The sequence below is a fragment of the Anomaloglossus baeobatrachus genome, chromosome 3 (assembly GCF_048569485.1).
Source record: "Anomaloglossus baeobatrachus isolate aAnoBae1 chromosome 3, aAnoBae1.hap1, whole genome shotgun sequence".
In the NCBI taxonomy this organism is placed as follows: Eukaryota; Metazoa; Chordata; class Amphibia; order Anura; family Aromobatidae; genus Anomaloglossus; species Anomaloglossus baeobatrachus.
The window spans coordinates 144635510-144707598 of NC_134355.1; positions in this window are offsets into that span (position 1 = coordinate 144635510).

Consider the following 72089-nt stretch of genomic DNA (forward strand, 5'->3'; position numbering starts at 1 on the left):
TGTATGAGAGAGACACATTGAGACCAGTAGCTCCCCCAAGAAAATACATGAATTACAACTAATACAACCAGGGAAATATACATATCATGACATAGTATCACAGCATATACAGTGAGAGGGTAAATTACATCTTCACAATCCCTCCCCCTCCCAACTTGTGTACGTACTAGGGACCTCTACAGGTCACTGGTTAAGTACACACAGGCAGAGCGTTACTTACATGTGGCTTCATGCAGCCACGAATTGGCATCGTAGCTCTCCCACATCATTGCCCAGGAGAACAGCTGCAGGCAGACCACCCATCACCCCAACCACACATCGCCTGACCCCAAAACCAAAGTTCAGATCCACAGTGGCTGTGGGAATAGTCCTCCATTGTCCACCAGCCAGTTCAATAACAATCCCAGGTCCTCTATGGATTGCCTCAGGCCGAACCACTCGGGGATCAGCCAGTGTGAGGAAAGCACCCGAGTCACAAAATCCAACAAGTCTCTGTCCATCCAGCACAACCTCCTGCAAGTGCTTACCTCGATGAGCAGAAGTCGTCATAACTGCGGGTCGCACCCCGTAAACTCCTGGTGGTGCAACATGGGGGGCTGAGTCACTAGGCCAGTCCTCACATAACGGTGCCACATCTTCCTCCATGGCACTGGGCTGTAAATAATTAACAATCCGATTGGGTGCAGGATCAGTCCTCATTTGAACAGCTGGGCAGGAGACTTGCCGATGCCCTGGCTGTCCACATTGATAGCATCTGAGCTGGGTCTCCCTCCATCCAAGGCGTCCTCTTGGGTAAGGGGTAGGGGAACTTGGAGGCCGGCTCCCACCTGAAGGTGCTGTAGGGGTTTGAGGATGATTCCTCCATGGCCTGGCTGGGCATGAGGCCTGCAAATGCCCGGGATGCCTACAAACATAACACCTGCGCTCTGTTACTTCCTCTCCCCGGCGTATTCCAGAAAGTGCAGTAGAAGCAACTGGAGGCACATTAACACGGGTATCAACATGTGGTGGCTTAGAGGAACGGGGAACAATGGGGACAGAATAACTGGGGGCATCCGGTGTTGTGGAGCTGTTAGGCGTCTCTCCATCCTCCAACAGAACCCTCCACTGAGGCTTGATGGTGAGAGCCTCATCAGCGAGAGCAGCAGCTTCCTCCACTGTCGCTGGTTTTCTCTCACGCACCCATTCCCGGATCTCAGCGGGGCACTGGGCAAAGAATTGTTCTTTTAGGATGACCTGCAGGAAGGTCTCCCAAGATAAGGCCTCCTCTGCCTCCAGCCAGCGATTACATATTTGTTTGAGTCTATGAGCATATATCTTAAAAGACACTTCCCCATCACAGGCTAAAGCACGGAACTGAGTCCTGTAAGTGTCTGGGGTCACAGCATAATGTTCTAGAATAGTCTGTTTAATATCCGCATACTCACAGTTCCACCGAGGGTCCATAGCTCTATAGGCTTCAGCAGCTCCCCCCTCTAGGAGCCCAACCAGATGCCGGACACGCTCCCTGTCCGGGACTTCCATTAATCGCCACTGATGCTCAAAGTCCTGGAAGAAGCCCTCAATGTCGCCTGCAGCCTCATTAAACGGCTTAAAGTCTTTGCGGGACACCCTGGGAAGTTCCCTCATGATGGGTGCTGGGGTTACAGTCTGTCTGGAACCTCTCGCGGCTTCCACAGCGAGCTCCTTATCCAGCAGTGCCATCTCCTCCATCCTGCGCTCCTTCTCTTTAGCTCCACGCATGGCCTCCCTCTTATCTTCTATGGTGGCCTCATCTCCAAGCAGTGCCATCTCCTCCTTGTACCACACAACCCATTGACTTTTTTGGGTATTCACCTCCGGCTGCCGTCTTTCTTCCGTTTGCTGTGAGGATCCTTCCTCCACGTCATTTTGCGAACAGACTCCTTCTAGCGCCTCAATCAGCTGCTCCTTGGAGAGTCCTTTGAAACGAACTCCTACTTCACGGGCCTTTGATTGCAGGCTCCCCAAAGTCCAGGTCTTGTACTCTGCAGTGCTGGTTCCTGATGTTGAGCCATTGTCCTCCATTCCTTCTGCTCTGATCCCAGCGCTGCCAACCAGTTTGTGACGGGGGTGTACAAGAGAGCAAAGGATGGACGAGGCCGAGGGACGATCCAACAGGTTTATTCACAAGAACACTGGAACAGCACACGATAAGTCCACGTAAAACAGATTCGGGGGCCCTTCCCGACAATCCTCGGACCGGATAACAAAGCAATCGTCCTTACAGTAGTCCAAAGAGTTCCACACAATCCCACGGGCCGCCACACAGGCCTAGCTCCGTCCGTGTCCACAGCCACCCAGGCTGGAGCTCCTTCCTCTCTTTAGTTTCAGCTCACTCTGAAGTTACAAAAAGGGAAATGCATTGTCTGTGCTCCTTGACCAGCCCACCATGTTTGTTCAGGGGGTAGGGGTCACACATCCTATCATCAATGGTTTGGTCCATCACAGGGCTCCCATATGTCTGCCAGCCACAGTAGATGAAGGGATCCCCTGCTGTGCAGAACAATGACTATTCCTTCACTGGCCAATGCAATTACAGACTAGATACACAACTCTGGATAGAAGAGGACAGGCTATTTACATAATCACATTAGATGCCAAGACTGCAATTGTATGAGAGAGACACATTGAGACCAGTAGCTCCCCCAAGAAAATACATGAATTACAACTAATACAACCAGGGAAATATACATATCATGACATAGTATCACAGCATATACAGTGAGAGGGTAAATTACATCTTCACAGTCACTACTACCATCTTACATCCTTTTTACAGCACAGAAATTAGAGTACAAATTAATCTATATGGGGTTCGGCATTCGGGATAAAATTAACTAAAGTCCCAGCGCACCAGAACTTACATGGGTCCAGACATCCCTAGTTAGCACGGTTGCTTTACAGCGCAGGCATCCTGGATTGAAATTCTACTAAGGACACATTGAAGAAGTTTGTATGTTCTCCCCGTGTTTGTGTGGCGCCCTGGACAAGCCAGGACGTCACAGGTACTACAACAACACACCCCACACCCCGGCTAGGCACATCTAGGTCAAACAAAAATCCTTGTTGCCTCCCTCCAGGGGCTGATGTCCACACCAGGGGGTGGAGCCAGGCGGTTGGCCCCACCCACCGAGGAGTACACAGTCCTGGAGGCGGGAAAAGAAAAGGAGAGTAGTTGAGTTTTGGAGTTGAGAAGTGAAGTGGTGGTAGAGGAGACTGACCGTGTCCGGGTGCGTGGCCCGGGCACATACAGCAAGGTTGGCAGACGGCGGTGACCGTCTGCAGAAGGGGCTGATTGACGTGAACCGTAAGGACCGGGGACGGGCGGTGGCTCGCCGGTACCGGATCGGGGAACAAAGAGAAGCCAGCACCATTCGGCAGGGCTTACGGACCCCGACTAGGCTAGGAGTCGCCGTAAAACCAGTCAAATCCGTTAGCGAAGGGAACCTCCGGGGTTTCCCAGCAGTCAAGACCTGATTGAAGGCAACAGCTCAAACCGTGAAGGGAAATACAGTCACCGCCAAGGCTACAGTTCCCAGGGCCAGAGCCTGCGGGTAAAAGGGGCTCCCTCAGCCTCCATCCAAGCTGGGGAGCGGGTTACCGGTGGGAAGCCACCAGAACCGAGAACATAACACAGGTGCAGGGAAAGGCAGTCACCACCAACCTACCGGGAGAAGAACAACCGCAGCCATCTGTGGGACCCGTCCATCCAGCCGTTTGTTTTACCGGAGACTTTGTATTCATCATTGGCTGAGTGAGTACCACTGTGCCGTGCTGCCCCCGCGACCCTGCACCTCACCAGGCCCCGTAACCCGCCTGCCATCCCTACCTCACCAGGCCCCGGGACAACCAATCCCCCTACCCACGGAGGGGCAGAACAACACCCAAGCTGCTCCCTGTCATCGCTCCCGGGATCCCCGTCCAGAGCAGCGGTGGTGTCACAACCTCACCACAACCGTGGGTGGCGTCACGGACAATAAATCCCCAAAACCATTCCCCTTTTCACTCACGGGCGAGGAGCACCGCTCGAGTCCCCGGGATCCGGCCCACCGCTCGAGCCACCGAGCAGCAAGCGAAGCAGCAGCAGCTCCGGACCCGAGCGTGGTTAGCGCAGCGTCCCCTCCCCACCCGAAACATTTGTTTGTTTGTTTGTGTGGATTTCACCTGGTTTCGGGCCATGCCCCAAAGTTATACTAAAGGGGAATTTAGATTGTGAGCCCTAATAGGGATAGTAATTATCATATCTGTAAAGTGCAGCAGAATATAAAGGTGCTAAAGAAAATAGCAAGGCCAAAGGGCAGCATCAGAGGAACAATATCCCAGCCAAATCATAGGACAGGTAAGAACATGATATTGTGGTATCACCTAGATAAAATGCATCTCCACTGCTATTAAGGGTACTTTACATGCTGCGATATTGGTACCGAAATCGCTAGCGAGCGTACTCCCCCCCGTCTGTTGTGCGTCATGGGCAAATCGCTGCCCGTGGTGCACAACATCGCTTACACCCGTCACACGGACTTACCTTCCCTGCGACGTCGCCGTGGCTGGCGATCCGCCTCCTTTCTAAGGGGGCGGTTCGTCCAGCGTCACAGCAAAGTCACACGGCAGCCGTCCAATAGCAGAGGAGGGGCGGAGATGAGCAGCTGGAACATGCCGCCCACCTCTTTCCTTCCTCGTTGCCAGAGGACGCAGGTAAGGAGATGTTCGTCTTTCCTGCGGTGTCACACGTAGCGATGTGTGCTGCCGCAGAAACGACGAACAACATCGTACCTGCAGCAGCAACTAGGGCACATGTCTATAGGATGGGGACAAGGTGGGCACCTTACTATAGAATAGGGACAAGGTGGGCACATGTCTATAGGATGGGGACAAGGTGGGCACATTACTATAGAATAGGGACAAGGTGGGCACATGACTATAGGATGGGGACAAGGTGGGCACATTACTATAGAATAGGGACAAGGTGGGCACATGACTATAGGATAGGGACAAGGTGGGCAAATTACTATAGAATAGGGACAAGGTGGGCACATGACTATAGGATGGGGACAAGGTGGGCACATGTCTATAGGATAGGGACAAGGTGGGCACATGACTATAGGATGGGGACAAGGTGGGCACATTACTATAGAATAGGGACAAGGTGGGCACATTACTATAGAATAGGGACAAGGTGGGCACATGTCTATAGGATGGGGACAAGGTGGGCACATTACTATAGAATAGGAACAAGGTGGGCACATTACTATAGGATGGGGACAAGGTGGGCACATGTCTATAGGATGGGGACAAGGTGGGCACCTTACTATAGAATAGGGACAAGGTGGGCACATGTCTATAGGATGGGGACAAGGTGGGCACCTTACTATAGAATAGGGACAAGGTGGGCACATGTCTATAGGATGGGGACAAGGTGGGCAGATTACTATATAATAGTGACAAGGTGGGCACATGACTGTGAGGAAAATCCTGGGATATGAAGAGGAATTATGATTTCCAGTCATAATCGCTCTCATCACTCCCTGGCAGTGCCCCTCCCTTCTTGTTCTCAATGTCCAGCATCTGGGAAGGTGTCACATCCTAGCAACACATCCCATGGCCATCTCCTGTGATATGGAGATTAGATGACCTGGGAACAATGGACACAGGATGACCCCCTGCCGTCACCCTGTAACAAGAGTTGTATCTCATTATAAGGCTATGGAACTATCCAGACAGAACGACTCCAGTAAAAAATGGTTCATATCTCGCAAGCCATATTTCCGATAAATATGGCAACCATAAAAATGGTGTTTTCGCATGCGGACGATGCTGGCACACCTTTTTTATGAGAGCGGGAGCTTGGGAAGTACCCCAGGCGTGATATCAGCCAATGGGGAACTAGTAGACAAGTCATGAGTCCTCTCGTTCTGTAGCTAAATTCATAACTGTCACAATGAGAGCGTTGGCGTCCGCCTACGACGCTCCCAGGCAAAGTTATGGCCCATATTCCATGTTGTGGATATTGTCCATAACTCCAGCCAGGGGTGGAGCAGTGCTCCCTCTGAGGTCACTAAGGTAGGAGGGGACCTGGATTTGCCCAGGTTGATAACCCCAATTCGACCATTTTCCAGTGTTCTTTTGCTCGGGGGCCTGGTCAGGGAAGACCTGTGAGAGAGATCCTGGAAACCTGGTCCACGGCGCCCCCCTGTGGCCAGACGCACAAGGTAACTGCTGGAACTGTGTATGCCTATTTGTAAACCATGCTTTATCTGTAACTGTACTCTGATCTATGTATATTCTGTAGATTCCCTATTGTATATATTGTAGTTTCTAGTGTGCTTTAGACTGATTAAATTATATAATTGATCTTGGGCTGTTCTGTTATCTCGATCTTGAATCCCTCGTCTGTGTGTTCGGCTAATAGTTACCGTAAATCGGTTGGTGGCAGCGAGTTGTGCCAAGGATTATTGTGGGGAGGCCAGTGAGATTCGGGGAGATTTTACATATTCCGCCCGCGGAGGTCGGGGGAATATATACCCTGCTCTCACCGGGGACCCTTCAATAATCGGCATAAGTAGTATAGCGGCCTCCTTGCTTATTGTCGGGCAATTCCATAATTGGCCTGACTATAAGAGGGGCGCTAGAGAGCGCGTCACGTGCTCTGTCTGCCGGTCGGGAGGTATAAAGGAGGGGTGACTCCCACTTGTTACCCCCCGATTGTGACGTACTGGTAGCCAGCGCGGGGATTTCTGAGTGACCCCCCCGGTGGTTCGTGACATATTGGTGGCAGCGGTGGGATCGAGATAATAGTGTGTGTGAGTGTGAGACCCATACTCCCAGACACTAAAGTCTGCCTGCTGCAGCTGTGGCTGCTGGGGTCTTCAGACCAGCTCAACACTAGAGTGTCAGAGTGCAGATACTGTAAGGTGTGTGGGCGCATCAGGTGTCAGTTCTGTGTCAGTGACCAAAGTCTGCAACAATGGCTGAGAGCACCAGGAGCAAAGCCAAAGGAATGGCTCAGGCCAGAGACGATGAGGAGGTTGTCCACGAGTCCTCCAGGAGCCCAACGCCAGAGAACAGCTCTGCAGAGGACATCGCACAACCTGGCACTGCTGGACAAAATGAGGAGGAGCTCACCCAAGGGTCCTCAACGAGCCAGATGCCAGTCCTCCGCTCTGAAATGGACAGTGAAACACCTGGCTCTGCAGCGTGCCGCAGATCACCACTTGCCAATCCCTCCGGCCTGAGAGGTGCAGAGGCCCTCCTTCAAGCTGCCTTGGCCAGGCTTATGGCTGGAGACCGGGATACCTACGAGATACTCCTGGCCGAGCGTGAGCGACAGGCAGCGCGTGACGCTGAGGCTGCGGAGCGGCAAGCAGCGCGTGACGCTGAGGCTGCGGAACGGCAAGCAGCGCGTGAGGCTGCGGAGCGGCAGGCAGCGCGTGAAGAGCGAGAGCGAGAGCGACAGGCAGACCGTGACCACCAGCTGCATCTAGCCAAGCTCCAGCCCTCATCAGCCACACGTGACCTTCAAGACACCAAACTTCCAAAGGTCCGTGTTGAGGACTTCCCAGTGCTGGAGAAGGATGGAGACTTGGACTCTTTCCTGACTGCTTTTGAACGGACTTGCTTGCAGCACCATCTGGACAAGGACCAGTGGGCCAAATACCTGACCCCCCGTTTAAGGGGTAAGGCCCTGGAAATCCTTGGGGACTTGCCTACTGAGGCAGATCAGGGCTACGACACAATCAAGCGGGCCCTGATCCAACAGTACAACCTCACTCCGGAGTCCTACCGCAAGTTGTTCCGGACCCTGCAGAAGGGACCAAAGGACTCCTGGGCTGACCACCGGCGGGCACTTGCCCGAGCTGCCGACCACTGGACCCAAGGCATGCAGCTTTCCACCGGACCGGAGATCCTGGACTTGGTCATCACAGAGCAACTCTTGTGGAACTGCCCTGAGGATCTCCGCCAGTTCATCCGAGACCAGAAGCCAAAGGGGTCCACGGCTACAGCTGCCCTGGCCGATGACTACACCAACAACCGGGCCCCTGAGGCCAGGAGAGCGGCCACCAGCAGCACCTGGAGAGGGGGTAAGATGAATTCTGCGACTGCCCCACCTGCCCCTAGACTGCAGGGGGTGTCCCCCTCAACTCCCCTCTCCAGGCCCGTGGCAGAACCAAGACGGTGCCACCAGTGCAACCTGCCTGGTCACTTCAAGGCCATGTGCCCTCAGCGTCCCAAGGCCCCGGCTCCGTCCCCGTCCCAAGGGCCGCCCAAGGTGTATTGTGTGGGTGGGGGTGGTGGTAGGTCCCTGGACAGCTTCCAACCTGTCACCGTCGGCCAGTCTGTGACCATAGGACTGCGAGACAGCGCCTCGGAGGTGACTCTGGTGCGGCCTGAGATGGTGTCCCCCCAAGACTTGGTACCCGGAAAAACCCTCGCTGTCTCCGGGATTGGAGGCATTGACCCGGCGCTGCCTGTTGCTGGCATTTATTTGGACTGGGTCGCAGGGCGAGGGGTGAGGGAGGTGGGGGTAACTGATCGGATCCCCGCAAACGTGTTACTTGGGACAGATTTGGGGCAGATAACCTCCCAGTTTGGGCCCCCCCCCAAGGGCTGAACCTTCAGCCAGTACTGACATGCCTCCGGACAATGTTAATGTGTTATCTATGAATGATGTAAGGGAGGAGGGAGTGAACTCTGATTTTTCTGCTTGCATAGACACGCACACAGCTGCAGCTGTGACAGGAGGGGAGGGGGTCAGAGAAAGGTGTGACAATGCCTCTACAAGTAATCAGCCAGTGAGCTGGGATCTGTTGCCCTCTGCAGGGATAAGCAGAGAGCAGGGTGCTGCAGGGGGAGAACCAGTGTGTGGGGTGGGGGCTACCACAGCAAATGTGGGGTCCCCAGAGATTTCACAGCGGGGTTCTGTTGCTGCAGGGGGGGAACAGGCAGGTGAGATTGGGGCCGGTCCCGGAGCGGAAGTGCTCCCATGTAAGATCTCGGTACATGGTTCCCCCACAACCGGGGTGTCAGGAAGCCAGGTAGGTCTGCCTGAACCGGCGACTTGGTCAGGAACGGAGGAGGAGCAGGCACGACCCACGGTCGCAGCGGCTGTGGCCGCTGTCACCCGCAGTGGGAGTGCTGGAAGCCAAGGGGCCTCCCGGAGGTCCGATAGCTCTTCCCCTTCTGACCAAGTGGCAGCCGAGTCAGGTGGAGGCCAGGACACAGGTCCCGGGGTACTGACCGAAGATGTGACAGTCTCGTCGATTCTGGCCACATCTAGTCAGGGGTTTCAGGCAGCGTTAGAAGCTGACGACAGCCTGAAAGCTCTAAAGGTGCAGGCGGCACAGCCTCCCTCGGACTCGGACCCGGAGCGAGTGGTCTGGGACCAAGGACGGCTGTACCGGGTCACGGTCCAGCAGGGTTCACCGGAGGCGTGGCCCAGGGACCGACAGTTAGTGGTACCCTATCCGTTCCGGACGGAGTTGTTGCGGATCGCACATGAGATTCCGATGGCCGGACACCTAGGGATCGCTAAGACCAAGGCCAGGTTAAACCAGCATTTCTACTGGCCAAAAATGGGGGCCGATGTGGCTGCCTACTGCCGTTCGTGTGAAACCTGTCAGAGAGTGGGGAAGGCGGGGCCACACCCCAAAGCCCCACTGGTATCTCTGCCCATCATCGATGAGCCTTTCAGGAGGGTGGCTGTGGATCTGGTCGGCCCGCTGGCCATCCCCAGCAGCTCCGGGAAACGCTTCATACTGACGGTAGTGGACTATGCCACCCGGTACCCAGAAGCAGTGGCCTTGTCGTCCATTCGGGCTGACAAGGTGGCCACCGCATTGCTGGAGATTTTCTCCCGAGTGGGTTTTCCCCAGGAAATGCTCACTGACCGGGGGACCCAATTCATGTCCCAGCTGATGGAGGCCCTCTGTAAGCAAGTCCAGGTGCGACATCTGGTGGCCAGCCCGTACCATCCACAGACTAATGCCCTGTGCGAGCGGTTCAATGGCACCTTAAAGCAGATGCTTAAGATGTTGGTCGACTCCCACGGGCGTGACTGGGAGCGGTATCTCCCACACCTGTTATTTGCTTACCGGGAGGTTCCACAGGCCTCAACAGGATTCTCACCGTTTGAGCTCCTGTACGGGCGACGTGTGCGGGGCCCCCTGGCTCTGGTGAAAGAGGCTTGGGAAGGGGATTTGGCCACCCCTGGAGTGTCGGTTATCGAGTATGTCATGCGCTTCCGGGACAAAATGCAGGCCTTGACGCAACTGGTACACGACAATATGGCTCAAGCCCAGGCCGATCAGAAGCGTTGGTACGACCAGAACGCTTGTGAGAGGACCTACCAAGTGGGTCAAAAGGTGTGGGTACTGGTCCCCGTACCACAGGACAAGCTTCAGGCAGCCTGGGAAGTCCCATACCTCGTGTACCAGCAGCTCAACCCTGTGACGTACCTGGTCACCCTGGACCCTGCCCGTGGAAGGCGGAAGCCCTTCCATGTGAACATGATGAAGGCACATCATGAGCGGGAGGCGTGTGCGCTCCCCGTGTGCAACCTGCCCGAGGAGGGAGAAGCGGAAACCCTCTTGGATATGCTAGCCCAGGTTAGGGCAGGCGGATCCATTGAGGATGTGGAGGTTGGCCACCAGCTCTTGGAAGACCAACGGTCCCAGCTGTGGGCCACCCTACACCCCTTCCGGGGGTTGTTTACCAACCAGCCCGGAAGGACTAACTTGGCTGTCCATCACGTGGACACTGGGGATCATCCCCCAATCCGGCGTTCAGCATATCGGGTCTCCCTGGAGGTGCAGCAACACATGCGCCAGGAGATTGACGAGATGCTGAAGCTGGGGGTGATCCAGGCATCCAACAGCGCTTGGGCCTCGCCTGTAGTCCTCGTCCCTAAGAAGGACCGAACCACTCGGTTCTGCGTGGACTACAGAGGGCTCAACGCTGTCACGGTCGCCGATGCGTACCCAATGCCACGCATCGATGACCTGCTCGATCAGTTGGCCGGGGCTCAGTACCTGACCATCATGGATCTGAGGCGGGGATATTGGCAGATCCCCCTGACTCGCAAGGCCAGGGAACGCTCTGCCTTTATTACCCCATTTGGACTGTACGAGTCCACGGTGATGCCATTCGGGATGAGGAATGCCCCTGCCACTTTCCAGCAGATGGTCAACACCCTGCTCAAGGGACTTGAAGGGTACGCGGCCGCGTACCTGGATGACATTGCCGTCTTCAGTCCCACCTGGGAGGACCACCTAGAGCATCTAGCACAGGTGCTCAGGCGGATCCACCAGGCAGGTTTGACCATCAAGCCGGGAAAGTGTCAGCTGGCCATGAGCGAGGTCCAGTACCTCGGTCACCGGGTAGGCGGGAGAACACTGAAGCCCGAGCCTGAGAAAGTGGAGGCCATCGCATCCTGGCCCACCCCCAGGACCAAGAAGCAGGTGATGTCCTTCTTAGGGACCGCCGGGTACTATAGGAGGTTTGTTCCACGCTATAGTAGCCTGGCAAAGCCCTTGACGGACCTCACCAAGAAGAAGCTGCCCTCTGCAGTCGATTGGACAATGGACTGCGAGACAGCCTTCCAGGCCCTAAAGGACGCCCTGTCCAGCCCGCCCGTGCTACAGGCAGCCGACTTCACGCGGCCGTTTGTAGTACAGACCGACGCCAGTGACTTCGGCCTCGGTGCGGTGCTCAGCCAGGTGGACTCTGCGAGCCAAGAGCACCCAGTCTTGTACCTGAGCAGGAAGCTGTTACCAAGGGAAGTGGCCTATTCCACGATGGAAAAGGAGTGCCTGGCCATAGTGTGGGCCCTGCAGCGTCTGCAACCCTATCTATACGGGCGCCACTTCATCGTGGAGACGGACCACAATCCCCTCAGCTGGTTGCACACCGTCTCTGGGACGAATGGGCGATTGTTGCGATGGAGCCTTGCGCTCCAGCAATACAACTTCACCATTCGCCACAAAAGGGGCCGTGACCACGGTAACGCAGACGGGCTGTCCCGACAAGGAGAGGTCGCGGACGGGCGCACGGGGGAACACCGGAGTGTGCTGCCCCCTAGCGCCCTCAAAAGGGGGGAGGTGTGAGGAAAATCCTGGGATATGAAGAGGAATTATGATTTCCAGTCATAATCGCTCTCATCACTCCCTGGCAGTGCCCCTCCCTTCTTGTTCTCAATGTCCAGCATCTGGGAAGGTGTCACATCCTAGCAACACATCCCATGGCCATCTCCTGTGATATGGAGATTAGATGACCTGGGAACAATGGACACAGGATGACCCCCTGCTGTCACCCTGTAACAAGAGTTGTATCTCATTATAAGGCTATGGAACTATCCAGACAGAACGACTGCAGTAAAAAATGGTTCATATCTCGCAAGCCATATTTCCGATAAATATGGCAACCATAAAAATGGTGTTTTCGCATGCGGACGATGCTGGCACACCTTTTTTATGGGAGCGGGAGCTTGGGAAGTACCCCAGGCGTGATATCAGCCAATGGGGAACTAGTAGACAAGTCATGAGTCCTCTCGTTCTGTAGCTAAATTCATAACTGTCACAATGAGAGCGTTGGCGTCCGCCTACGACGCTCCCAGGCAAAGTTATGGCCCATATTCCATGTTGTGGATATTGTCCATAACTCCAGCCAGGGGTGGAGCAGTGCTCCCTCTGAGGTCACTAAGGTAGGAGGGGACCTGGATTTGCCCAGGTTGATAACCCCAATTCGACCATTTTCCAGTGTTCTTTTGCTCGGGGGCCTGGTCAGGGAAGACCTGTGAGAGAGATCCTGGAAACCTGGTCCACGGCGCCCCTCTGTGGCCAGACGCACAAGGTAACTGCTGGAACTGTGTATGCCTATTTGTAAACCATGCTTTATCTGTAACTGTACTCTGACCTATGTATATTCTGTAGATTCCCTATTGTATATATTGTAGTTTCTAGTGTGCTTTAGACTGATTAAATTATATAATTAATCTTGGGCTGTTCTGTTATCTCGATCTTGAATCCCACGTCTGTGTGTTCGGCTAATAGTTACCGTAAATCGGTTGGTGGCAGCAAGTTGTGCCAAGGATTATTGTGGGGAGGCCAGTGAGATTCGGGGAGATTTTATATATTCCGCCCGCGGAGGTCGGGGGAATATATACCCTGCTCTCACCGGGGACCCTTCAATAATCGGCATAAGTAGTATAGCGGCCTCCTTGCTTATTGTCAGGCAATTCCATAATTGGCCTGACTATAAGAGGGGCGCTAGAGAGCGCGTCACGTGCTCTGTCTGTCAGTCGGGAGGTATAAAGGAGGGGTGACTCCCACTTGTTACCCCCCGATTGTGACGTACTGGTAGCCAGCGCGGGGATTTCTGAGTGACTCCCCGGTGGTTCGTGACAATGACTATAGGATGGGGACAAGGTGGGCACATTACTATAGAATAGGGACAAGGTGGGCACATGTCTATAGGATGGGGACAAGGTGGGCACCTTACTATAGAATAGGGACAAGGTGGGCACATGACTATAGGATGGGGACAAGGTGGACACATTACTATAGAATAGGGACAAGGTGGGCACATGACTATAGGATGGGGACAAGGTGGGCACATTACTATAGAATAGGGACAAGGTGGGCACATGTCTATAGGATGGAGACAAGGTGGGCACATTACTATAGAATAGGGACAAGGTGGGCACATGTCTATAGGATGGGGACAAGGTGGGCACATGACTATAGGATGGGGACAATGTGGGCACATTACTATAGAATAGGGACAAGGTGGGTACATGTCTATAGGATGGGGACAAGGTGAGCACATGACTATAGGATGGGGACAAGGCTTGGGACATTACTAAAAGATGGGGACATTACAAGGATGGGCATAATACTATTGGATGGGGACATTACTATAGAATAGGGACAAGGCTGGGGTCATTACTATAGGATGGGAACAAGGTGGACACATTACTATAGGATGGGGAACGTTACTAAAAGATGTTGGCCAAAATTTCTATATAGTGATAATTGTAAGACTATTAGTTACAAGAAAGGGATAAAATGTAAAAAAAAACAAAACAAAATAAAACATGACTTTTTTTTACCATCAAATTTTTTTTATTTTTTTATATTTAACCAAAGAATGTGCACATTTGTTATAATAAACAAGTGAAAAATGTTGAAAATCAGTGATCCAAAGGTGTGTAAAAAAATATATATGGTACCAAAAAAAATGTCACTTTGTCCCGCAAAGAATGGCCCTCCCAAATTATTTTTCTCCTCTGTGCAGCCCATACACCCAGCCGAGTTTGAGACCCCTGCTTTAGAGTATGTGCCCATGTTGAGTATTTGCAGCACTAAAGGGCTAGCAGGAAAAAAACTACGCAGAAAACATTTTTCATGTGCATTTTACTGACATTTTTTTCCCTATTCATTTGAATGGTTGAAAAACACTGAAATAATTCAGATTTGAAGAAAAAAGAAACAAACAAAAAACAAAACATAAAACTATGATAGTTTAAAATATCCTAAGAAAGAATAAACAGAGAAATCTCATTCACTTTCCTTTTACTGTAAAGTACAGTGCCTACAAGTAGTATTCAACCCCTGCAGATTTAGCAGGTTTGATAAGATGCAAATAAGTTAGAGCCTGCAAACTTCAAACAAGAGCAGGATTTATTAACAGATGCATAAATCTTACAAACCAACAAGTTATGTTGCTCAGTTAAATTTTAATAAATTTTCAACATAAAAGTGTGGGTCAATTATTATTCAACCCCTAGGTTTAATATTTTGTGGAATAACCCTTGTTTGCAATTACAGCTAATAATCGTCTTTTATAAGACCTGATCAGGCCGGCACAGGTCTCTGGAGTTATCTTGGCCCACTCGTCCATGCAGATCTTCCCCAACTTATCTAGGTTCTTTGGGAGTCTCATGTGGACTTTAATCTTGAGCTCCTTCCACAAGTTTTCAATTGGGTTAAGGTCAAGAGACTGACTAAGCCACTGCAACACCTTGATTTTTTCCCTCTTGAACCAGGCCTTGGTTTCCTTGGCTGTGTGCTTTGGGTCGTTGTCTTGTTGGAAGATGAAATGACGACCCATCTTAAGATCCTTGATGGAGGAGCGGAGGTTCTTGGCCAAAATCTCCAGGTAGGCCATGCTATCCATCTTCCCATGGATGCAGACCAGATGGCCAGGCCCCTTGGCTGAGAAACAGCCCCACAGCATGATGCTGCCACCACCATGCTTGACTGTAGGGATGGTATTCTTGGGGGTCGTATGCAGTGCCATCCAGTCTCCAAACGTCATGTGTGTGGTTGGCACCAAAGATCTCGATCTTGGTCTCATCAGACCAGAGAACCTTGAACCAGTCTGTCTCAGAGTTCTCCAAGTGATCATGAGCAAACTGTAGACGAGCCTTGACATGACGCTTTGAAAGTAAAGGTACCTTACGGGCTCGTCTGGAACGGAGACCAATGCGGTGGAGTACGTTACTTATGGTATTGACTGAAACCAATGTCCCCACTGCCATGAGATCTTCCCGGAGCTCCTTCCTTGTTGCCCTTGGGTTAGCCTTGACTCTTCGGACAAGCCTGGCCTCGGCACGGGTGGAAACTTTCAAAGGCTGTCCAGGCCTTGGAAGGCTAACAGTAGTTCCATAAGCCTTCCACTTCCGGATGATGCTCCCAACAGTGGAGACAGGTAGGCCCAACTCCTTGGAAAGGGTTTTGTACCCCTTGCCAGCCTGTGACCCTCCATGATCTTGTCTCTGATGGCATGGAATGCTCCTTTGTCTTTCCATGTTGACCAAGTATGAGTGCTGTTCACAAGTTTGGGGGAGGTCTTAATTAGTCAGAAAGGCTGGAAAAGAGATAATTAATCCAAACATGTGAAGCTCATTGTTCTTTGTGCCTGAAATACTTCTTAATACTTTAGGGAACCAAACAGAATTCTGGTGATTGAGGGGTTGAATAATAAATGACTCTCTGATAAGCTTTTCACAATTTAAAAAAAAAAAAAAAAAAGAAATACATTCTTTTTTGCTGCAGTGCATTTCACACTTCCAGGCTGATCTACAGTCCAAATGTCACAATGCCAAGTTAATTCCGAATGTGTAAACCTGCTAAATCTGCAGGGGGTTGAATACTACTTGTAGGCACTATAAGTTTTTTAAAAACGTGTCCATGTCAAAAACGCATGTGTAAACAAGCCCTTACAGAGATTCCTAAATTTTACATCCCCTCTAGGTATAAAAGGTGTTGACTTATATTCAGGTGCTCTCATTTCCATAGTATATTTCTTGATGGCTATTTTTCTCATATCAGATATATAGCTGTATTTATGGGGTTTAGCAGTTTAGAAAACCCATTCATTATCCTGAAAAGTAAAGTTAATAGTGGGGGGCTCTATACTTAGATTGCTTTTCTCCAGGGAGGGTCCTATCCTATCCTGCATTATACAGGCAGACAAATGATTTCAATGAGAACTGTGCCTCATTTCCCTATGGTGGCGCTGCAGGGAACGTGAACCCTTACCCATCTGATGGCTGGGTGTCCCACATTTTGTTATTTCCCTTTTGCAGTTATGTAAGGTTTTATAACTGGAATAAAAATAATATAATGAAAAAGATGAAAACTGATTTCATTATTCTTGTTTAATTTTCATTAACATATCTTTCTTATTCCAAATTCAATCAGTAGCTAATGTTTATGGACGTCTGGTAAACATTAGACCTACAAAGCAATATTGTGGGCTCCCAATTAATAGGCCATAAATTCCCTCTAAAGATGATGGCAGAAAAGGGATAAAAAGTTTGTTGCAGGCTCCGGCCAGACGAGGGAAAACCATCAGGATTTTATGACTCATGTACACTGCGTTCCCAATAGGTTTTTCTGCTTTTCTCTTCTGGTCCTGGACATTTTAACATTTTATCTCACGATATGCAGTCTTCTATCCCAAATTCCTGTTTCATGCTGAGTACAACTTGTATGCAGTAAATTTTTACTAGATACAGTATATGAATAAATATCAGAAGTTTCCACAGATTAAATGAAACCGGTGGGGCATTGTGAATGGACTCCCTGTCTGTAACCTCAAGGTTTACAGCAAAACTGTCAGGACATATCTCGGAGAGGCTCTACAGATATCATTCTGCACCATAAGCAATGCTAACCCCTCCAGCTGGTATATAAATATCATTTTGTGCAGCCACTATAGCAGGGATTTGGGGACCATTTTGGCACATAGGAATAAATCAGTATTTATGGAAGTGGAGGGATAGGGGTGGACATCTCGCATATACAGCTATAGCAATCACAGTTAGGCTGCTTTCACACCTCTGGTTTTTCCTGTGCGGCACAATCCGGTGCTTTGCAGAAAAACCGCAACAGTTTTTTTTTTGCCGCCAGTTGTGGTTTTTTTGCATAGACTTTCATTAGTGACGGATTGTGCTGCATGGGCTTGCGTTCGGTCCGGTTTTTGACGCATGTGCAGATTTAGCCGATGCTGCGGCCAGATGGAACGTTGCCTGGCACGTTTTTTTGTGCGGCAAAAAAACCCGCATTTTCCTATGCATGCCTATGGACGCCGGATGCGGCGCAATGCGGTAAAAACCGCATCCGGCCGCCGCATGTGTTTTTTTCCACTGCGCATGCTCAGTAGCGTGCCGCAAGCGGCAAAAACCGGACGGACCGCATGTCAAAAACTTATGCAAAGGATGCAGTATTGTCACCGCATCCATTGCATAGGTTTTAGAGCCGGATTGGCCGACTGCTAAGACCGGATGTGTGAAAGCAGCCTTACATGTACTGTGTGGTTTCTTGCTCTCATCTCCACATGAAGATACTCCTATGGTCCTGTCATCCCCATCCAGTCGATTACCTTATAAATTGAATTCACTTTTTGCAGCTGCTCTTAGAGGGGACTCAAACTCAGAACCTACAGTGTGGAAGACAGAAACATAGCAGGTTGATTCCCTGCTCCACAATAGTTTTCAACTGGATATGCATCCCAGGAGGCACATACTGCTGCAAATATGGATGCCCTACATTTTGGGGCCAGTTGTCACTGTTGCACCCTCTGTCACCACAATCATTACACCCATACTCTCCTGGTATTCTTCTTCAGTGATAAATCATTGTTGGAGGCTCTGTACTCTAAGCAACACCCGATGCAAGACGAAGAGCTAGTGTGTGCCACAATTTCAACATTTCAGTGCCTCTGCAGGCAGTCAAGAGGTGATGCAAGTGACATGCCCATGGGGTCTCTGGGATTACTTGGATTACTTGTCACTGGGCCGGTTTTGCTGGTTTGGGATGTCACAGCGGCCTGACCCGGTTCCGTGACCCCGTCGGTGTCAATAAAGTTGAAGGGGTTGGGCATGATGGGAGTATTTGTCTCGTGACACCACCTGTGATGTGCAGCTATGATGGGAGCCACCGCTGCCACTGCTGCGCAAGATCTCTCTCTCTGCTGGGGCAGATGGCAATGCAGCTCAGATGTTGCAGCTCTCCACAGGCAGAGCTAGGCCCCAGGGAGGATGTTGAGAGTAGTTGTCCACCTTAGTGTGGGAAGCGCAGGGCACGAGAAGGAACAGACGACACAGCGGTTGCAGTTTAAGATGTTTACTCACTGAGTTGCTCCTGCCGCTGGACTGCCAGACTCCACTGTGATGGGCTCCAGACGATCCAGGATAGTTCGGGGGGCCAATACCGGTGAAATATTTCGTGAGTCCTTCCTCCATGCGCTCTGTTGTGTGAGTCCCTGTGACTTGAAGCTACACAGGGACCCGAGTCCTTGGGGTGGTTATGTTCCCCATCCCGTATAGCAGGCAGCGCGAGTCCGTTGATGGGCTGCCCTATGGTCACGGCTCCTGGCTCTATATGCTGCTTTGCCCCGGGCGCTGTTGTGGGCCAGAGGACTTGAAATCCTCTGCCTGGCAGATTCTACTTCCAGGCCTTGAAGTACCCACCAGCCTAGGGCTCCGCACCCTGAGATGTGCGCCGGTCCTGAGGGAGCTATTAGCTCTCCCTTCAGTGACCGTATTCTCCTGCATCTCACTTGGTTCCTGATGGATTCTCGACAGACTAGAGTGGGTGTGGCTCCTGCTCCCTGATCAGTCATTCCGCCCACTCGAGCCCCAGAGCTAGTGGGTGGGAGGCCCCAGACGATATCGTGACCATCCTTAATGACCCTACCCTAACCCCGTCCGGTGAGAGGGCAACTGGCTTATGTGTGGTTGTGGATATTGAGAAATGGCACTGACCTCCTCCTTACCTGGGATGAGTACTCCACCTCTGGTGAGATGCAGTACCCTGTGGCGACTGAAGCCTCAGGGCTGCCACACAAGGCTGGGAGGGAAGCAGACCTGAAGCCACAGCTACCAATTATTGTATGTTGGTGGTATCAGAGATACTATGACACAGGGAACTCCATGAAAACTGATTTCAGCATGATTCAGGATCTTCTAAGAATATGTGCATAGAGAGAAAATGGATTTTCCAACATAACAATGATCTGAAATATGTCTACTCATTGGTAACAGCAGAAGCAAGAGAAGGATCTTGAGTGGCCATCACAATCTCTAGATGTTAAAAAGGTTAGCCAGGCTTATCACAAAAGTCTGCGGTCACTCTATGTGACTGTAGACTTGTAAATCCTCACATTGCGTGCTGTGGGGATTCTTAGGTGCTGGTTTTGAGTCTGAGTTGTCACGTGAGCCCAAATATGCGATCTACATACTTCCGGCCACATTCTAATTAAACATGCGAGGCCTCACTTAATGCCAGTGATTTGACGAAGGCCGCACACAACCGGCTGGAATGTTTATGTCGCGGGCGGAGGAGGGGACGCCGCGCTCTCCCACTGCTCGGGTCCGGCTGCCACTGCGGCTGCTGCGGCCTGCCGCTGCCGCTGCTCGGTGGCTCGAGCGATGGGTCGGATCCCGGGACTCGAGCGGCGCTCTCGCCCGTGAGTGAAAAGGGGAATTGGTGTTTTGGGATAGTTTATTGTCCGTGACGCCACCCACGGTTGTGGTGATTGAATGTACACCACCGCTGCTGTGGCTGGGGATCCCGGGAGTGATGGTGAGGAGCAGCCAGTTGTTGTGTTGCCCCTCCGTGGGTAGGGGTTGGTGATTCCGGGGCCCAGTGATGGGGTTGGTATGGTGGACAGGCGGGTATGGGGCCTGTGGAGGTGCAGGGGCGCAGGGGCAGCGCTGTGCCACACGGCATGGAGGTACTCACTGCCAGTAAACACGACACAGTTCTCGGTAAACAAATGGCTGGTTGGACGGGTCCCTCGGACGGTTCACGGTGCTGACTTCCCCTGCAGTTGACGGTGACGGTCTCTTCACTGCACCTATGTGCTGTTGTTTGGTAGCGATGGGTTCCCACCGGTAACCCGCTCCCCAGCTTGGATATGAGCCGGAGGAGCTCCACTCTTGCCCGCAGGCGCTGGCCCTGGGAAACTGGTGCCTTGGCGGTGGCGGTGTCTCCCCTTAACGGTTGGACTGTTGCCTTCAACGGGACTTGGTTGTTGGGAGACAGTCGTCCCCTTCACTGACGGATTTGGCAAATTCGGCGACTCCTAGCCTTGCCGGGATCCGAAAGGCCCCTGCCCTGGTGCTGACTAATCTTCGTATACCGCTCCGGTACCGCCGGGTCACCACCCGTCCACGGTCCTTTCGGCAACCCCCAATCAGTCTCGCCTGCAGACAGTCACCGCCGTCTGTCAACCTTGCTGTCTCAGTCCGGGGCACACACCCGGACCAACTTCAGGCTTCTTTCTGTCACTTTCTCTGTTGCTCTTACTTTAGCTCCACTACTACTTCACTTCCTTCTCCTTTCACTTCCCTCACTGTTCTCTGTTCTCACTCAAGCTCTGCCTGAGCTCAACTCCACTCTAGCCCTCAGCTAGACTTCAACTCCTCTCACTTCCTCCTCCAAACTCTATCTGCCTGGTTCTCCCGCCTCCAGGGCTGTGAACTCCTCGGTGGGCGGAGCCAACCGCCTGGCCCACCCCCTGGTGTGGACATCAGCCCCTGGAGGAAGGCAACAAAGATTTTAGTTTTGACCTTGTGTGTACCTGCAGGGAATGTGGGGTGCGTGTGGTATTGTGACCTGTGACCCCTGGCTTGCCCAGGGCGTCACATTTACATATCGGTCTTCCCACCAGTGATCTGAGGATTCAAAAGTCTTTCATAATAAGCCTGGGGCAACCCCTTTAAAGACTGGCATAGAAATCAACAGTCTTGATCAGTAAGCCCCTTAGGATATACAGACTTATGAACAGGAGCTTATATTATTTTATTTTTTGGCAAGCTTTGTTTAATGATTGTGTGACGCCCTGGCCAATTAGGTCATCACGGGGTATTGTGAAATCTGCCCTCTGTGCAATATCCACCTCCTCCTTGGTTATGGGTCCCTAACTTTTGGTGTTGCCAAAACTAGCTAATCAGAATTGTAGGAACACTCTGCACCACACCCACCAGACACAGCAGTGGTCGGCCTGAGTGGAATAGGGTCGCCTACTTGGGGGGTTGGTTAAGGGGAGGTCAGGAGTGTCAGGAGAAGGCGAGTATAGTGTTGGAAGTGAAGGAGAAAGGAGGTCAGGATCCGGGCTCCTTGGAAGTACTAAGTCTGGGCCTAGTAGGAGCTGGACCCCTGGTCGCAGGGGGTCATGACAAGGGGCACAGTATTGTCGAGGAGGATAGCCGGTGGACTTGTACCATCACCGGGCTGAGACTAGGGCATGAAGGGGTACGTGGACCCTAGGTCAGGAAGTAGCTTCAGACAACCCGACAATTGATCCGACCAGAATGGAGCCTTCAAGATCCGCTCTCCACCCGGTCCAAAATCGGGGTACTAGCGCAACGAGAGGGATAGGACTTTCCACTAAAACTGTCCAGGAAATCCCAAGCGTGAACCCTGAGAGCAAGCTCCCTCAGTTAGTCACACTGGGGAGTGGGACTCGATTAGTTTCAAGCTATAGGGGCCAACTAAGAAGAGAACAAGGTGCCAAGGGAAATGTCATAGATCATCAGGCAACACCACCGGGGACGGGACCCAAACGTGCTCCCCTCAGCGGCAGTGATGTCCAGAACTTTGGTTTACTAAGTTGTCGGTGTCAGCTCTATGGACTGAGTGAGTACATGACTTGCCCACCCCAGGGCTATGGGACACCTGGTGCCGGGCCGGACTAGTCCGGGGGACGTCAGTGGTGGCGGGGCCCGAGTCCGTGGCCCTGGTGGGTGTCAGTTTAATATGGCTGGTGATTTGGGAGCAATTAAAGTATTTGTTTCGTGACGCCACCTGTGGTCTGCGGCTATTTAGCCGCCGCTGCTGTGTGAGACCTCCGGGGTGATGATACGGCAGCAATGGTGGTACTGCTCCCCACAGGTGGAGCGGAGCCCCGGGGACACTGTTAGTGCTCGTGAAAGTCTATGGTGTTGTGTGGCTAACACGGTGCAGGGCCGACAGGCAATGAAAGAACCAGGCACAAACAACAGTCTTTTTACCTTCTCCTCTTTTACTTTAGGAACAGTCCAATCCTGGGAGACCGTCACAGGTGGTGAAGGGGATCCGGTCGGCCTGGAAGTACTTGGGGTGATCTTTCTGGCCAGCTGAGTATGAGGCCTACTCCTGTTCCTTTCTTTACTACGATAGGACCCTGCTTCTCTGGATCCAGCAATGGCCCTCTTTGCTGCTGGGACCGGTGGTACGTCCCTTTCCCTCTGTGGTAGGCTGCGCAGGCCCTCTCTGGTGCTTCTCTGCTGGAGTCCACACCGGGCCCTGATGCTGCAGCTGTACCTTCGGGCTGTTTATGGGCCAGGTGCTTGCAGCTCTCCTGCCCTTCGGATTCGGCTACCAGGGAGTATTTTAAGCCCTTGTGGCCACAGACTCCGATGTCCGAGTCTCTTCTCTGCCTCTCTGCTACTCCTGCTTCCCTGGGCCAAGCTGTTCCAGCTCCAGGCCCCAGATCCACAGGACAGCACACTCTGCGTCTGCTTCCTTTCACTTCTCTCTACAGACTGAACACTACTTCCTCCCTCAGGTCAGACTTAAGGAATGCCCCCTGGAATTCCAGGTTCAGAGCTCCCCCTGCTGGCCGGAGGGAGAACTGCATTGGATGTTAAACTTGCTGGCCAATGGACCTCCCAATTACCTCCAGGCTCAGCATTAACCCTTTGGGAGGGCAATGCTGTTGTGGCGATCAGGTCCTGGGGCGCCACACTCCCCCTTAGTTAAATTCAGTACTCCCGGACTGTAGAAAACAAAACAAGACATGCATGTTACAACCTTAAACAACTATAAGAGTCCAGTGTGGCTCCCTGCTGGGTGTCCATTACACTGCTCCATGGGGGACCCGCCGCGATAAAACCCCCAACGTAGGCTCTGGGCGTGCGTCAGAGCATTGATGACCCCACTCTATGCACGCCGGACGGGTTTTTCTTCATGGGTTGCTGAGCACACTGGTGCTAACTATGTACAGCGAGGTGTTGGCCACCCATAGTCCAGTGGCCCAATTGTCCATTTTCTCAACCAAAAAAAAAAACATTTTATACACAACATTACAGACATTTCACATAACTATTTACATTCTAATAAGTACTCTTTCTTTTTACTCTCTATACCTTGGACGGGGCTGTCCCCGAGTGCTGCGTTGGGACCTGCGTAGCTCTGGTGTCTGCCCCTGACTACTTGGTGTGTCTTCTACCTCAGCACTACAGGTAGGCCTAACCCTGATAGGTATGCGTGATGATTGCCTACGTGGTCTGAGAGTCGCCAAGGGTATGACAGGTTCACCACTGACAGGGGGTTGATTCTCCTGTTCCACTGCTGGCGTGTCATCTCGTGTTGGAGCGGACGGTTCTTTAGGTGGATCTGGAACCTCTTCTGTTTATGGCTCGACCAACTGCGGGAACGTCAACACTGGTACCACTATGGCATTGTTTATTCGGGTCCAAGTTTTGGGGAATTTTCCAAGGATTGTTTGGATCATCTCTTCCTTTTTTTCTGGACTTTGGGGACTTTCTTGTACTTCTTCTACTTCTTTTTGGGTTCTGCACCGTTCGGGGCACGCTTTCAGGCGGTCTCGAGAAACTGCTTGATAGGTCTTGCCTTCATCTTTGCTTATGAGGCATACCTTACTATTGTCAAAGTTGGAGGGGATAATGGTGTAGGGTTCATTCTCCCACTGATCATCTAATTTATGCGCCCTCCGCTTTTTCTTGAGGACCTGTTCTCCAGGTGCTAAGGGAGTTGCTGGAGCTGTTTGATTGTAATGCTGCTCTTGTCTCGTTCTTGCTTGGGACAGGCTCCTTTCTACGCATTCCTGGACCTTGCGGTACTGCTGTTGTCGCTCTGTATAACAATCTTCTATCTCCTGAACCGCTTCAGGTGACACAGTCCCCATCTCAAAGTCTACAGGTAACTTGCCAGGTCTTGCTCGCATCAGGTAAGCAGGGCTGCAGTTGGTCGAATTTACTGGGATATGGTTGTACAGGTCTACCAGATCTGGTAACTTCTCTGGCCATTGGTTTCTTTCTTCCAGAGGTAGAGTCTTGAGCATATCAATAACCACATGGTTCATCTTCTCGCACAATCCATTGGTTTGGGGGTGGTACGGTGTGGTTCTGATTTTCTTCCAACCGTACATGTTACAGAACTTTTGGAACACTTCTGCCTCGAATGCAGGACCTTGATCAGTCAGTACCCTTTCAGGGTAACCGTGAGGTTGACAAAAGTATGCCTGAAATGCTCTAGCTGCTGTTCTGGCTGTCTGGTCCTTCACGGGCACTACTACCAGGAAACGAGAGTAATGGTCCACAATGGTGAGGGCGTACACATAGCCTGACCGGCTTGGTGTTAACTTCACGTGGTCCAGGGCCACCAACTCCAGGGGCTGCTTCGTGACAATTGGCTGTAGGGGAGACCTCTGGCTGGCATCATCTTTCCGCCTCAGGTTACACGGACCACAGTCTCGGCACCACTTCTCGACTGTCTTTCTCATGTGCACCCAGTAGAACCGATCACGGAGTAGGGTCTCCAACTTCTTCCACCCGAAGTGTCCTGCGTTATCATGGTAAGCTGCTAGGACCATTGGAGCATCCCTCTGTGGGACCACTATCTGCCAGACGAGTTCATTCGTTCGCCAGTTGACATATCTCTTGCAGAGCTTGCCTTGGTATGTGAACAGTCGTCCCCTCTCCTTCCACAGCTGCTGGGCTTCTTCTGGAGCATCTGGGCCAAGATGGGTCTCAGCTTGTGCTAGCTTTTCTTTGACCAATCGCACGGCCGGGTCACCGTTCTGTGTCTCTTCCCAATTATGGTGGAGTAATGGGTTGACCGAGACCTCGTGCTGGCTCGAGCGCTTCACTCCTACAGCATGCTCACACTGGGAAACACCTTGGTGATGGAAAGCCGGTAGCTCTATCTCTTCGAGTTCATCCAGGTCTTCTCCAGACTCGGGTAAGTGAGGCATTCTGGACAGCGCATCAGCATTGTTATTCTTCTTGCCAGCTCGGTACTTGATGGTAAAGTCAAAGTTAGACAGCCGGGCCATCCATCGCTGTTCCAACGCACCTAACTTGGCTGTTGCCAGATGTGTCAACGGATTGTTGTCCGTGAAGATGGTGAACTTGGCCGATGCCAGATAGTGCTTGAAGCGTTCAGTCACTGCCCAAACAATAGCGAGGAACTCTAGCTTGAAGGAACTGTAGTTTTCTGGGTTCCTTTCTGTGGGCCGAAGCTTCTTACTGGCGTAAGCTATCACCTTCTCTCTGCCTCCCTGCACCTGGGACAGAACTGCTCCCAGGCCCACGTTGCTGGCGTCTGTGTACAGTACAAACGGCTGGCTGTAGTCAGGGTAGGCCAGAATTTCTTCTCCCGTGAGAGTCCCTTTCAGCCGGACAAAGGATGTTTCTATTTGGCTGCTCCATTCAAATGGAGGGCTCTGCTTCTTAGCCTGCTTTGGCTGGCCCACCAGGAGATCTTGAAGGGGCGCTGCTATCTTTGTGAAACCATCAATGAACCTTCGGTAGTAGCCCACCAGCCCAAGGAACAGCCGCACCTCCTTTACCGTGGTGGGTCTTGGCCAGTCCTTGATTACGGTGACTTTCTCCGGATCAGGTGCCACACCTTCTGCGCTGACCACATGACCCAGGTACTGTACCTTTGGCTTCAAGAGGTGACATTTGGACGGCTTTATCTTCAGGCCATATTCCGACAAGGACTCAAACACTTCTGCTAAGTGCCTCAGGTGGTCTTCATAAGTCTTGGAGTAGACTATGACGTCATCCAGGTACAACAGCACGGTTTCAAAGTTCTGGTGGCCCAAGCAGCACTCCATCAACCTTTGGAATGTCCCTGGGGCGTTGCAGAGCCCGAATGGCATACAGTTGAACTCGCAGAGGCCCATTGGCGTCGTGAATGCAGTCTTCTCCTTGTCCGCCTCTGCCACGGGAACCTGCCAATACCCACTGGTGAGATCCAAGGTGGAGAAATAGTTAGCTGACTTTAAGGCTGTTAGTGACTCCTCTATTCTGGGTAGTGGATAAGCATCTTTATGTGTAATGCGGTTAATTTGTCTGTAATCTACGCACATTCTCATTGTACCATCTTTTTTCTTTACGAGCACTAGTGGAACTGCCCAAGGGCTACAGCTATCTCTGATAACCCCAGCCTCCTTCATTTCCCGTAACATTTCTTTGGCACGCTGATACTGTGCTGGGGGTACAGGGCGGTATCTCTCTTTAATGGGATGATGATCACCTGTGGGGATTTGATGTTTAACCCCTTTTACCTGCCCAAAATCTAGGGGGTGTTTGCTGAAGACCCGCTCGTACTCCTGTACCACCCGGTAAACCCCATGCTTTTGGTGTGAGGGGGTGAAGTCGGTGCCCACACGTAATTTTTGGCACCAGTCTTCCAGCTGCCCCTTGGAGCCATTGTCTTCCGCCTGGTCGGACGGGATCAAGGGTTCCACTGCTTTGATGGTATTGTTACTGACAGTGTACAGTTTTGCTACAGTGGCGTACCGGGGCAATTTGGCTTCCTCCTCCCCACAATTCAGGACACGGACGGGCACTCTCCCCTTGCGGACGTCTGCTACCCCTCTGGCTATCAGGACTCCAGGCCTACTGTCTGAATACACCGGTTCTACCAAGGCATGGTAATCCTGACCCTTGAGGCCTATTGCTGCCCGACACCATATCAACATTTTACTTCTTGGGGGTATTGCAATGGGGAGGGGGTCACTTACCCTCACACTGCCAATTTCTCCTCCGGCCAGCTCTACCTGCTGCCTCCTCATCAGGGCTCTGATCTCCCTCTGTAGGGCACGCTGCTGCCCGGAGCTGGCAGTTTCAGACGCCTGTTGCAACAAAATTATCACTTCGGCAATACAATTTTCTATCACATTTGTACCAATGGTTAGCAGTGGGTCAGATTCTTTGCGATCAATATCTACAATTATCATCCCCTGACATGGCAATTCTACCCGCCCCACTTTAATGGTTACTTCTTTATACCCAATTTGAGGTAAGGGCTGACCATTACTGGCCACAATTGTTAAATCATCATCTGGGCCATGGTCAATGTCTGAATCAGCCCAATATCTTTTGTACAGTTTATAAGGGATGGTTGTTACCTGGGACCCCGTATCCAGGAGGGCATTCAAAGGGATCCCATCCAGCACAATAGGAAGGACCGGGCGTCCTCCCACATACTTGCTGCCACTGGGGGTTGAGCCGGGCTTCCTTACACCTGGGGGTTGGCTCCTGGCCCCAGGCTCGGCCCATTTAAAGGACAGTGTCTTGCAATATGGCCCGCCTGACTGCAGCGGCGGCAGATCGGTTGTCCCGTTGAATCATACCGGTCTGTATCTTTTCCTCGGGTCGGCGGAATCCTCCTCTGTCGCATCCATGAGACGTCATCTGGGCTGGAGGCCAACTCGATTCTTAAAGGCGATGGGGTCACTTGTAGAGACTGCACGGTCTTGGCAAGAGCAGCTACAGTCTTGGTCAGCTCCTGGACCTGCTGTCTGAGCTCTGCAGTGGGATCCTTATCCAGGGACTGCGCCTCAGCCCCTGCAGCGGCTCGTGTTGCAGGCAGCACCCCGGGGTACGTGATAGCAAGAGGCCGGAGGGGTACTGGGTCATTCGGTGTAGATTCTCTCAGTACCCGGATGGCCTGGTCCTTAAACTTTGCAAAGTCCAGAGCAGGGTTCTGCAGGACCATAATACGCAGCTGGGTCCTGTGGGCATCTGACAGGAGCCCCTCTATGAACTGCTCAGTTAGGAGTTTGTCTTCTTCACGTACACTCTCTGGGTCCACCTGTTTAACTGCTTTCAGGGCCTCCTGCAAGTTTAAGGCATAGTCCCTTATGCTGTCTGTGGCCCGTTGTTTGCACCCAAAGAATCTCATCTTTATTTCTGCTGCGGTGCGGGTGTCAAAAGTACTCTTTAGCTTGGCCAGTATCTGGTTTGCTGTCCCTTTATCTGTATCAGGCCAGGACTTCACTTCACGCTGGGCCGCGCCGGCTAGCTGCCCAATTAATATGCCCACCTTCTGGCTCTCAGTCAGCGGATACACCCGGAACAAGCTGTGCAGCCTTTCTCTGAAGTCGCTCAAGGTATGGGACTCCCCGGAGTACTGCGGCAGCCATTCTGCTCCCGGGATGTACGGCATTGTGATCGGCATTACCGGCGCTACAGCGGGGGCTGGGGCGACGGCGACTGGGATTGCTTCGGCTGGTGCTGCGGCGTCTCGGGCTATGGCAGCCACCTGTCCTCCCTCCGAGTCGGACATCTTCCTCCCCCTTAGTGAACCTTACCAGGCTCCGTTCATTTTTCAAATTCCCTTCTGGGTCGCGCGGGGTTAACGGTTCTCTGCTCTGATGGCGCGCTCCCTTCGCGCTCTTTGTCAGGCACGCCCCCCTTCTTCCTGCGCTCGGCGAGGCTAATGGCGGCGGCAGTTTGCAAACAGTAACACAGTCTTTTAAGCACAGTTTCTGCAGGCGCACAGTACCCGGTGGGACCGGGCTCGAAATCCTGTTCGTGACGCCAAAAGTTGACTCGCCCACCCCAGGGCTATGGGACACCCGGTGCCGGGCCGGACTAGTCCGGGGGACGTCAGTGGTGGCGGGGCCCGACTCCGTGGCCCTGGTGGGTGTCAGTTTAATATGGCTGGTGACTTGGGAGCAATTAAAGTATTTGTTTTGTGACGCCACCTGTGGTCTGCGGCTATTAAGCCGCCGCTGCTGTGTGAGGCATCCGGGGTGATGATACGGCAGCAATGGTGGTACTGCTCCCCACAGGTGGAGCGGAGCCCCGGGGACACTGTTAGTGCTCGTGAAAGTCTATGGTGTTGTGTGGCTAACACGGTGCAGGGCCGACAGGCAATGAAAGAACCAGGCACAAACAACAGTCTCTTTACCTTCTCCTCTTTTACTTTAGGAACAGTCCAATCCTGGGAGACCATTACAGGTGGTGAAGGGGATCCGGTCGGCCTGGAAGTACTTGGGGTGATCTTTCTGGCCAGCTGAGTATGAGGCCTACTCCTGTTCCTTTCTTTACTACGATAGGACCCTGCTTCTCTGGATCCAGCAATGGCCCTCTTTGCTGCTGGGACCGGTGGTACGTCCCTTTCCCTCTGTGGTAGGCTGCGCAGGCCCTCTCTGGTGCTTCTCTGCTGGAGTCCACACCGGGCCCTGATGCTGCAGCTGTACCTTCGGGCTGTTTATGGGCCAGGTGCTTGCAGCTCTCCTGCCCTTTGGATTCGGCTACCAGGGAGTATTTTAAGCCCTTGTGGCCACAGACTCCGATGTCCGAGTCTCTTCTCTGCCTCTCTGCTACTCCTGCTTCCCTGGGCCAAGCTGTTCCAGCTCCAGGCCCCAGATCCACAGGACAGCACACTCTGCGTCTGCTTCCTTTCACTTCTCTCTACAGACTGAACACTACTTCCTCCCTCAGGTCAGACTTAAGGAATGCTCCCTGGAATTCCAGGTTCAGAGCTCCCCCTGCTGGCCGGAGGGAGAACTGCGTTGGATGTTAAACTTGCTGGCCAATGGACCTCCCAATTACCTCCAGGCTCAGCATTAACCCTTTGGGAGGGCAATGCTGTTGTGGCGACCAGGTCCTGGGGCGCCACATACACAAGTGACCCTTTCACCCCCAACGGCACCCCCCAACACCAACCGAGTCCTGGGGCATCCCCCCTACCCGTGGAGGGGTTAAACACCTAGCTGCCTACTCCATCGCTCCCGGGTACTCCCAGCTGCAGCAGTGGTACTCCATCTTACCACGACCCCACGGGTGGCGTCACGAACTTTAAATACACCATCCCCTGTAAATATCCTCTTCATTTGAGTGTTCGCACGACCCCCGGGTCCGGACGCCCCTCGAGCCACTGCGGATCCGGATCTGAGCAGCTCGGCTGCTGACGTGGGGGCGGCACAATTGTGCTATTTGGTAATACAGAATAGTATAAAATTAACACGTCAGGATGATTTTACTAATAAAACCAGTGTTGTGGCTATATAATATGCCTTAAAAAGCAACAGCAAAAATGATACCTGTTTTGTAGTAATCTAATGTTTTCCGCTATGTTAGGCTTTTGGCCAATGGAGGCAAAATCTTCAAAAGTTAGGTGGTATGGTGAGGAGTAATGATAAAGCAGATGCAGTCACAGGCTAATTTGCACGTGGCTTAAAGGGTCTCCGTCGGCACAGACCAAGTCCTGGCGCTCGTGCATCATGGCGGAGCTAATCATCTAAGTGCACCTTTGTTTTCCCTGCTTGTTCTGTCAGCAGTTTCGAACACTACAATACAGTATCCTTTTTGTCATTGCTATTCTGGAACCTTTTCCGCGACACTTCTAGTTTCATTAGTAAAATTGTACTGACAGATTCCCTTTAAGTATAAACACATTAAAAAAAAAGTTTTTTGTCTGAAGCATTATCCACAACTCACAAATTGTGCTTGTTGTTTGTAAAGTCATGAGCACAGCTGTACTTCCATCGATGTCCTCATTAATAGTGGATGCATGCTACACATGAAAAACACTACGCTGTCATTTCATGGAAGAAATTTGGCAGTAGCAAGCACTGGTCTGTTGTTAGGCTACCACAAAAGAAAAATGGAAATCTGGGCCAAATCGTGAACTATGTTGCCAATAGGAAACACCCTTCTGTGCAGAAAAAAAAAGGTAACTTGCAAGTGGATACAGTTCTAAAAAGTGATGTATATTATGCATGCTGCAAACAACTAGTCTTTGCTCGTAGCTTGCCATATTTTACTGAATCCCCAGTCATAGGCAGTGAGTATTTCTAGTTGGATAAAAAGAGAAATATGTACAATAGAGGCAGCCCATGCAGCTCCTCCGGTGCAGCTAAAGCAAAATGAAACCAGGCTACTCTCATTCCTTTTTAAATGGAATCTGTCATCAGGTTTTTGCTATGTAAGCTGAAGACAGCATGCTGCAAGAGCTTACGCAGAGAATTCAGGGATGCCTGTCTTGTCAGGGTCCGATCTGTTGTTTATTTGCTGTTTGTTTTATCAACAGGAGTTTTCAGTGCTCAGACTACAATGTCACACGTACAGCAGTCTGGCACACACCTTCCTGTGACTGACACCTCACTGTCAATGTACAATCTCTATACAGAGCTTGGTGTGGACAGAGCTTGGTGTGGGCGGGGATGGCTCTCTCAGCTCCGCTACATGGCTAAATCAAAAAATTCTGATTGTGTCAGAACGGCTGCACCAGTAATCTAAGTGATACATCGTTGAATTCAGGATCTTTTTCCTACATAATGTTCCTCTCAGATGAGGTAGCAAAAACCTGCTGACAGATTACCTTTAAAAGGATAATGGTAACCCCCAATGCACCTGCCTTTTTAGCTAACAAGGGTGAAGGGAATGAAGCTAAATCATCATAAAAGAAAATTGAGGTGAAAAAAAACCCGCCAGTGCTCCAATTCATCAAGACCATCATTGTTCATGCTGAAATGATGCCATGATCAGGGGCCATGCTGGAGTCAGACATAGCTGGCTACTTAAGAGACTTACCCCTCTTGATGAATCACATGCACCTGAAAAGTGACGTGAGCCTCTGTGTGCCTCACTACAAATTTTATTCAAGTCAGATACTGGAGTAGGATTTGTCGCATAATGCACACCGCAGCTCGTTGAGAATTAGAGGGGAGAGCAGCGTCACTCCTTCGTGGCCCTGTCCCTTCCCAGTGTAGAAGGGACGGCGGGGTGCTTTATTAGTTGCAGCTAGTGTCGCGGGCAGGGGACGGATCACAACTGGGGGACCGCTCTAGGCACTCGGATCCGGGCTGTGGCTTGAGTGGCAGCTAGATCCGGGACTCGCGCAGCCGTCCGTCGCCCAAGAGTGATAAGGGGATATTTACAGGGGAGATTGTCTATGACGCCACCCATGGGTTGCGGTGATGGTTTGTGACACCCTCGCTGCCTAGTTATGGGGGTGCCCGGGGCAGATGGAGCAGGGCAGCAAGATGGGATCCCCTCCACGGGTAGAGGAGGTGTAGTCCCAGGGCCCAGGTTAATGTGAGGGGGATTGCAGGGAGCAGGAAACTCACAGTTCGGTTGTCGTGGTGCTGGATGAGGCAGTATTGATGTGGAGGGTCAGTAAACATAGATAGAAGAAATACTCAGAGTCCAGTACTTAACCAGATATTGCCGGTGTCCGTAGGCCTTTGGTACAGGGGTGTTCGGATCCCACACCTGATACAAGAAGCAGGGCCCTCTCTCTCCTGCACTCCAGCTGACAGTCACCTTTTCCTCCTCGGTTTTGGACGGGGGAAGTCCTTTCTCTGCACAAGTCCGGATCTCCGTACACACTACCGGCAGGTCACTACCCTGCCCTGGTCCACCACGGGTTTCCCTGAGCCTACTCTCCACTTCAGCGCCTAGAACTCGGCTTTCGCCTTTCTTCACTTCCCCAGCAGCCCAGGAGCTACAACCCCTGTCTGCTCTCCTCTCACTCCCGTCTCCGACTGACTCTCAACTCCTCCCCTCCTGCTCTTTTCAGTTGCTACACTGGGGGGAGGGTGCAGCTGCCTCACTGCACCGATGTGGGATCAGGTGGTACCAAGGAGGATTAACTCTTTCTGTGACTACCTGGTGTGCCAGGGCATCACACTAGTAACGCTGAATGGCCGCAGCGCAGCCCTGGATCAGCACTTTGCATCACCGCCTCCGTTCCACTACAGGGCAATAGTTGCTTGGACACCCACTTCCAGGCCGTAGGCCAAGACTAGTTCTAGCTAGCTGCCGACTGCAGCAGGCACCAGTGTTCCCAAACACCAAACAGAGACGAGATTCTTCTGAACCAAAACTTTCTCTTTACTGAACATAGTTATAAACAGTGTTACATCTTGCCAGCGGCAGGCACATCTTATTTCTGTTACAACGGGTAGACACTTCAAATTACACAGCCCTCTGGACTTCCACTCCGGTTCTTCACTGTGGTCGCCATTAGTAACCGGAGTTACTCAATTTACCGGCCAGCCACTTCCCTGGTACTCTCTTCCAAGAGCCCCTCATCCCCTCTCTTATCTTTATACTTTTGGGCAGATTCATATAGTACACACGGGTGTCCTTCTCCCACCCACAGGGATAGCTATAAGCCGTAATGGAGGCACTCATTTGTCGGCACCTACTCCTCCTGCGGAACCCACTGACCTTCAGCCTTTAAAGTGGGTTTGTTGGGTATACGCCAGGGGGCAGCCACCATCCACGCCATCCGGACTTCACACTTTTGAGACATGGTTCGGTCAGCCCACCTCTCACCAGGGCCCTACGTGTCCGGTGCTGGGATACGACCAAGCGGGTCAGAATCAGTTGTCCTGGGGGCTTCTCCTCACACCTCCCAAAGGTGTGGGTCTCTCTACACTGCTCTCTGGGACTCTCCTGTACTTTCCTGTCTTCCTAAGCTTTTTACCTTCCTGCCATTAGCTCTCCCTAGCTTGAGAGCACCAAGGGAAGTAGCTTACCCCATGTGGCCATCTAGTAGCCACATACATAATATATCATAAACCATATCTACAGTATTTTATCAACATTAAACAGTACATTTACAGACAGGGCATTTGCAGGTCTGGGGCGGCAGAGCCTTACACCTCCTTACACCAGCGCCATGTGTTTTAGCAGAACTGTCCGAAACTGGCGCAAAAATGACAAATGTTGCCTACCTGTTATGCAACTCAGAGTTGTATAAAAACGTGCGGGATTTACTCCAGAATTCTGGCATAAGTCTCTATGTACCAGGATGTTATAGTGTTATCCTGCACTAGGAGGGATCACAAATTTTAATCTTTCTGTGGTGCCAAATTTTAATTCTATGCATGCAACTTTTTAATAATTCTTAACAAAAGTCATGAGATGTATGAATATCCAGCTGACATGACTGAATAAAAATACTCCCAACAGACGGAAATTACATATTGGATGACGGTTATCCTTAACTTCCTATACAATTTTTTATCTTTGTGTCCACACCTTGTTCCTGTCCTACTGAACAGCTTCTGGCAGGATTTCAAGCTCTGAGCAACCGGTCTGCTGAACACTGAAAATCTACTGCTCATTTATTGCCAGTGTTAAGTCTAGTGCCGGAATCACTGCTGTTCATAAGTCTATAAGTTCCAAGTCATTTTGGAAATCAGCTCGAACATGGCAGCAATATTGTTATGAATGATTTAAAAAAAATTCAGTTTTCCCTAATAAAAGTAATATAAAAGAAAGAAAGAAAAAAAGATTAATTAAAAATGAAGTCCTAAATACTGTACCTTTAATTACAAAATCAGACATGTAGGCAGAGCCATAAATCTCCCTGTTCTCGTCCGATTGCTGCAAACAGGAATCCAGTGGGCCAGCATGCAGTGCCCTTCTGAAGACAGGACCAACAGAACAAACCAATAAATTAACATATAAACTAAGGGGGCAATTCATCAAAGATTGTATGCCAGAATACTGGTGTTGAAAAATTGAAAATTGATTGTGCAACGCCAAGATGCATTAACATTTAGTGATATTTGGCATTTTCAAGTCAGTTTGAAACACCTTTCCTGGGAAAAAGCCAGTGCAGGTCAGGGTGTTGCATCAAATTAATTTGAAATTACTGATATTTTGCATGCCAGAAATGCTAGTCCAGTCAATGACTTTAGTAGCATTTCTTCTGGGGAGATGCATGAAGGCGCATGCCACAGAGAAGATGTGCGAAATTCATTAAGTGGCATGTGCCTCTAATTGAAGTCTGACACCAAGGATCCCTTTATTAAAGGGAATCTGTCACCAGGTTTTTGCTACTTCATCTGAGAGCAGCATAATGTAGGTAAGAAGATTCTGAAACTAAAGATGTTTATCTTAGATCACTGTGTGCAGCCATTCTGACTTTATCTCAGAACTGAGTGTAGCAGAGCTGGAAGCTGTCCCTGCCCACACCAGGCTCTCAATAGATTGTGCATTGACTATGAGGTGTCAATCACAGCATGGGGTGGGGGGACTTCTCTGCATGAGGCACTGAATCACACCAATGTTAATCACAGAGCAATAAACCCTTTAGAATGAGTAAACAATGCACATAGATAAGAGAAACAGATTTTTTTTTCTTTTTTTTTAACCCTTGCAGCATGCTGTCCTCAGCTTACATTTGTTAGGACCAGGAGGACGGGTAGGCCCAGGAGGTGAATCCACTGGACTGAGCACCCCACCGAGGGCAAGATGCCCAGTAGCCGGAGCACTACGGGTAGCAGGACAGTCCGTTCAGAGAAGTGGAGTGAAGAAGTCCCTGGGACCACGGAGTCTCTGAAGGTAGTCCGGGTGACGGAGCTCAGGTTCGGAGGCCGGGATGATGTCAGGCAGAGTCCAGAACCAGCTGAGCGAGGAGGTCGGTCACCACACGGATCCAGGTATCGGAGACGGTAGGGACTGATGGGATGGCGGACAGTCACCGTTCGGGGTTCTGGAACCGTCAGGACCGGTTGGCGAGACAGGAGCGGCTCTACAAGAGAGATAGGTAAGTACGGGACAAGGCACAGGGGGACCTGACTCCTAGCTTAGCAAACATGAAGAACAGGCCCCGCCCACTTGGAAAGGAACCCCCTATATACCCTGTACCTGAATCTTCAATATCCTGTTGGAGGACGCTGGCCCTTTAAAAGAGGGTCAATGACCGCGCGCCCTAATGCGCATGCGCTAGGCCCAGGTGCCAGAAGCCAGAGCAGGAAGCGGTGCACAGGAGGCAGGAGTGCCAAGCTGGCTCAGCGTCGCAGACGGGCGCTGGGAGCGGGGACCGGGTTGCCTGGAGGACGCAGGTGAGGGAGCATGGAGGCTGTGGGGCGGGGGACCGGGGAGCGTGGCACGGGACCGGGGAAGCGTGGCATGGGAGCCGGGGAGCGTGACATGGGAGCAGGGAAGCGTGGCAGGGGGGCCGGGGAGCGTGGCAGGGGAGCGGGGAGTGTGGCACGGGAGCCGTGGAGAGTGGCACGGGAGCTGGGGAGTGTGACAACATTGCAAAATCCTGGTGACAGATTCCCTTTAAGAATAGGCCCTCTTAGTCTTGAATTATTAGTAGCTATTTTGTTATAACACTTTAAAACTTAGGACATGGAGTACGCACCACCTCACAAGTTTCGGCAGTGTATCTGTAAATGTCGTAAAGGTGATATTAAGTAAAAGTATTACCAATAAATAAGAAATAATTAGAGATCCAAAAAGAACACAATGTGAAATACATTAATCAGAGTATAACAGCTCAGTGAGCATGACAATCAATATGCATTGCAACAGAATGAAATCAACATATAGATTTACAAGCTTACCATGAATAAGTCTTTGAAAAGGCCTTATGTCAAGCCTTAATCACACAATGCTTTCGTGCATCTAGGATGAGTAAAGCAAAGAAAAAAGGCTTTTTGAGAATATAATATAGACAACCTGACAACCCAACGATCTGATAAAGGGGCTATAGTTTAATAGCAGTGAAAAACCCTTGGCTTGAGGACATGTAACAAAAATGTACAACAATCTTAGTGTGCCGCTCCTGCAGCGGACGAACTGCTCGGATCCAGGATGGTTACTCGTGGCTCAAGGGTCTCCGGACCCAGGGGCCACACTCAAATAAAGAAGGGGGGTATTTACAGGGGATAATAGTTCGTGACGCGACCGGTGGTGTGCGGTAACGGGGAGTACCGCCGCTGCCTGTGGGAGTACCCGGGGTGATGGAATGGGGGCAGCCAGATGATGTTACCCTCCACGGGTAGGGAAGGCCCCGGGACTCTGGATGGTGGGGTGCAGGGGAGCGCAGGCTTACTGGAAGTGTGCCACCCCCGTGCCAGCAGCCGGGCTGCTCGGATCCAGATCCGCGGTGGCTCGAGGGGACTCCGTACCCGGGGCTCATGCTGCCACTCGATTTAAAGGGGTGGACTATGTACAGGGTGAAATGGAAGTTCGTGACGCCACCCACGGTGCGTGGTAAGGTGGAACATCCCACCCACCTCCTTCCTTCCTCATTGCGGGCGGCCGCAGGTAAGGTGATGTTCCTCGTTCCTGCGGTGTCACACGTAGCGATGTGTGCTGCTGCAGGATCGACGAACAACCTGCGTTCTGCAACAGCAACGATAATTGGGAAAGGAACGACGCGTCAACGATCAACGATTAGGTAAGTAATTTTGATCGTTAACGGTCGTTCGTGCGTTTCACATGCATCGACTTTGCTAACGAGGCCGGATGTGCGTCACAAATTCCATGACCCCAATGACATCTCGTTAGCGATGTCCTTGTGTGTAAAGCGGCCTTTAGAAATACCACATAGAACTATCAAAAAAACTCACCAAAAAGGAGCCAAGACAGATGATGTATGTGCACACACAGAATGTGGTGAGCCTTCCTCATAAAGATGGCTGCAGCCAAGGTGCATGATGCTGATGATACAGCCACACAACCTCAACACTAGAGGTGAGGGGCGGCTGCTTAGCATAAGACATGCACACTCATAAGGTTTGCACTGGGAGCCCATCATATAATGAGTGAAATGCACAGTGTCTGAACTGTAACCTATAAATGACGCCAAAAACCTAGGTCAGGCGGGCTAAACAGCACTATATAAGTGCATCTCACACGGATACGCGAGGTGCACAGTGTCTGAATTATGGCCTATAAATGACGCACAACACCAGGTCCGGCGGGTCAGTTAGCACTGTATGAGTGCATAACACATGACAGGCTCAACATTTAACCACCTGAATTCAAAAGGTCAACACACATCCTTCAAAAATCGATAAAATGTGCCATACCTCAAATAGTGAGATATTAGTTTATATTTTGGCCCAAAATATGTCAAGGATTCTCACACTTGCGAGTCCCTACACTAAATTAGTTAGAAAAACCACATTGAACTATCAAAAAAACTCAACAAAAAGGAGCCAAGACAGATGATGTATGTGCAAACACAGAATGTGTAAGCCTTATTAGTGTGCATGTCTTATGCTAAGCAGCCGCCTCCTCCCCTCTAGTGTGGAGGATGTGTGGCTGTATCATCAGCATCATGCACCTGGGCTGCAGCCATCTTTATGAGGAAGGCTCACCACATTCTGTGTGTGCATACATCATCTAGCTTGGCTCCTTTTTGATGATTTTTTTTTTAATTCGACATAACCCAGCATCCCTGACCCCTCCCCAGCTCTACCCATTCCAGGGGAGCTGATCCAAAGTCTGCGTTGCACAAAAAAATTGTAGCTTTTGAAAACTTTTCCGCCATTTTGTGGCATAAATTCTTTGATGAATTGACCCTATAACGTATCTACAAATGATCAGAATTAGCTCGTACTGATCCTCAAAGCTGCATTCACAATTCTTCTAAGTGTAAATGGAAACAGTCAGCAAGCTTGTAAATTCTACATGTTGCTTAAAAGTGAAAATACACTTAAATACAATATACCTGCACCATACACAGTTTTTAATCTGTAATCATACAGTACATGTTATGATGCTAGCCACTATTTACGGGAAGTATCGACGGAAGAGTAGTCAGGAAAGTCGGGGTCTGGTAACGGGAGGACACGTATGAGCATAAGGGGTAAACAGGGGCATAATCAGGTCAATATCCGATGGTCAGAAATCCATGAGCGCACATAATAAGTTCAGGGAGAAAGCAGAGACGTGGTCAGGTAATGGTCCGAGGTCAAAAGGCAGGAGGTTATGACAGGAACAGGGAGTGGGCAGAGAGAACTCAAATAACAGTCCGGGGTCAGAAAAAAAAGATCAGAACACTAGCAGAGACACAAGCCAACAGCACAACTGCAGAACCAGAGAATATAACTGGTAAAGTTCTGGGCGAGCATGTTCAGTAAAGAAATAACACAACAGAATACCAAAGTATTAGGCTAAAATATTATTTTATTGTACAAGAAATTACATATACAAAAATATTTTAATATTATGCATATACATATGCTCAAAAGTGCATAGTGCAAAAGCAATAGATATATATATATACAGTCAGGGCCAGAAATATTTGGACAGTGACACAAGTTTTGTTATTTTAGCTGTTTACAAAAACATGTTCAGAAATACAATTATATATATAATATGGGCTGAAAGTGCACACTCCCAGCTGCAATATGAGAGTTTTCACATCCAAATCGGAGAAAGGGTTTAGGAATCATAGCTCTGTAATGCATAGCCTCCTCTTTTTCAAGGGACCAAAAGTAATTGGACAAGGGACTCTAAGGGCTGCAATTAACTCTGAAGGCGTCTCCCTCGTTAACCTGTAATCAATGAAGTAGTTAAAAGGTCTGGGGTTGATTACAGGTGTGTGGTTTTGCATTTGGAAGCTGTTGCTGTGACCAGACAACATGCGGTCTAAGGAACTCTCAATTGAGGTGAAGCAGAACATCCTGAGGCTGAAAAAAAAGAAAAAATCAATCAGAGAGATAGCAGACATGCTTGGAGTAGCAAAGTCAACAGTCGGGTACATTCTGAGAAAAAAGGAATTGACTGGTGAGCTTGGGAACTCAAAAAGGCCTGGGCGTCCACGGATGACAACAGTGGTGGATGATCGCCACATACTTTCTTTGGTGAAGAAGAACCCGTTCACAACATCAACTGAAGTCCAGAACACTCTCAGTGAAGTAGGTGTATCTGTCTCTAAGTCAACAGTAAAGAGAAGACAATGACCCCAAGCATACAGCCAACGCTACCCAGGAGTTCATGAGTGCAAAAAAGTGGAACATTCTGCAATGGCCAAGTCAATCACCAGATCTTAACCCAATTGAGCATGCATTTCACTTGCTCAAATCCAGACTTAAGACGGAAAGACCCACAAACAAGCAAGACCTGAAGGCTGCGGCTGTAAAGGCCTGGCAAAGCATTAAGAAGGAGGAAACCCAGCGTTTGGTGATGTCCATGGGTTCCAGACTTAAGGCAGTGATTGCCTCCAAAGGATTCGCAACAAAATATTGAAAATAAAAATATTTTGTTTGGGTTTGGTTTATTTGTCCAATTACTTTTGACCTCCTAAAATGTGGAGTGTTTGTAAAGAAATGTGTACAATTCCTACAATTTCTATCAGATATTTTTGTTCAAACCTTCAAATTAAACGTTACAATCTGCACTTGAATTCTGTTGTAGAGGTTTCATTTCAAATCCAATGTGGTGGCATGCAGAGCCCAACTCGCGAAAATTGTGTCACTGTCCAAATATTTCTGGACCTAACTGTATATATATATATATATATATATATATAAAGTAAAGAAAGTGCATAGTGCCAAGGTAAACAATAAGGACTGCATAACTTACATAACAATTATTCCCACCTGGTATGGTCACCTCAACATATGTTTCAAAATAGCGTCTTCCTCAGGAGTTGTGGTGGTTTCAACTGACACAAGACAGGTTTATATATGGCACAAGGCCAATCAAAAACGAAAAATCCTGTCACATGTCCATTTAATCGGCTATACTAGCCTACACTGATTTAAGGGCCAATGCCTCTGGGAAATCTTTACTAGTAATTGCAGGAACCTGACAGCCTGACGCATTGCGCCAATAGAAAATGTTAGAAGACTCTGCGCTCCACCCGACCGACATATGGAACGCAGACATCATATACAAGGGGCTATACTTTGCTCTCTTGTGAGTATCAGTGCGGCGCATGCACATCGAGCCGTGCTCTTATGAGGAAGTGCCATGCTTCGGACAGCGGGAGAGCATCGTCTCCCGTCGCTAAGCCTTGGTCTCTTGAGGTCTCGCCCAAAGGATTGAATGAAAACTTTGGGTTTGCATCCTTTCTGTAAATTTCTTTCTTAAACATAAATTTCTTGTACAATAATATTTTAGCCTAACACTTTGGTATTCTGTTGTGTTATTTCTTTACTGAGCATGCTCGCCCAGAACCTTGCCAGTTATATTCTCTAGTTTTGCAGTTGTGCTGTTGGCTTGTGTCTCTGTTAGTGTTCTGATCTTTGTTTTCTGACCCCGGACTGTTATTTGAGTCCTCTCTGCCCACTCCCTGTTCCTGTCGTAACCTCCTGCCTTTTGACCTTGGACCGAACCTTGTAATTCTGTTGTGTTCTATGTATTGTAAGTTTTGAAGGCTATTGTTGAATATTAGAGGCTGGTGTTGCTCATGCTCAGTAAAGAAGCCTGAGCAATTATCAGGAAGGTGGAACACCTGAGTAATCAGCACCAACATGGAATCCTGAGCTATCATTCAAACAGCTAGTTCAGTAACTCAGGAAAGTGCAGCAGAGCATCTCTGCACAGAGGAATCATTTCACTGCCAAGTCTGTAATCCAGGAAAACGCAGCAGAGCATCTTCAAGTCTGCAAGATGCTCTGCACAGAGGAATCGTGACTAGTGTTGAGCGAGTATGCTTGTCACTACTCGGTACTCGCACGAGTATCACTGTACTCGGGCTACTTGGCGGGTACCGAGTAATCTCGCGATACTCGTGCTGTCCTCGTGGTCTTCTTTCCTGCATGTTGGCGCTCTTTTGAGAGCCAGCCCTCATGCAGGGATTGGCTGGCAGACCACTGCAATGCCACAGCCCTGTTAGTTGTGGAATTGCAGTGATTGGCCGGCCCTCACAGCATGACCGTGCCTTTAGCCCGACACTTCCCCGCTCGGCTAAGCCCCCTCCCGCACTCCACTCCGCATGTATATATATATATACGCATACACACACACGCACGTTTTTTTTTTAATTTACAATTTTATGGTTTCAACATGCTGCTGGGGGTCATTTCAGAATAATACTCGGGTCTCCCATAGGATAACATTGGGCTCGGTGCTCGGGCCGAGTACACGAGTATCTTGGGATGCTCGGCCCGAGCCTCGAGCACCCAAGCTTTTTGGTACTCGCTCATCACGATTCGTGACACATGTTTTATATTTATTGATAACAATATTTCTTATTATTAATGTTTTATATACTCCTAAATAGTCTTAAGGCCGCTTTACATGCTGCAATATCATTACCGATATCGCTAGCGTGCGTACCCACCCCCATCGGTTGTGCGACACGGGCAAATCCCTGCCCGCCACGCACAACATCGCTCAGACCCGTCACCCTACTTACCTGCCTAGCAGCGTCGCTGTGAATGGCGAACCGCCTGCTTTCTAAGGGGGTGGTTCGTTCGGCGTCACAGCGACGTCACTAAGCGGGGGCCCAATAGAAGCGGAGGGGCGGAGATGAGCGGGACGTAACATCCCGCCCACCTCCTTCCTTCCGCATTGCCGGAGGCCGCAGGTAAGGTGAGGCTCCTCGTTCCTGCGGTGTCACACATAGCGATGTGTGCTGCCACGGGAACGATGAACTACATCGTACACGCAGCAGCAACGATAATTGGGAATAGGGGTGCATGTCACCGATTAGCGATTTTGAACGTTTTTGCGACGATTCAAAATCGCTCATAGGTGTCACACGCAACGACATCGCTAAAGCGGCCGGATGTGCGTCACAAATTCCGTGACCCCAACGAGATCGCTTGAGCGATGTCGTAGCGTGTAGAGCGGCCTTTAGGATCCTCACACAGGTAGAGTAAGATATATTCCCACATTCAAACAAGTGTCTGTAGAGTACACAGTTCCTGCGCAGCCCTCCCCGCACAAGTAGCATACATACAAACCTGTCACTATATATTGTGTTCCTTACGTTTGTTATTGTGTCATTGTCAGCTGTTTACATGAGCTATTCTTCTAAACCTCGTCCAAGTGATCACAATGTCAACAATAGAAGAATTCATATTTACCAGGGGATCTTACTAAGTACTGGAGGGAAGTATATTTAAAGCAAATAGGCATTCAGAGCTCGAGGAAACTGAAAGGTCACAAACTCAGGGGATATAAGAGGAAATATTACTAAGAACATTTGATGTTTCCCAGAATATAAATGTCAATATAAATAGTATTTTGCTGCCAGATTTACATTCAGGTATAGGCGTAAAAATAGACATGAACGTCTCTGTTATCAATGCAACACACATGTGCTTGGGGTCAAATTAAAGCGAATGTGTCATCAAAATCATTTTCTTTCAACAATTGAAAAAAGTGTAAAGCAAAAAATAATATATATATATATATATATATATATATATATATATATATATATAAAATCAAATTAATTTTTTCCTTATACATTGCTTTAGTTCCTGCGGAGGACCTGAAGAGTTAATAAACTTCTTGGATATAGATTTGAGTACGTTGAGGGGTGCAGTTTTAGAATGGTGTCACTTTTGGGTGTTTTCTTTTACCTGAAGCTTCTCAAAGTCACTTCCAATGTGATGTGGTCCCTAAAACAAATGATTTTGAAAATTTTTTGGGAAAATGAGAAATTACTGATGAACTTTGAACCCTTCTAACTTCCTAAGAAAAAAAAAGGTTTACAAAATTGCGCTGGGGTAAAGTGAACAAGTGGGAAATGTTATTCAGTAACTATTTTGTGTGACATAATTCTCTAGTTTAAGGGCATACAAATTCAAAGTTTGAAAATTGCAATATTTTAGCAAAATTTCAGATTTTTATACAAATTGTCCTAAATTAACTAGTATCATTAAGTACAATATGGCATGAAAAACAATGTCAGAATCACCAGGAATCGTTGAAGCGTTCCAGAGTTATAACCTGACAAAGTGACACTGGTCAGAAATTAAAAAAAAAAATGGCCCGGTCATGAAGGTTACTGAAAACCATGCTCTGGTGTAAAGGGGTTAACGAATCCGTTGTCCATAGACTCTGCATGTTAAAAATGGAACCGGACAACAGCCGTTATTTAGCAACAAACAAAAAAATTGTGTTTGCACAACTTTTTTGCAAATTGATCTCTAACGGATACGTGATAATGGATGGCTACAGGACATGTGAACCCAGCCTTACCCTGTATGTCACACCAGCCATCTTCATTTTGGCTCGGATGATTTTCCTTGTCCCTGCTGACAAAAAACATGGTGTTCTTGGGGTGATGAGCTGTGTTGGTTTGACACCAGACAGAGCGTTTACCTTGGTGGGGAAAAAGTTCAATTTTGGTCTCAGCTGTCCACAGCATTTCCTCCATACTTTTGAAGAGTCTCCCATAAGTCTTTTAGCAACATCAAAATGAGCCTTCCAATTTTTCCCAGTAAGTAAAGGCTTTTTTCTTGCCACTTTTCCATTAAGGCCAGGTCTATGAAGTGTAAGGCTTAGTGTGGTCATATGGACAGATACTCCAGTCTCTGCTTGGGAACTCTGCAGCTCCTCCCAGACCTTCCGGGGGTCTGCTGGAAAAATTTCAAGGCTGTGTATGATGGAGTAGTAGCAGGCGCGTAACAATCACAGTCGCAGGGATCGCGACCGGGCCCGGGGGTGCAGGGACCTGCTGACCCCAGCACATGTTTCAGCTGGATATGTGCCTGAGGGTGCGTATCCAGCTGGAATACATTGCAGCACAGTGACCTGTCGGGTCTCTGTGCTGAGATATGCTGGTTGCCAATTAAGGCTATGAATATTCACTGCTCCCCACGCCCATAATCCTGGGTATGGAGAGCAGCGAATATTCTGACGCAGCTGACAGCAGTATCAGTGGGTGCACATGACAGTGACATCATGCACTGTGCCGCTTACATGTTGGTCAGTTGCCAGTATGCCAGTGCCAGAGAATGAGACTGGGAGAGCGTCGGGAAGGTGAGCGTAATCGTTTAGGGTTTTTTTACTGTGTGCGGCACGCTGAGGGATAATAGTTACCAGGATGCGGACATATACCAGGATGGGGCTATATACCAGGATGCGCCCATGATGAGGACATATACCAGGATGGGGCTATATACAAAGATGCGGCCAGGATGGAGACATATAACAGGATGGGGCTATATACCTGGATGAGGACGTGATGGGGACATATACCAGGATGGGGCTATATACCAGGATGGTGACATGATGGGGATATATACCAGGATGGGGCTATATACCAGTATGGGGACATGATGGGACATATGCCAGGATGGGGTTATATACCAGGATGTGGCCAAAATGGGGACATATACTAGGATGGGGCTATGTACCAGGATGGAGACATGATGAAGCTATACACCTGATTGGACATGATTGGGACATAACAGAATGGGGCTATATACCAGGATGGGGCTATACACCAGCATGTGGCCAGGATGGGGACATATACTTAGATGGGGCTATGTACCAGGATGGGGACATGATGGGGCCATAGATACCAGGATGGGGACATGATTAAGCTATATACCAGGATGGGGACATGTTTGGACATGTACCAGGAGTGGGCTATATGCCAGGATGGGGGCATATACTAGGATGAGGCTATATACCAGGATGGAGACATGATGGGGCCATATATACCAGGATGGGACATGATGGGGCCATATATACCAGGATGGGGAAATGATGATGCTATATATATATAACACATATATAACAGGGTGGGCGATATGATGGGGCCATATATACCATGATGGGGTCATATATACCAGGATGGTGACATTAACCAGGATGAGGCAATGATGGGGACATATGTACCAAAATAGGGACACGATGGGGTCATATATACCAGGATGGGGACATGATGGGGCCATATATAATAGGATGGGGCCATAATGTGCACATATACAATGATGCGACCATGATGGGGACATATATACAAGGATGCGCCGTGATGGGGACATATATACCAGGATGGAGCCATGATGGGGACGTATATACCAGCGTATAGTCATAATGGGGTCAAACACCAGGATGGGGTACATATTTACCAGAAAGTGGCCCAGGATGGGAGGACATTAGTAAAGGATGAGGGATCATTACTACACAATGAAGCGGATGTGGGGAAACTCATATGTTTTATTGGATTTTGAATGCTACAGTGGCCCAAATGGAGGGGGCCGTATCAAACTTTCTCTTCTGGCGACCCCACTGACTCCTCCCCTGTGCTATGTGCTGGTCAATCCCCTCTCCAGGACACAGGCGCATCCTGATCTTTCCACTTTCACAAACACCATCAGCAATAACGTCCACTTCCTTGTTGTTCCAGCGCAGCGCCAAGCAGTTTCTAACCCTGGCAGTTTACCTATTAATACCGCTGTTAGCTGCCTCCATAGTTTAATGTGCACCAGACGTTGGTTTATGGGACAGGGAAATGGACATGCTGCTGAAGTCGTATGCACAGGTCAAGACAGTCAGTCAGTTGAATTTGTGCCTGCTGCATTAGCACAACAGTTAAAAGAAAAAGGTTTTGGTACCATATTAGCCAGTTGAATAATGATTGATTGCTCTCAGTGAGAGAAACAAAATTAAAATTTTGTAGTTGTGATACCTTTTAATGGCTTAGGCTACTTTCACAATCCGGTTTGAGCCGTGCGGCTCAATCCGGCTGTGAAACCTATGCAACGGATGCGGCGAAAACACCGCATCCTTTGCATAAGTTTTTACATGCGGTCGGTCCGGTTTTTTCCGGTTGCGGCACGCTACTGAGCATGCGCAGTGGAAAAAACCGCATGCGGCGGACGGATGCGTTTTTTTCCGCATCGCGCCGCATCCGGCATCCATAGGCATGCATTGAAAATGCGCCGCAGCGGCCGGATGCGGCGCGATGCGTTTTTTTTTTGCCGGAGCAAAAAACGTTGCAGGGAACGTTCTATCCGGCCGCCGCATCGGCTAAATCTGCCGCATGCGGCAAAAACCGGACCGAACGCAAGCCCCTGCGGCACAATACGGCACTAATGTAAGTCTATGCAAAAAAAAAATGCAACCGGCGTTACAAAAGCCGGTTGCGTTTTTTCTGCAGAACGCCGTATTGTGCCGCAGAGCAAAATCCGGATGTGTGAAAGTAGCCTAACTAAAATAAAAATAAAATATGATGTTATAAAGCAAGCTTTCGAGACATCTCAGGTCTCTTCCTCAGGCATGGTATGACAAAATATCTGAAGAAACACAAATATATACACAAAACAGGGCAGAGCGATGCATAGTAAAAGGACATTTAAATAAACAAACACTGAGCTTGGAAAGTGAATCCTTAATTAGCTTTGATTAGCGGTGTGAGTTTTATTGTCCCAATATCCATGTAGGATCAGAGGCCTGGTGCTCTCGTAATCTCTGGAGCTGACCTCTCAGATTTTGTAATGGGTCATAAATCCTTCTGAGAGGTTGAGTCCTGTGTCCACAGAGTTAAACATTGTGATGAATTTGTATTCCCAGACCCTGCGATGGCTCTGTGATCTGAAGGTGCCTTTTAATATGACAACTTTCAGGTGGTTTATGTTTTGTCCTGGAGCACAGAAATGTTTGGCCACAGGTAAATGGATTTTTTTGTCTGTAATTGTGTGCCGGGTGAGATCTCATCCTTGCTCTCAGTCTCTGTCCTGTTTCTCCAACATAGAGGCCCCCAATATCACATATAGTGCACAGGATTAAGTACACCACATTGGAAGAGGAACATGTGAATGTCTCAGGAATCTTATAGTCCTTCTGTGTGTTAGGGATCTGTATCCGGTCTTTGGTCTCTATATGAGCGCAGGTTTTGCAGCTCTTTACATTGCAAGGATAAGTTCCTCTTGGTGTGTCTGAGGGCATAGAACTTCGGATCATGATGCTCCTTAAATTAGGAGGTTGCCTGTAGCACAGCAATGGAGGATCTTTGAATATTGTGTTTAACCGGTTATTCTTGTGTAAAATGTGGTAAAGTTTCTTGGCCATTCTTCTCAGTACCTTAAGCTGTGGGTTGTAGGTCACCACCAGAGGTACTCGACTATTTTCCTATTTTTGTTTGTATTGAAGCAGTTCACTTCTAGGGGTACTTGTTGCTCTAATGATCTGATCATCTATGGAGGTGGGGTGGTAGCCTTGGTTTAGAAATGTCTTTTTAAGATGGGTTAAGTGTTCATCCCTGTCTGCAGGTAGTCACAAACACAACATCACACACACCCCCTCCCCTGGTTAGGCAACAACAGTCAAACAAAATCCTTGTTGCCACCCTCCAGGCTAGATGTCCACACCAGGTGGCGCAGAGCCAGGCAGTTGGCCCCACCCACCGAGGAGTTCACAGGCCTGGAGGCGGGAAAAAGCAGTGGAGTTCAGTTTGGAGTTGAAGGAGAGAGGAGGAAAACTGTTGGTGTCTGGGTAGGAGCCCAGGCACTGTCAGCAAGGTCGGCAGACGGTGGTGGCCGTCAGCAGGAGTTGGTGCATGTCAGCGAAACCATAGGACTGGGGACGGGTGGTGGCCCGCCGGTACCGAGCCGGTGAGCAGATTTGAACCAAGCACAAAGGCAGGGCCATCAGACCCCGACCAGGCTAGGAGCCGCCGACAACGTCAAATCTGATAGTGACCGGGACCCCAGGGGTTCCCTCACACCCAAGACCCGACAGAAGGCAACCGTTTACACAGTGAGGATAAAAAGCCACGGCCATAGGCTAGAGATCCAAGGGCCAGCGCCTGCGGGCAAAACGGGCTCCTTCGGTACATATACGCCGGGGAGCGGACTACCAGTGGGAAACCATCGGAGTCAATACTTTCTACAACAATGCAGGGGAAGACAGCCACCATCAACCTGTCCGGGGAGAGTAAAGACACTGCAGCCGGCTGCGGGACCCGTCCATCCAGCCGTTTGGTTTACCAGAGACTCTGTGAATCTGTGCCTGAGTGAGTACAACAGTGCCATCCGGCACCACACCGCGCTGCCCCGCAACCCTGCACCCCGGCCTTTCTGCCTCCCCGTACCACCACCGAGCCCCGGGATCACCAACCCCTACCCACGGAGGGGGAACCAACATCCTAGCTGCTCCCTGCCATCGCTCCCGGGATCCCCGTCACCAGCAGCGGTGGTGCCCATTATCACCACGACCCGTGGGTGGCGTCACGAACTATCTCCCCAAACAAACCATCCATTTTCACACGTGGGCGAGGAGTGCTGCTCGAGTCCCTGGGTCTGGCCCACCGCTCGAGCCACCGAGCAGCAGCAGCCCTGGACCCGAGCGTAGCGAGCACGGCCCCTCCGTTCGCGACAACTTGGCGTCACGAACAGGATTAGAACCAATCTACCTACCGGTAGAAGTGCGCCTTGCAGTCCCTGCCGGCCGCGTCCGGCTGAAAAATTTGAAGTTCCGCCATCTTGGGCGCAAAGATTTCCCGCTCGAGCCGTCTTCCCTGAGCAGGGAGGGCGCGAAAGTGAAGCCCCACCCCAGCAGAAGGAAGTACTGGAAAGAACCAAGGGGGGGCGGGTGAAGGCGTGCCTGATGTAACCGAAGGGATGAAGAGAAGGGACGCCAGGACTCTGCTTCACATCCGGTTCCTGGAAGCACACGCGTCAGTATATCCGTCCCGTCCGGCAATGCTGAGATCCCGGAGCCCACGCCAGGAACAGCGGCGTGGGTGGAGGCCCGGATGTGCTGCCACCTGCAGGCCCAGGTCCGGTTCTTAATGGAGCGATGGGTGGCCAAATGGAGGAAGTAGCGGCGGCCGTGCGGAGACGCGAGGTGGAGACAGTGCTGGAGGAGGGGGTAAGCGACCCACGCCCCTGTGTCCTGGAAGGACCGGTCGCTGCGGCTGAGGAACCCGGTCTGCGCCCGTTCACCCTGCTGCCTCCCCCGCCATCCGCATCGGTTGTTGCTGCCCCGCCACTAGGTCCGCTGCCCCCAACACCGGTAGCGGAGTTCAACCCGTCCGCCCTAGAGGACCAGCCTGTAGGCGTTGACCGTGAACGACCCGCACTGATCCCGCTGCCGTGGAAGATCCCTCGGGAGGTGCCCGTCCGTGAGAAGAAAGTCCCGGCTCCGGCAGTCCGTCCGACTACGGAAGAGGTGGAAGTCGCAAGCAGGAAGGCCCAGCAGGTGAGGCCTGTTGTCCCTAAACCCCACGCCTCGGCTGAGGCTGCACCGGATCGCCGCTGCAAGGCAGCATTCCAGGCCGCGTCACCGCAGGACCCCCCAAAGAGGATATCGGTCGTGGCCGGTACGGGGAAGATCCAGCGGGGCTCGACCCGCACGCAGAGGCACGCAGACGCCTATTACTGGGACAGAGAGCCGAACCAGCTGGGCCGCGAGATGGCCACCAGAGAGCAGCAGAGGGCCGAAGTGCTGGCTCGCACCATAAGGGAGAAGGACAATCTCCGCAACGCCACTTTCCGGGTGCGGGACCCAATTTACGAGGGCCAGGTTAGACGGTTTGACCCTCAACGTGGATATGGCTTCATCTACGAGCCGGGCCTGGAGGCCGAAATATTTGTGGCTCGCCGTGATGTGAATTCTCATCTTCCAACGGGCCACCTTGGTCGTGACCTGCAACCGGGTGACCTGCTGACCTACACCCGACATTGCGGGGAGAGGGGCTGGTTTGGCCTAGATGTGAAGCAGAGGGAAGGCCGCGGTGTCCAGATGCGGTCCCAGTCCTCTCCCCCACCGTGCCATCCGGATGTAGAGCTGGAGGAGGCGTATGAGGAAGGCGACCTCAAGTAGGGCAGCGGTCCTCCGTTGCAACCCAGTTGTCCCCGTTGGGACCATCAGAACCATGTTATTATTTTAAGTTTTTACTGAATGAATGAGCACCAATTATCCAAATACCTCACCTGATTGCCATCCGTAAAAGAGGAAAGTTGTCCCCGTGGGGACTTTATGTGTTCCCACTAACCCCCTTCTAGAGACAAGGCCGAGAACTTGCAGGCCAACCACAAACTAGTGGCCTTGTAAATAATTTGTGGGCTGTATTCCGTTGCCGCCTCCGGAGAGGCAGATTGGAGGAAGGACCCGCAGCAGAGTAAGCTGGGGTCCGGTCACCACCAGGACCGGTGACCATCCTCCGGGGGTCAGGGGTCCCCCTGGACCTGGGGTCCCCTGAAATGACAGCCGGGTGCGAGACACCGTACCCGTTCCCGCTTGGGTGACCTGGACCAGGACTGGGGTAAAGGGATGCTGCCCGTTTCTTAAGGGCAGCATCAAGGTGTAGGTTGCTTGGGTCGGGGAGCGGAGGAACATGGACCCGTCCGTTATTAATAAAAATGTTTTATACCGTTGGTAACGTTTAAGAGAAAAGCCTCCCGTAAGGGAAGAATTAAAAGTATGCTTAATGTTATATGTATTTCCCATGTTAATTTATATTTTTCAGAAATTAAACCGGTCATGGACGGGCAGCCCGCGGACGGTCTGCATTTCACCAAGGGGGGATGTGACGCCCTGGACTAGCCAGGTAGTCACAAACACAACATCACACACACCCCCTCCCCTGGTTAGGCAATAACAGTCAACAAAATCCTTGTTGCCACCCTCCAGGCTTGATGTCCACACCAGGTGGGGCGAAGCCCGGCGGTTGGCTCCACCCACCGAGGAGTTCACAGGCCTGGAGGCGGGAAAAAGCAGTGGAGTTCAGTTCGGAGTTAAAGGAGAGAGGAGGAAAACTGTTGGTGTCTGGGTAGGAGCCCAGGCACTGTCAGCAAGGTCGGCAGACGGTGGTGGCCGTCTGCAGGAGTTGGTGCAGGTGAGCGGAACCGTAGGACCGGGGACGGGTGGTGGCCCGCCGGTACCGAGCCGGGGAGGAGATCTGAACCAAGCACAAAGACAGGGCCATCAGACCCCGACCAGGCTAGGAGCCGCCGACAACGGTCAAATCCGATAGTGACCGGGACCCCAGGGGTTCCCTCACACCCAAGACCCGACAGAAGGCAACCGTCCACACAGTGAAGATAAAAAGCCACCGCCATAGGCTAGAGATCCAAGGGCCAGCACCTGCGGGCAAAACGGGCTCCTTCGGTACATAGACGCCGGGGAGCGGACTACCAGTGGGAAACCATCGGAGTCAATACTTTCTACAATGGTGCAGGGAAAGACAGCCACCATCAACCTGTCCGGGGAGAGTAAAGACACTGCAGCAGGCTGCGGGACCCGTCTATCCAGCCGTTTGGTTTACCAGAGACTCTGTGAATCTGTGCCTGAGTGAGTACAACAGTGCCATCTGGCACTGCGCCGCGCTGCCCCGCAACCCTGCACCCCGGCCTTCCTGCCTCCCCGTACCACCACCATGCCCCGGGATCACCAACCCCTACCCACGGAGGGGGAACAAACATCCTAGCTGCTCCCTGCCATCGCTCCCGGGATCCCCGTCACCAGCAGCGGTGGTGCCCATTATCACCACGACCCGTGGGTGGCGTCACAAACTATGTCCCCAAACAAACCATCCATTTTCACTCGTGGGCTAGGAGCGCTGCTCGAGTCCCCGGGTCCGGCCCACCGCTCGAGCCACCGAGCAGCAGCAGCCCCGGACCCGAGCGTAGCGAATGCAGCCCCTCCGCCCGCGACAACTGCTATGGTCTAAAACTTTTGTATCTTTCCTTGGGAGATGTATATTACATAAGCATGAGCCATCAGAGATTATTACTGATTGCTTGAGCTTTGACACCTTATTGATGATATGTCTTATGTGTTTAATAATGATGATAATAATAATAGATGTAGGTGAGACTTAGGGCGGCTTTGCACAATGCAACATCGCACATGCGATGTCGGTGGGGTCAAATCGAAAGTGACGCACTTCCGGCGTCACTTTCGAGATCGTAGTGTGTAAATGCTAGATGATACGATTAACGAGCGCAAAAGCGTCGTTATCGTATCATCGTTGCAGGCTCCGACTTTTTCATAATTATGCTGCAGCGACAGGTGCGATGTAGTTCCTCGCTCCTGCGGCTGCACACATCGCTGTGTAGAACGCCGCAGGAGCGAGGAACATCAGCTTACCTGCCGCCGGTGGCTATGCAGAAGGAAAGAGGTGGGCGGGATATTTACATCCTGCTCATCTCCGCCCCTCCGCCGCTATTGGCCGCCTGCCGTGTGACGTCGCTATGACGCCGCACAACCCGCCCCCTTAGGAAGGGGTGCATGTGAAGCTGGCGTAGCGATAATTTTCGCTACACCAGCTATCACAAGATATCGTACCTGCGACGGGGGCGGGGACTATCGCGTGCGACATCGCAGCATCGGCTTGCGATGTCGCAACGTGCAAAGCCCGCCTAAGTCCCCTTAGTCTCCTGTATTTAATCACCTCATGTACTTGCAAAGGGCATTCAAGGAGATATAAGGCAGCCCTGTAAGAATAATGCAGGCTAGGCCTAGCTGCTGACCCTTTTTCAGAGCAGCATGGTTGCACATGTCAGCCAGTCATCAACTACTCTTTTTCTCAAACCATCTCCGTACAGCACACACCCTCTGTCAATATTTCTCTCTTGTACTCAGTCTGGTCTTCTGTAATGTCACTATCCTTCACTTATGGACAGACTACACCAGACTCAACTTTCCTTGTGTATTCACGGCACACCTGGATTTTTAGCCCTTTAACAGTTTAGGTGGCATATTTACCCCTCTCTTGGGGAAAAACATCATTTTCTATCATGTATCTTAGGGGTAATATTTATTTTTGTGGAGAGTAACATGCCAGGTCAGTGTGTCGGTATGATGAGACTATTAAACGCCTTGCAATGCTCCTCTGAAGAGATTTGCATATTTTGCTCAGGTATCACAGTTCTCCTCAGAGCTCTGTCTCCCAATCATTGACACACCTTGGCCAACCTCTACTCATTATGTCTCACAAGGGGGTCTTTTCTTCCTCTCTGTACAGCCAGGCATTGCTTACCTGGGACTCTTCTTCAATGACTATCTATGCTATCTTCACTTTCACTTTCTCCATTAATGCCACTCATAGTAAGCAATCATCTTACCCCACTATACCCAGCTAAATCTTGGGCGTGGCACCCCCAGTGGTTTTTGCCAGCCCCACACCCACACTGGCACCTATGATGTGTGCCGCCCCCATGCCAGCAGCTGGTGCTGCTCGGATCCGGACCCACTGTGTCAGGAGTGGGATTCAAATTTTTAACAACAGGTTCTCTGTAAACCCCGCCCAGTTGAAAACCACACCCATTCTGTAACCACACTCATTTTGTTAGCCACACCCATTTTCACGCACTTTCCTCAACCAAAAAATACAAGTAATTTAAAGTAAAATCTCTTTCCCCTTCTTCCCCTCCTCTACCTTCACTCTCCTGTCCAGTACCAGTTGTTCCAGTCACTGTCAGTCGTAGTGTATTAAACGGTTTTTCTACAATTTTTAAAAATTATTACTAAAGGAGCCCTGCTAAAATTGGAACGGACGACCTTCCCCATACAGATCCCATCCCATGTGGCTCCTTTCCCCCAACAGATCCCATCCCATGTGGTCTCTTGCCCCCTGCAGATCCCATCCCATGTGGTCTCTTGCCCCCTGCAAATCCCATCTCATTATGGCCCATTTCCCATTCAGATCCCATCCCATGTGGCTCCTTTCCCCCTACAGATCTCATCCCATGTGGCTCCATTTCCCCTACAGATCCAATCCCATTACGGCCCCTTTCCCCTACAAAGCCCATCCCATCATGGCTTCTTTTCCCAGTATATCGTATCCCATGTGCTCCTTTTCCCATCTATGCAGCCTCCTGTCCCCATATAGCTCCCATCTATGCAGCCTCTTCTCCCCATATAGCTCCCATCTTATGTGGCCTCCTCTCCCCATATAGTTCCCATCTTATGTGGCCTCCTCTCCCCATATAGCTCCCATCTTATGCAGCCTCCTGTCCCCATATAGCTCCCATCTTATGCAGCCTCCTGTCCCCATATAGCTCCCATCTTATGCTGCCTCCTCTCCCCATATAGCTCCCATCTTATGCAGCCTCCTCTCCCCATATAGTTCCCATTTATGCAGCCTCCTCTCCCCATATAGCTCTCAACTATGCAGCCTCCTCTCCCCATAAAGCTTCCATCTTTATGCGGCTCCTCTCCCCATATAGCTGCCATCTTTTGCAGCCCCTTTCCCCATATAGCTGCCATCTTTTGTGGCCTCCTTTCCCCATATAGCTGCCATCTTTTGTGGCCTCCTTTCCCCATATAGCTGCCATCTTTTGTGGCCTCCTTTCCCCATATAGCTGCCCTCTTATGCAGCCCCTCTCCCCATAAAGCTGCCATCTTTATGCAGCTCATCTCCCCATATAGCTGCCATCTTTATGCAGCTCGTCTCCCCATATAGCTGCCATCTTTATGCAGCTCGTCTCCCCATATAGCTGCCATCTTTATGCAGGTCATCTCCCCATATAGCTGGAACCGGATCGCTGGAGCTGTTTCTTGCCGGGTCTGGGAACCGACTGCTATTTTAACAACCGGTTCTCCAAAACCGGACAGAACTGGCTGAATCCCACCCCTGCGCTGTGTGGCTCAAGGGATCCTCCGGACCCGGGGGTCATGCGGACACGCAGAATGAAAGGGGGGACGTAATTGTACGGCCTTGATAGTATTCGGTTCGTGACACCACCCACGGTGTGTGGTGAAGTGGGACACCACCGCTGCTGTTGTGGGATACCCGGGGTAGATGTAATGGCAGCCGGATGTTAACCCCTCTGTGGGTAGGGATGGTTGCCCCGGGGCCCAGTGTCTCTGTGCAGGGTATGGCGATGGCAGGGGCCTGCGCACCCGGACGTACCAGGGGATGTTTGGTTACTCACAAGTAAATGAATCACACGAGTCTTTTCGTAAACCAAGGTGCTGGTGGCCGGCCGCTGCGGCCGGTTGTACTCTGGTCCCCCACCCGGGCTGGTGGTTGCCGTCTCTTCCTCTGCACTAATTGTGGTTGTGTGTTTGGACTTCCCGGTATGGAACACGGGAGTCCGCTCCCGGCTTTCTGTGTGCCTGAGGAGCCGTGCACGCTGACACTGACCCGTGGGATCTATGGGCTCTGGCGGTCGCCCTATCCCTATCTGTGGGTGGTTGTCTGCTTTTGGGACTTTGGTTGGGACAGGCCTGTAATCCTGCCCTCAATCGGTTGATTAGCTAGGCCGTTGGTTCCGGTCCTGGCTTCAGGGTCCGAGTACCCCCTCTGTGCACGTTTTACGGTCGGGTCTCCGGTGTCGGTACCGGTGGCCTCCAACCCTGTCCCGGTCCTCCTCGGATCTGCTGAGCTGTCTTCCTATCTCCTGCTGACGGAGACCACCGTCTTCCACCTAGCCAAGGTACCAGGGCTCTGACCCTGGCACCGTTCAACTTGAACTTCTCCTCCACAGGAGCTACCCCTTGCTACAGCCTCCACTCCTCTCAACTTGAACTACAACTCAATCTCTCTGTTTGCTTTCCCGCCCCAGGCTGTCTAGACCCCTAGGTGGGCGTTTCCTAACTGCCTGGTCCCGCCCACTGGTGTGCCTGTCTTGCCCTGAGGGGGGTGACTAGGGTTCCAGGTCCACTGTATGTGACCTGGGTGAGGGAAGGTGTTATACGGGGGCCTATTGTGTGACCACCTGGTTTTTCCAGGGCGTCACAGATGTATATGTGACGCCCTGGACTAGCCAGGTAATCACAGGTAAACCCCCTGCACAAACACCAGCCTCTAATAAGGTGACAGCAGCCAACCTACAAAACCCTTGTCACCTCTCTCAGTGTTCAACGGTCACACCAGGGGTCGGAGCCAGGTGGTTGGCAATGCCCACCTAGGTGTCCAGAGAGCCTGAGACAGGAAACAAACATTCAGTTCCCCGTGAGGAGCACAGTGTGAGCACAGTGTCAGTTCAGTCAGTACAGTGAAGTGGAGTGGAGTTCTAGTTCAAGTGCAGCAGGCCTGAGGCGTCAGGTCTGCAGCGACAACACTGACCGGTGCCGGGGTCGTAGCCCTGGTACCGTGGCAAGGAGGCAGACGGTGGTTGCCGCCTGCAGGAGCCGGGAAGATGGCTGGTGGAACTGTAAGGGACCAGGACAGGGTAGTGGCCCGCTGGCACCGAACCGGGGAGCCAACTGGAAACCGGAGCACCAGGAGGGGTACTCAGACCCAGAACGAGGTCCAGAAGCCACTGGACCACGTCGAATTCACTGATTGAGGTCTGGACCTTAGGTCCTTTCCCGTCCCAAGACCCGAAAGATGGCAACAGCCCACCGAGGGGGATAGAAAGCCACCGCCCAGGCAGAGAGATCCCACGGGCCAGCGCCTGCGGGCAAACGGGTTCCCCGACACACATCAAGCCGGGGAGCGGACTACCATCGCTGAAGCATAGGCAGTCAAAGTCTACAAAAGGTGCAGGAGAAAGGCGGGAACCACCAACCTGAGAAAGGGGCACAGAGCAGCCGGCTGCGGGCACTGACCACCATCCTTTTTGGTTTACCAGAGACTCTGGTGTATCTGTCATAGTGAGTACAACAGTGCCCTTGGGCCGCGCACCGCACCACACCATCTTGCCCGCACCTCACAACCACCGGGCCCCGGGACCATCACCCCCTGCCCATGGAGGGGTCAACACCAGGCTGCATAACACCATCCCCGGGAGCCTAGTTAACGGCAGCGGTGGTGTCCACATTCACCACAACCCGTGGGTGGCCTCACGAACTTTAATCCCTAAGAACACCACGGCCCCAGCCGTGAACCTTCCCACCGAAGTTCCTACACGTAGCGCCAACCCCCTTTCAGAGCGACGTGACCCCCGGGTCCGGAGGCGCTCGAGCCACCCACCAAACGAGCCCGGATCCGAGCGGCTCGGCTGCGGCCGAGCGCGGGGCGGTACATACAGTCATATGAAAAAGTTTGGGCACCCCTATTAATGTTAACCTTTTTTCTTTATAACAATTTGGGTTTTTGCAACAGCTATTTCAGTTTCATATATCTAATAACTGATGGACTGAGTAATATTTCTGGATTGAAATGAGGTTTATTGTACTAACAGAAAATGTGCAATCCGCATTTGACCGATGCAAAAGTATGGGCACCCTTATCAATTTCTTGATTTGAACACTCCTAACTACTTATTACTGATTTACTAAAGCACTAAATTGGTTTGGTAACCTCATTGAGCTTTGAACTTCATAGACAGGTGTATCCAATCATGAGAAAAGGTATTTAAGGTGGCCACTTGCAAGTAGTTCTCCTATTTGAATCTCCTATGAAGAGTGGCATCATGGGCTCCTCAAAACAACTCTCAAATGATCTGAAAACAAAGATTATTCAACATAGTTGTTCAGGAGAAGGATACAAAAAGTTGTCTCAGAGATTTAAACTGTCAGTTTCCACTGTGAGGAACATAGTAAGGAAATGGAAGAACACAGGTACCGTTCTTGTTAAGCCCAGAAGTGTCAGGCCAAGAAAAATATCAGAAACGCAGAGAAGAAGAATGGTGAGAATAGTCAAGGACAATCCACAGACCACCTCCAAAGACCTGCAGCTTCATCTTGCTGCAGATGGTGTCAATGTGCATCGGTCAACAATACAGCGCACGTTGCACAAGGAGAAGCTGTATGGGAGAGTGATGCGAAAGAAGCCGTTTCTGCAAGCACGCCACAAACAGAGTCGCCTGAGGTATGCAAAAGCACATTTGGACAAGCCAGTTACATTTTGGAAGAAGATCCTGTGGACTGATGAAACAAAGATTGAGTTGTTTGGTCATACAAAAAGGCGTTATGCATGGAGGCAAAAAAACACGGCATTCCAAGAAAAGCACTTGCTACCCACAGTAAAATTTGGTGGAGGTTCCATCATGCTTTGGGGCTGTGTGGCCAATGCCGGCACCGGGAATCTTATTAAAGTTGAGGGTCGCATGGATTCAATTCAGTATCAGCAGATTCTTGACAATAATGTGCAAGAATCAGTGACGAAGTTGAAGTTACGCATGGGATGGATATTTCAGCAAGACAATGATCCAAAACACCGCTCCAAATCTACTCAGGCATTCATGCAGAGGAACAATTACAATGTTCTGGAATGGCCATCCCAGTCCCCAGACCTGAATATCATTGAACATCTGTGGGATGATTTGAAGCGTGCTGTCCATGCTCGGCGACCATCAAACTTAACTGAACTGGAATTGTTTTGTAAACAGGAATGGTCAAATATACCTTCATCCAGAATCCAGGAACTCATCAAATCAAGGTTTTGGGGTTTCTAAAGGGCAATATTAATGGGCCAGAGTTTACGTCCAACATTTTAAACCCTCTTACTTACAAAACAGATTTGTGGTAATATAAAGAAATGAGTGTGCTATTAAGTCCCACACGTGCGGAGCCGGATACATCAACATTTTTAATTTTCTTCATTTACGATACTGAGACACAATGATTTTTCTCAGTTATCGCTTTTACGGTTTTCTATTTAAATCTCGTATGCCTTTAAATATAGAATGTCGCTTTTCACTGACATGAAAAATATAAACTATAAGCTGACATGAATATTTTACATTGTACTGTCATTAAATTAATCAGTGCAGAAGCCAGGCATCTATACTGATGTCTGAACTTACTCATCTATTCCTAAACCTGTAGGAAATGTGAATTGCTCTAATAAATTGTGCAGCCCTATAAGCGGATATACAGTCCCCTAAGGCGAGTCAGTATATACACTGTGTGCTCACATTATTTTGGATACAGATTTTATTGCTCCATCCTTTCACACCAGGACGGGCACTATATAAAATCTCGATTGATGTTCTGTTGATTTTACTCCGCAGGCTTCAAGCTATAAAGCACAGGATATACAGCTAAATATATGATTTTCCAATGGACATTATTGTGTGTTCAGGGGGTAAAATATTAACAAAGGTGGTACAAAATGAGATCAATAAAGCGCAAACATGGCTAGAAAATGCAATGATCTAATTCCATAGATAGCAGGCGAGAGGCGCTGGTTATTTTTAGCCGTCCTATATCATCATGCTGCGGAGATTCAGCCCACATACCGATGATTCAATCTGTTTAACACTCTGGATGCCGCACTTTGCACCTGTCACCAGACCAGGATCTGAGCCCAGAGCATCGATTACCTTCCAGGAATCTCCGCATCAAAGCATTGCCGGCTAAACGTCTTACACTTCCGCTTATTTATTATTGCTCTGCTGTCATCTCTGGGAATTCATAGTACATAACTGCATGTAGTAAGCTGTAGAGAAGTGTCTGATTGTTTTCCAGTTCAGTGATTTTCAGGGGTTTGTATCATATGGAGTGTGTATTACATATGTCTATGGATGCAATAAGGTTCTAAGGAAGAGCTGTCAGTATACGACCTATTGCCGGACCTCATGTCACATAATAAATCCAATTCCCCATGATTTGCAATGATTGAACAGAATCCTTGATCAGGGCCTTAAAGAGGTTGTCCACTACTTTAACATTGATGGCTTATCCTTATGATAGGTCATTAATGTCTAATCGACCAGGGTCCAACACCCGGCACCCCTGCCAATCAGCTGCACTCGGTGCTGACAGCAGTAGCAGGTGGGGTGGCCAGAAATTCTCAGTTCCAAAGCTGCCCTGTCTTCTGGTAGCGGCTTCGGCTGAGTACTGCACATCGCCTCCTATTGATCTGAATGGGAGGTGGATGTGCATTACCCGGCTGTGGCCACTATGAGAAGATGAGGCAGCTCCGGAACTGAACATTTCCTGCCTCCGCCGACACCGAGAATAGCTAATCAGCAGGGGTGCCAGATGTTAGACCATGGTGAATCAGATATTGATGATCTATCCTAAGAATAGGCCATCAATGTTAAAGTAATGGACAACCTTTTTAAGACCCATGGATATGTTTCCATTTACATTACAATATTTAATCAGGTTCAGAATAATGGGGACATATGAAGGAAGGCACGGACGCCGAGCCTTATGGGCACCACACTCCTTCGGCAAGGAGACTTTGTGTCCGGGTGTGACTTCGGGTGGGGTGCATGACACTTACTGGTTTCTTCAGGCTGGTGTTCATCAGTCCACTGCCGGTTCTTGTGATAGACGAAATAGTAACTCACTCGATAACAGAGTCAGAGTTCCCTTGGCAACCAAACGTGTTCAGTTTATTCTTCAAAACACAATTTGCCCAAAGGGCAACAAGAGGTACCCTAACTGAAGGCCTAATATATGAACTAACTTTATTAAATCAATCAAAGGACAACATTAGAAATGGCCTGTACGGCCGCGGACCGACACCAAATTGGATAAAGATCCTACAATACTTATGAGGTTAATAGCCCTACACTACCCAACTAAGAACATTCCGCTAATAGCGTCCCCTACATGTTTCTCTATGACTGGCTTCATCAGGGGGCTGAGGCTATAGTGAACTGAAAAGCATGTTACATCCACTATAGTTCTGATAGTGTCCTCATCCAGAGGTCAGCCAATACCTATAAGTGCTAAAGAAATAGAGTTCTCCAATCACACATCTTATTACCTAATATCCCATTCCCACAGGTGTATAGCAGCATTACCCCACTGAGAAGATGATCTCATTTGCCGGTATGTAAGTCCTTTAGATTTTGTCACCAATCAGGGAAACTCACACATCTTCAGGCCTTCTCAACTGTCAGCATATCGCCGTCGTACTGTTTTTGATTGCATACATAGTATATCAATGAGTAGCATCAGCGAATATATTGTTGCATTAAGGGACTGCAACGCTACCTATTACACATGACTTCCGGGTTAAACCTCAGTCATGTGATCGCAATTCTAGTCCCCATTGACTCATGGGTAATATCGCAGTACACATGAAAGCTCGCGCATGCGCGAGTACTTAGTAGATCTTAGTAACATCTAACACAGACAATGGGAGTTATCCTTTCTTATGAGGTTAATAGCCCTACACTACCTAACTAAGAACATTCAGCTAATAGCCTCCCCGACATGTTTCACCATAACTGGCTTCATCAGGGGGCTGAGGCTATAGTGAACTGAAAAGCATGAAAAATTGTCCTGGGTCCGAGGAAAGGAAACCTTGATAGGCTGTTACTACAAGAAGAATCTAAGTGGATATTTAGACTAAATTCATCATCACCCTCGGGCCTAAACGAGGGTTTTACCTTTTCGTTTTTTTTGTGATTTAGGAACCTGTAATAAATATTTTGATTATTTTTGATAAATTGGACTTGATATAAGCATATCCCCCTTATAATTGTTATTTTTGTGGTGTAGTTATCCTCTTCACATACTTGACGTTCCCTTTGGTATAACGTATCTATGTTGATAGATTATTTACTGTTGAATATGCTGGTATTCCTATTGTCAAATATGAGTGTGCGGTTCCAGGTCTTTTACTCACGGGTAATTCAGGCGCTGCCCCAGAGTACTGGTCTCTGCCACGATGGGCTCCAGCTGATCTCGGATAGTCAGTGGTCACCGCCTTTGCCCGTGAAAGTCTTTCTAGTGAAGTGTCCCTCAGTTGCTATCCGGAACACGGGCTCCTGCTCCAAGCCACGGGCCCACGAAGAGTGAGGAATGCTCAACTCCCATTGTCTGTGTCAGATGTTATCCCAAGCTGTGCCCGGGAAAGTCTGCTCTAGTGAGATGGTTGCGCCTACTTCTTACCCCGAGTGGAGCCCACCTCCAAGTGGTTGTTCTAGCGACTGGGGAAGTACCATGCTTTGTGATGGCTAACCACCCTGTCTTCCCTAGTCTTCCCCCCTGTGGGAAAGCACCTTATTGTTTTATGTGTGTGGTTTTGTGAAAGCACCGGCAGTTAATCCCCTCCTAACCCAGGATAGATATTACCCCTTAAAGGAGGTGTAATACCCTGTGGCGCCTGAAGCCTCAGGGGCGCCACATTCCCCGGTGGCAAATGGCAGCACTCCGGGGATGCAACAATTTACAGGGATCACTGCATTTTGTTATGCAATTAACCAAAAAACATTTCTTCCCTTTTTGGGAGGCATAGCAAATAAAGCATTTCAAACATTTTAACTTTTTCAAACAGGTCAACAGGTCATATCAATTTTTTAAAGTGCAGCATAGTAAATCAACATTAACTTTAACTTTTATATGGGAAAACATTTACTATCATTCTTTCTTTACTGCTGCTTCTGGAGATAGCTGTACCAGGGAACCGGTCCCGGACCCCTGGTTCTGGACACTCAGGGGACAGCCCCTTGCAAAATATCCTGCTTTACCACAACGGCGACAGATGGGCTGCTCGTCGGCAGTATACCGATCAGGAATTTGGGACAACGGGTCCTTGCCGCATCGTCGCCAGGGGAGGTCATCAGCACTGGAAGCCAGTTCAATGGATACTGGTTGCCGTTTCGCCTGCTTGGACTGCACTGCATGGGTTAAAGCAGACACGCTCTTGATCAATTCCTAAATCTAAAGTCGCCAATCATCGGGGAGATCCGTTTCCACGGCCTGTTCTTTGGCATCCACCTTTAGCTTGGCAGTTGACACAGGATTGGGCAGAGCCGATTCACGCAGCACTCGGATGGCTCGGTCTTTGAATTCGGCAAAGCTAATGTCTGGGTGTTGCGTGGCCATAATGCGCAGCTGGGTCCGGTGGGCATCAGACAGCAGCCCCTCCAGAAACTGGTCGGTCAGTAGGTGATTTTCATCCCCCACCTCTGCTTGTTCCACCTGCTTGACTGCTCTCCTGGACCCTTTGCTTCCATCCATAAAACCGCATTTTTATCTCAGACGGTGTATGGGTATCAATGATTACCTTCAGCTTAGCTAAAATGTCCTTCGCCACCCTTTTGTCAGCCTCCGGCCAAGACTTGACCTCTCTCCTGGCTGCTCCGGTTAATTGAGCAATGAGGACGTTTGCTTTCTGGCTTTCCATTAGAGTGTAGATACGGAATAAGCCAGACAAGGTGTAGGCTTCTCCAGAATACTGTGGCAGCCAGGTCGCTCCTGGAAGGTAGGGCATGGTAAACGGGATTACCGGAGAGGTGGCTACTGCAGCAGGGACAGCCTTTGCTTCCTCCTCAGCGGACATATTATTTGTGGTGTTTGCTCTCTGACTGGTTCTGCAGCGGAACTCCGGTTCACGCCCTTTTCTGTGGGCTCCGCCCACAACGGCACGCCCCCTCTGTTACTGCTCTTTGCAGCTAATGGTGTCTACTGATTTTGTTAATATGCCACACACAGTCCATAAACAGAAAGTTCAATAGGCGCACAGTACCTGATTGTTGCAGGCACGAATATCCTGTTTATGATGCCAGATGTAACACTCATCGCTCGGCCGGTGATGCAGATCCTCTGCATCATCACAGGCTGGCCTGGCCCATTTTTGTGACCCCGAGGCGTACAGAAGGGAGGGAAGGCAGTGGACGGGAGGAAGGATGGAGGATGGGGGTGGTAGTGACGGTGAGGAAAGTCTTTTTAGATCGTGACGCCATCTGACTCTCACTAGGTCAACCTTCTCTTCCCACTGTGTGCTCCTGACTCCCCCTAGTGGTTGTTTCTCCCTGACCCTGAGACCCGGTTCCAGTGGATCAGGGAGCCCCTGGTCGGTGGCGTCCTGTAAACCCAACCGCTGTAGTGACCCCCTTCTGTGACCCGACCCTGGCCCTGGCCCTATTGGGGAGGGCAACCTACTGTAACTGTATGTATGTGTGAGTGAAACCGGTGCCGACCTTCCTTGGACCCGGGATAAGTACTACACCCTAATAGAGGTGCAGTACCCTGTGGCGCCTGAAGCCTCAGGAGCGCCACATACCATGTTTGGGTATAGATGGACATATCCCAAAATAGGGACCCTTAGACCACAGTAAAAGTATGCCCCCGTCCCACGGCGAACTGCAGACGACCTAATATGGGGGACACCCCCCTCACCCCCAACTGCATTGGTTCATCAAAACACACCTATGGAACCTCATCTCCAGGGAGAACAACGAGGGACAGGGTCACAGTAAATCTCTCCCTGAGGCATTTATCAACCCTTATTGCAAGGGCTATGGCGGCCTCCAATGACTCCAAAGTAGCATATTGTGACAGAAAATCCCAAATCCTACTTGACAACCCCTGACAGAAATTACTTCTAAGCGCAGGATCATTTCATTGGGTGTCAGTGGCCTATCTCCAGAACTCCAAGCAGTACTCCTGAGCCAGCAATGCCCCCCTACTGCAGCTTACAGAATGTAGACGCTGCAAGGCAGATGCCATCAGGATCCCCATACTCAAAGGCCAAAACCATATAGAACTCCTCCACCAACCGTGACGACTACGAGTCGGTCAGCAGAGAGAAGACCCAGCACAGGGTTTTTCCCTGTAAAAGGGAGACAACAATCCCCACAATCTGTTCATCATTCCCTGAGAAACCAGGGCAGAGCTTGAAGTACAACTTGCAAGCTTCCCTAAAGACCATAAATGTATCCCTCCCAAAAAAAACTGTCAGGGAGGGCTATCTTGGGTTCAGTCTAAGTCTGTGTGTGAACTGAGACCAGTAGACCTAGCTGCTACACAATCTGCAATTGCAGATCCATCACCTCTTGCGATACACTCTGGATTTGTTGTGCATAAGCTGCAGCAGGAATTATATTGAATCCACAAAAGTTTTTGGGCTAGTTATAATGTCACTCTTGGACTAGGGGATGTCCGACGCATATCGCAACAGAGAGGGTACACCGGGGGCACAATAACAGTTGCTGGGGAGAGGGGACACTTCCTGCTTTCACCCGAGACTGTTCCCTAAGCTTCTTAACATCCATATACACGGTCTTTCACACTGTTGCCGATCACATGTCTGTACTGATGGGCGAACTTGCAGATATCCGGGACTAACCGGATTTAGAAACAAAAAAAATGGTTCCAGTCCAGAATTGATCCCAGATATCTGCCAGATGCTGGTCCCCATATAAGTCTATGGGCACCAAAATCTGGCGCTTAAAATTGGTGGTAGAACAAAAGGGGGATTAGAGCAAGCACGCTATACTTACCGAGTCTCCAGCATGGCTGTAACTGCTTCTGGGCCGCTCATTCTACTTCTGAGGCCGCTCATTATAGCTCATGCATATTCACTGCTTTCCTCGCCCAGTCCTGGCGTCTGTGATTGGTTGCAGTCAAACAGCACCCCCAACCTTTGTGACAGCGTGTCTAGCTCCTTGCAATCACAGACCCTGTCTGCAGTTCACTGTAAAATGGAGTAAAACTAAATAAATTAAAACTGGCGTAAAGTCCCCCCATATAATGATACCCAACACAGATAAAGCAGGCGGCCACAGGCTGCAGCCACCACCCCTGTGCTTATCTTGGCTATGTATCAAAATAAGAGGAACCACACGTTGCTCTTTTCTTTTTTTAAAATATTTTAATAATTCATTTTAAAAATTTGGTGTGCGGTCCCCCCCAATTTTGATACCCAGCCATGATAAAGCCAACAGCTGGGGCTGGTATTCTCAGGCTGGGGAGACCCATATTTATTGCATCCCCCGAGCCTAAAAATAGCAACCCACAGCTGCCCAGGATTGTCGCATCCATTAGATGTGACATTCCTGGCACTTTACCCGGCTCTTCCCAATTGCCCTGGTGCGGTGGCAATCGGAGTAATAAGGGGTTAATAACAGCCCACAGCTGCCAGTTAGCCCTAGATCTGTAATGGGTGTGTCTTTGAATCCCCTCAATACTAATTTGTATGTGAAATTAAATAAACACAAACACCCAAAAAATCCTTCATTTGAAATAAAATACAAAAAAACACTCCCTCTTTCACCAATTTATTAACCTCCAAAACACCCAGGTCCGATATAATCCACAGGAGGTCCCACGATGATTCCAGCTCTGGTACATCTGAAGGCACAGCGGGCAGACATAGAATGTCTGTGAGCTTCAGGAAGGGACTGAGCTGCGTGATGAGTGGTCACATTACTCAGGTTATTTGCGGTCACAGCTTCACGATCCCACAGTCCTCCACCTGTGATTGCAGGTAGCCTGACCTCAGGTAACCTCGTTAAACTGAGGTTTCTGATTTCACAGACCTGCATCTCCTGGCCAAAACCTGCAAGTGTTTTGCCATGCGATGCAGATTTGGTGCTGAAATTTTTAAACCATATCCTGCACCCAATCTACACCTCCTGGCAAAAAATCACCTCACTACCCCATCATACTGCATGTGGTTTTGATGTGTTTTTTTGCCAGGAGGTGTAAATTCGGTGCATGAATATGGTGTAAACATTTCATCACCAAATTTGCATCTCTTGGCCTAAAAATGCAAAAAAAAATGGTTTTGATGCTATGCTATTTCAGTGCAGTTTTCTGCCAGGAGGTGCAAATTTAGTGTTGAAATGTTTGCACCAGATTTCAACACCAAATGTGCACCTCCTGGTAGAAAACAAACCTAAACCGCATCAAAACATTTTTTTGCATTTTTTTTCCAACAGATGCAAATTTGTATGATGACATTTTTACACCATATTCCTGCACCCAATATACACCACCTGGCACAATAGTGCATCACTACTGCATCAAACCCCATATGGTGCAGGAATATGCTGTTGGAATTTCAGCACCAAATCTTCATCTCTTGGCAAAAAAATGTGGTTTTCTGCCAAGAGATGCAGGTCTGTGAACTTCGTGACCTTACCTCAGGTAAGAATACTGAGGTCATATTACCTGCAATTAAGAAATAACGTTTGGAACTCCATTCTATGTCTGAACTGGGTGCAAAAACCTAAAAAAAATCACTATGGGGAGATAAGGTATGCACACCAGTGACTATGTAAGGGGAATACATGGAATAGCAGAAACTGCTGTGTGAATACTGACATGAAAAATTCAATAGCTATATGTAAGGATGAAATGTGAAAAATGGAATCTGCATTACTGCCATGAATATATGAATAAAGAGAAATTTATACTGAATTGATCAATGCAATAGAGCCCCAACACTACGCCAAAGTATTTCTCTACGTTGGGGTCCCTAGCTTGTGTGTGTCCTCTCATGCAGTTAAAAAACTTACCGTGTATGGGAAGCTGAGACCCAGGCTATATATACGATGTGGATTGGCAATAGGTGTGTATGAGGAGGGTTCCCAAACGAAAAACAACTAACAAATAAGAAATAACGTTTGGAACTCCATTCTATGTCTGAACTGGGTGCAAAAACCTAAAAAAACATCACTATGGGGAGATAAGGTATGCACACCAGTGACTATGTAAGAGAGGACACACACAAGCTAAGGACCCCAACGTAGAGAAATACTTTGGCGTAGTGTTGGGGCTCTATTGCATTGATCAATTCAGTAGCTAAATTTCTCTTTATTCATATATTCATGGCAGTAATGCAGGTTCCATTTTTCACATTTCATCCTTACATATAGCTATTGAATTTTTCATGTCAGTATTCACACAGCAGTTTCTGCTATTCCATGTATTCCCCTTACATAGTCACTGGTATGCATACCTTATCTCCCCATAGTGATTTTTTTTTAGGTTTTTGCACCCAGTTCAGACATAGAATGGAGTTCCAAACGTTATTTCTTATTTGTTAGTTGTTTTTCGTTTGGGAACCCTCCCCATACACACCTATTGCCAATCCACATCGTATATATAGCCTGGGTCTCAGCTTCCCATACACGGTAAGTTTTTTAACTGCATGAGAGGACACACACAAGCTAGGGACCCCAACGTAGAGAAATACTTTGGCGTAGTGTTGGGGCTCTATTGCATTGATCAATTCAGTAGCTAAATTTCTCTTTATTCATATATTCATGGCAGTAATGCAGGTTCCATTTTTCACATTTCATCCTTACATATAGCTATTGAATTTTTCATGTCAGTATTCACACAGCAGTTTCTGCTATTCCATGTATTCCCCTTACATAGTCACTGGTGTGCATACCTTATCTCCCCATAGTGATGTTTTTTTAGGTTTTTGCACCCAGTTCAGACATAGAATGGAGTTCCAAACGTTATTTCTTATTTGTTAGTTGTTTTTCGTTTGGGAACCCTCCCCATACACACCTATTGCCAATCCACATCGTATATATAGCCTGGGTCTCAGCTTCCCATACACGGTAAGTTTTTTAACTGCATGAGAGGACACACACAAGCTAGGGACCCCAACGTAGAGAAATACTTTGGCGTAGTGTTGGGGCTCTATTGCATTGATCAATTCAGTAGCTAAATTTCTCTTTATTCATATATTCATGGCAGTAATGCAGGTTCCATTTTTCACATTTCATCCTTACATATAGCTATTGAATTTTTCATGTCAGTATTCACACAGCAGTTTCTGCTATTCCATGTATTCCCCTTACATAGTCACTGGTGTGCATACCTTATCTCCCCATAGTGATGTTTTTTTAGGTTTTTGCACCCAGTTCAGACATAGAATGGAGTTCCAAACGTTATTTCTTATTTGTTAGTTGTTTTTCGTTTGGGAACCCTCCCCATACACACCTATTGCCAATCCACATCGTATATATAGCCTGGGTCTCAGCTTCCCATACACGGTAAGTTTTTTAACTGCATGAGAGGACACACACAAGCTAGGGACCCCAACGTAGAGAAATACTTTGGCGTAGTGTTGGGGCTCTATTGCATTGATCAATTCAGTAGCTAAATTTCTCTTTATTCATATATTCATGGCAGTAATGCAGGTTCCATTTTTCACATTTCATCCTTACATATAGCTATTGAATTTTTCATGTCACTATTCACACAGCAGTTTCTGCTATTCCATGTATTCCCCTTACATAGTCACTGGTGTGCATACCTTATCTCCCCATATTACCTGCAATCACAGGTGGAGGCATGTGGAACCTCCAGCTTTGACCGCAAATAACCTGAGTAATGACACCACTCATCATGTGGCTCATTTTCTACCTAAAGCCCATAGAGGGTGGTCATGTTCTCTGCCCATCTCCTGTCACTTCAGATGTACTGAGCTGGAATCAGTGTGGATTACATCAGACCTGGGTGTTTTCGGGGTTAATGAAGTGGTGAAAGAGAGTATGGTTTTCTGTATTTTATTTCAATAAAGGATTTTTTGGGTGTTTGTGTTTATTTCTTTTCACATACAGATTAGTAATGTGGGTTTCATAGACCCTTCTCATTAATAATGTAAGGCTTAGTGGCAGCTGTGAGCTGCCATTAACCCCTTGTTAACCCAATTGCCACCGCACCAAGGCAATCGGAATAAGCATGGGTCTCTTTAGTCTGAGAACACCAGCCTCTAGCTGCTGGGCTTTATCATAGCTGGGTATCAAAACTGAGGAGACTGCATGCCGGTCTTTTAAGTTATTTATTTAAATAACTTAAAAAAAAGCTGCATGCAGTTCCTCTTATTTTGCTAAACAGGCAAGATAAGAGCATGGCTGGGGGCTGCAGCCTGTAGCCGTATGGTTTATCATGGTTGGGTATCATAATACAGGGGGACCATATGACAATTTTTTCATTTATTTCTTTTTACTCCAATCTACAGTGACCTGCAGACAGGGCTTGTGATGGCAAGCAGCCAGACACGCTGTCACACAGGCTGGGGGCACTGTCTGACTGCAACCAATCACAGATGCCAGGACTGCCAGTGAGCAGAGGAAGCAATGAATATATATGAGGCTAAATAGCAGCCCCGGAGAAGAGTGAGTGGCCCAGAAGCAATTACAACTGTGCCATAGACTTGGTAAGTATAGCATGATTGCTTTTTGTGTTTCCATTATTTTTTTTTATTTCCCATGTTGCTGGACCTCGATCATTAGATGCTTTTGAATCCACGCGGATCTGGACTTTTTCAGTCAAGGTCCGCCCACCACTAGTGTTTAGGGCCTCACTTTCCCTAACCTCACCCTAGCTAGTGAGATGGCTGGCAAGAGAACTAATTCCACCATTGCACTTATAACACACAAAAGAAGGTAGACAAACAGGGGACTAGATAAAAAGGATAAAACAACCAACTTCCTCCTGAGCAGCCAGCTAGCAAAGGAACTCCAGCAACAGAACTCCAGCGGCAAAACACCAACAGCTCCTATGAGACATCCTTCCTCCAAAGTGGCTAATTGAGAATGAATCTGTATAACCAGCATCATGTGATGGAACATGTGACTATATAAAGGGAATGAGTAATCACAAACCAGTTGCACCTGAAACGTACTAGCTAGAGACTAACAGCAAGGAAAACTGATATTAACACCTGCTGCACCAAGAAAAATCAAACATGTTTTAAAATCCAGATTCTCAAGCCAACGTGAGACTCTGGCCCCAATTCTGTCACAAGTCTCCTAATGACGGGGGAAATTTGCGATAAAAACAGCGTGAGGACTCGACCATCTCTACACATACCTGCAGGAATATTTTGCTATTTTTGGAATGATATGAGAGAGTGAAATTTACCAGTTATGTTCTGTTCACACCACAAGCCATCAGAGATTGATGACCTTTGGCAGGAATAATAGCAGAATTTACTTTGCTATTCTCTTCATTATTGAAAGAGTATTCCATTGTCAATCACTAGGATATGTCATTACTTAATGACCACCGCAGCCCCTTCAATATCAGGATCAATGGGGGTCCCAGAGATTGGATATCCTAGCAATATGTATTCACTTATGGAGATGGGAATACCCCTTTTAGGCAAGTGGCAATCTAATTAATCCCAATATGATTCCTTTTTGATTTGTTAGGAAAACAGACCAAGTACTGTTTATCTGAAATAGGTTGCCCAATACTGGACGACACCTATTCTATGTCCCTAATGTGCCTGTTACAATTTTTAAAAAGCATACTTATAGTACCTCCTGGATTGGTGCTGCTCCTCTACTCAAAGCACTGTCTCTTCTTATCTTGTTATTTAACACTTAAGTGAATAGAGTCTTATAGCAATAAATATATACCGTAT